At 33.8% G+C, this 64785-nt stretch overlaps 1 protein-coding gene across 1 annotated transcript; it reads left to right on the top strand.

The window, feature by feature from the left end:
• Positions 1 to 8141: 8141 nt before the first annotated feature.
• On the top strand, positions 8142 to 61157 carry LOC134680976 (uncharacterized). The gene is made up of 10 exons (XM_063540301.1): positions 8142 to 8232; positions 9064 to 9150; positions 9651 to 10199; positions 11094 to 11816; positions 12978 to 14366; positions 14939 to 15097; positions 16321 to 16673; positions 18427 to 18517; positions 19114 to 19196; positions 60774 to 61157. Exons 2-10 carry the CDS (start codon positions 9105 to 9107, stop codon positions 60837 to 60839), a joined length of 3459 nt encoding a protein of 1152 aa, XP_063396371.1. The 5' UTR covers positions 8142 to 8232; positions 9064 to 9104; the 3' UTR covers positions 60840 to 61157.
• Positions 61158 to 64785: the final 3628 nt, after the last annotated feature.

Below are 64785 nucleotides of genomic sequence, written 5' to 3'. Positions count from 1 at the left end.
ATTTTCAACTGAATTTTAATATTTTCATATCAAAACAGATCCTTATTGGTGGAAAGACCTTCAATTGTTATTTGAACAATTGGTTTTTAATTGTTTCAATAATTAGACGAGTCTTTTTGGATTTTTTTTAATGTATTTGTTTTGATACTGTAAATAGTGGTCTTATAAACAATACGTATAACTTGCCTGAATACCGGTTGAAGGAAGTTCTCTGGCGAATTTCATTACAAGCTTCCAAAATATATGCATTTTAGTCAAAACATGCATGTATGTGTTCGTGCACCTGTTTTGTGATTTATGCATCTAAAGTTATAGATGAGAAACAGGGTTTTAGCTCTTCATTTGTCATATATTATAGAAAATAGTTCACATTCAAATTATTTGACGAAATATCATTAGTATTATATACCATTTCTTTAGAAAATAGTTCGAATGAAATTAAATAAACATTATAATCAAAGCTTACTGGCAAAAAATTTGAATGATATTAAATCGATTACGCAACAGGAGTTCAAAATGATGAACACTAAAAGGCTGTTATAACCTGCAAACATTCTTATTCGTCATTTGATGAGAATAAACTTGAATTATCTTAGATGCACATGTAACCTACATTTGATATTTGAAAAGAATGCTCGATTTGTGAAATATATTGTTTTATGAAATCTGTAATCCCCAATTTTGTTTTATTCTTGTGTAAAAGCATGCATCAACACTCGCAATTGTGTATAAAAGATTTTCCTTTTTTTTTTAGAAACCTGCTTGAAATAGAAAAGTGCTTTAATTATTATTTCATAAATTTGAAGTAAGACTGATAGTATAAATGTGTATCAACTATGCTTTTTAGTAGTATCTGTCAAATTAGCAGTTTTTGCAATATGAAGCTATGTTTATTTATAATTACCAAGACAATGTTTTGCAAGACAGCATGAAAGATGGTCTCTCATGAAAGATAACTACTGCATTTATAAATCTCATCTAGCATTTTCAAACCACTAATTTCAGAAGTCTTGCGAGATGAAATCAAGGAAATGTTTTATTTGTGGCATTTGTAATAAATAAATTATGAAATGGTTTCAATATAAAAAAAAACGTCAATTCAAAATGTACTCAAATAGAAGCAAACAAATAAAAAAAAAATAGTTTGTATAATATCTTCATGACAAAAACGTTAACTTTCGTTATATTTTCCTATTGATCTTGATAATACTTACTTTATTTAATATGAGTTGCATATTGATTTAGTATTTTATTGACACTTTATATACTATTTACCTTTAAGAGATAAGATCTGTCAAGTAAAGTGTACTGAATATATTCATTCATTCATTCATTCATTCATTACTTTCTAACAATACTATACATATGTTTTATGTTTATATTATGTTAATGTTATAGTTTAATACATATTTAGTTTTTAAAAGTGTTATATATATATATTGAACATTTGTTTTCCAATTGTCATAAGGACGACACAACTAATGAAAAGAAAAATAACACAAATCTTGAACTCCGAGGAAAATTCAAAAAGGAAAGTTCCTAATAAAAATGGCATAATTAAAAGCTCAAACACATCAAACAGATGGATACCAACTGTCCTGTTCTGGACTTGGTACAGACATTTCTGACAAACAGACATGATAGGTAAAAAGGTAAAAAAAGGGGTTCAGCAGTTAAAATTTCGTTATAATATTAATCACTATATAAACAATAAAATATCAACTAAGAAAAAAAAAAACCAACAATAAAATATCAACTAAGAAAAAAAAAAAAACAATAAAATATCAACTAAGAAACAAAAAACAAAAAATTATAAAATATCAACCAAAAAAAAAACAAACCAAAAAACAACAAAAAACATAGACATAGTATATCAGCTAAAAGAAAGTCAAGAATACGAAAATGTATCATATCACAATGATGGAATATATAAGTACGGAGCCATGCAAAATGCATATTACAAAACATCGGCTAAAAAGAGTAACAGTAAAAGATACAATTTACAAGAACGAATAAATCAACATGTTAGTATGATGATGATACGATTCTATATTACAAGCTTATCGTGTATTGTAAAGTTGATACTAAATATTTACCTACAAGGGTATTTTCCAATAAACTTTGTAATAATGAGACGTAACGTTCAATGACACAACCCTAGTTTTCTTAATCAACTTTTTGCTGAGACACTGGTGTCGTTTTATAAAGTCTGAGTTGCAGCTAAAACTATGACTCATACGAAATAAGAAGAGGTCGACAAGGAGAGACACACAGTTCATTCCATAGGAATGCCTAGAATTTTGTTGCAAAGTCTGCCTTCAAATTCAACAAATATATATGTTGTGAATATGAAACTCCAGCATACCTATTACTTGTTCCCCTGTCTAGTATGTCAATGCCCTTCAATTGTGTCGCATGTCAATGTTCTTCGACGTTGTACTTATTTGGCTTTCTTACTTTTTTGATCTGCGCGTATTGCGTATTAAATTATAAGCCTGGTACCTTTGCTAACTATTAGCATGTCAAAATGTACAACTATTATTGTATTGTTTATTTGTGTATTTGGCTGTTCTGAATGTTCTTGCATTTATTTGTACTGATGTCCTGTCATATAATGTGATTTTAGTGTTATATTTAACTTTGCCATAATAGTGCGAGGTTTGGCTAGCCACACAACAAGGTTCAGGCCACCATTACGTCTTAAATGTCCTGTAGGGGTAAATTAAGTAAAAGATCTCTCATTGACTTGAATGCTAATCTATGTATGGAATTAAATTTATACCTGATTTACCTTTAGAAATTGGAAACTTTCATATTACATTCATGAAAGTACAAATGTAGCCCTATCTTTTGCACTAATACAAAAATAGGGTCATGCGGCATTTGTGGGCATTCACATGGCCTTGTTTACAAACAATGTATATTCGCACTGAATTCCTATACTGACCCCCGTTTTTCAACTCTAGTTTTGATCTTTCTGCCAAAAAAATATTTATCACAAACATTATCTCCCAATCAGAAGAGCATATGACTTCAGTGTTCTACAGAAAGCTCTCCCCTAAATGGGCTGTTCCTGATGACGTATATTTATTTACTGAATTTACCCCTGTATCAAGTCAGGAAAATGGCAGGTGTTATCTTATAGTTCGTTTCTTTGTGTGTGTTGCATTGTCTTCAGTTTTGTTGCACTTCAGTGTTTCTGTTGTTTCGTTGTTTTCCTCTTATAGATGATGTTTTTCTCCGGGTTTTAGTTTGTGACCCAGATTTGTTTTCTCTCATTCGATTTATGACTTTCAGACAGCAGTATACTACTGTTGCCTTTATTTACCATTATGCCGTATGGTATCTCAAAGTAATTAATTTATAGTGTATACTACAATTGTTATGTTGAAAAGCATTGAGGATTACGTCTTTTAGACGATTTTCCAGTTTCACATGGGGAATGGTTGTTGACAGGGTTGAAGTATTAAAGGAACTGAAATAAAAGAAAGATAGAAAATAATGCACTAGTTCTTTGGATTTTGTTTTAGAACCCTCATATGGTTAGTACCACTACGCGGGTAAACTGTTTCACAGTATTTTTGAAACCCTCCTCCACTGCGGACTGAATTGTTTTCATTCTAATAGACGACTTCTTTGTGAAACATGTCGATGATCCGGCAATGTACCGTTAGCGTTGTTTGTACGGAATTTTATAATTTACGACATTTTGCATTAGACTAGGATTCCCTCCCCTTATTATGTTTTTATAACATGAGTGAAATGGAATATTACACTTAGAAATCTTAAACAGTCATGTATTTTACGTTCCTTACGTGAAACTATATATCTGAAGTGACTGCGATGGAAAAAAAATCGGTGATGATATCAGGAACATGTTTGATTTGTTCCATTGCTAATAAATTAGGATGATGCGGGATCAATAAATAAAACCCGTTAATTCGAAAATTCATAAAAAAGATGAATAATTTGTGTAATATTAACTAACTACAAAATGAAAATTATGATCTGCATTACAAGTACATAAACTTTTATTTAGGAATTTTCGGTCCTCAATGCGCTTCAACTTCATACTTTATTTGACCTTTTTAACAATTATTGATTCGAGCGTCAGTGGTGAGTCTTTTGTTTACGAAACGCGCGTCTTGAACAAATACAAAATTTTAATTCTGGTATCTATGATGAGTTTATTTTTATTGTATTTTTCCTGTTGATCTTAATAATACTTACTTTAGTAAACGAAAGTTGAATATCAATTTAGTATTTGATTGAATCTTTATGTACTCTTTAACCCCTAATAGATAAGATCTGTCAAGTGAAATGTCTTATGACACCAAGTATACCACAATCGGCATATATTCATTCATTTATTTTCTTTTTAACAATCATGACAATGCTATACACATTTTTTATGTTTAAATTATGTTAATGTTATAGTTTAATAGATATTTTAGTTTTGATATGTGTTATTATTTTTATATTTAGAATATTTGAACTGCCACTAAAACAACAGTCTAAAGGAATGGGTAGAAATTTGGGATACGGCTAGCCATCTTAAGATTTCTCAATGCGTTATTGCATTTTGCATTTTTCTTAAACTGGCTTGGAATTTTAACACTCCTATCAACAAAACAGACGTCACACTTTGATTAGGTTTTATGTCGGTTGAAAGAAGACCAAGTGACGATATTTTTAGGCCCCGATTACCCTTTGGATAAGGGCAACTGAAAGCTCATCGTAATATACATACACTTGTCAATTGTAGTAGAGTTATGTTGCCCATCCTAGATAGCTTTTTTTTTATAATATAACGTGTTATATAACTGTCTCACTGACGTATAACAAAAATATATTTTTATCCAACTAAAGGTGTTTTATGCTATTATATTAGGCTGGTATTTTCTAATCTGTTTAATAAGATTAAAAAATTGTTTCTTTTTCATTGGTAGTGGATTCAAAATCAAAATAGACAACGTGATGTTCCTGCTCTAAAGTTATTGTTTTATAAAATAGTCAAGTAGGACTTTCTTTGATATTGTGTCTAGTATAGAAGAGACATGACTTTTAACAAATGTTTAACAACAAAATAATGTATGATATCGTTCAAGCAGTACATTGATAATGTGTGAAATTGATTTCTATCATATGTGCATCAGACAAACCCACAGGAGTGAGAGCGACCCTTAAACATTTAAAACAAAAGTTACTATAAATGATATACGAGAGACCATCACAGATCATATATTAGATGTAATTTTGATTTTTAGGAAAAAGGATGTTCAACATTTATGTACAACAGTTGTAAAGCATCAATCGTCTAAATGCAAAATTAAGACATTAATAAACTGTTAAAAAACCTGAAAATATCAGTTTTCAAGCTAGACTAGAACTGCATGACGGCCATTAAAGTTTATGGACACTTTTTTTATATAAGCACAGGCTTAATAGATACATCATTAATGAAACAAATGATATTGATAGGCAATTTGACAAATTATTGACTTGCATTTAGCTGATGCAAACTATTTAAGAAAGCACCTTTGGCGCAAACGTATTTCTCCTTTTTATTATGTGAAGTGTTTTGGTTGGATTGTTGTTGTCATTTCGTTGATTTATTTGTTCCATTTTGTTGTCTGTTTTTCTAAACTAATGGCTTTTGCTTGCATTTTGACATTGTAAAGGTAGTTTTTTTTTATATACTATATTTTATATGCATTAATGTCTTTCCCAGTAATATCAGATACAAAGATGATCATTTAGGAATGAAAAGCTCACTTCATCGGAACTGGGCAACACATTCGTCTCAGAACTTTATCTCAGAGAATTTAACAAAAATAGTACGTGTGTTAGCCTGTTATATGGAGTTTAGTTTGAAGAACAACCTTTATTGCCAAGTAAATTGAAGAAGTGCCGATTTTTTCTCGATTGTCATACGGACTTTTTTTATATAGATTAGACCGTTGGTTTTCCCGTTTGAATGGTTTTACACTAGTAATTTTGCGGCCCTTTATAGCTCATTGACCTATAATGGTTTACCTTTATTTTTAAATTGATTTTTTTGTAATTATTTTATTTTTGATGATGATGAAACCTGTTAAATTACATACTACAGTATTCGATACACATTTTAAAAATAAAGTAATACTTGATAAATCAATTAAGTCATATGGATATAATAAGATATATATATAAATATTTTAAATTGTTATTTGGATGGAGAGTTGTCTCATTGGCACGCACACCACATTTTCCTATATCTAACAATCAAAATACACTAATGTGATTGTTCCCTTTCAGGATTAAGTAACTTCTCAGTCTTTAGGGTAGATTATTAACCATAATAACAATACATTCCAAATAGTTTATTAGTAGTTTAAACATTTGTTTTGCAAAAGTAAAAAAAGAGATTCGACACATTATAAAACAAAATTAGTGACATCCTCGTAATACTAGTATACAAATATAAGCACAAAAAGTATAAGATAGTGACAATAAACATAATTATAATATACGGAATGCGTGTAATTCAAATAATAATTAAAAACAAAAACAAAAGTACACAATATTAGATAAGACTGGAATGGAGTTAACTGTGAAAACGATATAACTTATTGAAGCAATATTTGTATAGTGTGTAAGATATACGTTTTGAGAACTAAATTTCGTTTAGATGATCTGCAATATAAAGATAATGTAATACACTTCTGCTTTAATCACCATTGCACATTAAGTGGTTCTTTGAAATGACTAGCAGATAATAATTATTTTCTAAACCCCAAATGTATGTAAAACAATCCCGAAAAGATAAGTGAGCAAATCCCTGAACAAAGTGAATAATAAATGCTGAAAAAACTCTTTTAGTAACAAATGACACAACCTGGATACACAGTATAACATTCAACAAAACATTACACGGGGAACCTGGACATATCTTCAACTAGTTTTCATTAAATTTCCAAAGTCTTAATTCTGTTGAGGAAAACTGCTGGTGGTGTAGACAGGGAATATATTTTATCTGTGCACGATGGCTATATAAATTTGGAAAACCGTTGGAGTTTGTGATTTGAATGCACTGAATGAAGTAGTCATAAGACGCACTTTCGTCTCTGGCAACGTAGCTATTGACTCGACTTTGATGTGAGAATAAAGTAAAGGCCTGTCGCAAGTCAGGAGCCTGTAATTCAGTGGTTGTCGTTTGCTTATGTGTTACATATTTGTTTTTTGTTCATTATTACATAAATAAGGCCGTTAGTTTTCTCGTTTGAATTGTTTAACATTATCCTATTGGGGTCTTTTATGGCTGACTATGAGGTATGGGCTTTGCTCATTGTTGAAGGCCGTACGGTGACCTATAGTTGTTAATGTTTGTGTCATTTACGTCTTTTGTTGGTAGTTGTCTCATTGGCAATCATACCACATATTCTTTTTTATATTAAGTCGCTGATTTAGAATTAATAATCGGGTATATTACCAATATTGCCAATTTGGATATTATTCTAAATTGAAACTAGATGACATCAATTTTAGTGCACGTGATACGTGTTTATGGCTTAAATCTATTCAAATTTAAAACATACGTCATATGAAATCAGTTAAATTGTCAAAAAACAATTTAGTATTGGATCATTTATGTACTATTATATTGACTCTATCCTATTCCCAGCCAATTAAGTGCCTCGGGCACAGTTGACCTTATATTGATTTGACAGTTGTGATCATAAAGGTCTCCAACTGTTTCGGTTCTCATACATCCTAAAGGCTTTCGGATTTGAACGTTCCTGGGGCCTCTTTCACAAAAGTCAAACACATTTCAGCATAACTTTTAGATTTTCTGTTCAAAATGTCGCTGATGAAGGTAAATATAGAATAGTGCCTCGAACATATTACATTTACACCGTGTTTTTTTTTTTTTTATCTAAGTCGCTATGACATGTATGAGTTGCACTATTAATTTAGATGTTTTGCATATTCAAGATTTTAGTCAAATTGTGAATGCATGTTTTAACATACGATTTACAACTGAATGTATGTTAAATTATAACTAAATGATTAGTTACTTGACAGTTAAATATGTCCATAAGAATATTAAAAATTACATGAATTTTTTTTAATTATGCAAATTAGAACACGATCTTGTTTACTGAATATTTACACTAAAATTCTTTTGCAGGATTGTCGGATGGAAAAATCTCCAAAAAACTACAATTCAAATATATGGATTTTCTATTCGTTGTAAGTTATTCATATTTCTTAAAATTATAATCTGTTATAAATTTGGTGTATATGCTAAACTCTTTTATCTTGCTATATGCGTTTTTTTGTTGTAAAATCGTTTGCAATAAGAGTAAAAACATATAGGAAAATGTATTAAATTTTCTTGTGAGCGTAGATTATATAAAAAAATAAATGATAAAAAAAAAGAAATAGTTAATGCACCAGCACTTGTTTAAGATATATGGTATTCGAATCAGTATTTAAACCTTTGATATCCACACGTGTTTCCTGCATATTTTTGTTTTAAAACTTACAAAATATACATTTGAATATAATATAAATAACTTGAACAACAATGACCACATTGTTTATAATATATATATAAATGGATAACGCGAGCTACTGAATAATAACCAAAAAAAAAACGCGTCAAAACATAGACAGACAATTTAAAAACAACTTAGTTACACAGTGCAACTTCGTACACATACGAATTAAGCTTCAAATATAAATATATAAATGTGTTACGATTGCTAATGAGATACATATCCACTAAAGGCGAAAGGACATAAATGCAATCAAGTACATATAATTTATTAACAGAAGCCAGAAAGTAGCAAAAGCTATAAAAAGATCCACGGATAACAAAATCTAAAAATATCATAATGAATAAACTTTACCCCAATAACATCAAAATAAAATACATTTATGAACAGACGACAAACAAGGAGAGATCCTTTACTTTTAGGAACGGCACATTATGAATTACAGAATGGTTTTAACTATGCATGTTCAGTGTAATTTGTTTTTGTTATACCTTAGTTACAAAGTTTTTGCATATTTTGACAGAAATTAGATACATACTTCAGCCAGTGGTTGAACGAGGCAGGATGATTCTTTTTTGCATTTTTAATTTGTTATTCGAAATGTGCTATGGTGAGTAAATGCAAATTTTAAAGTTTGACATTCTAAACATTACTTATAAGGTATACCACCTATTGGATTTTCCATATGCTCGAAAACCTCCAATATTGAATGTAAAATGAAGTTGCTGTAATATTTCTATTATCGAGATATTGTGCATCTCTTAACTTTGCTTTTAAAAACAATTAAAACAATGCACAGAAATTTAGATTCACATTATTCCTCACACATACATTACACAGACAAAAAGTGTGTTGAATAAACTCACTATTTATTTGATTAATGAAAATTTAATGGTATCAATGAATAAGGTTTCAGAAGGGTTTATAGAATTGAAAATAATATAAGGAAAAAGTTAAAATACAATCTTTTTGTCGATAATTTTTCAGATTATAATTTCAGTATATGCAAAATGAACAAAAAAATGAGAGAGAAAAATCCTATTAATACATGCCTCCACACAATAATAAATACGTGTATTTGATCATGTTTGACTTTATTCTTTTTATAAGGCTGTGGTGAACCTTTGGACTTAGTTTTCCTTGTTGATGGATCAAGCCGTGTGTCACCATCAGACTTTATACAAGAGAAAGCATTTTTATCATCACAAACAATGGAATACTACATGTCACAAGACAGAGTACGAATAGGAGTTCTGCTTTTCTCAGATAGTGTATGGGACACAGTAGATTTCAAAGTATCTGTAAATAATGGAGACTATATTCACAAAATATCAGACATGACACAGCCATTTGGTGACCTCCTAATAAACAGTGCTTTAAAATCAGTGAAGGAACTATTCCGAAAAGAGGGCAGACCTGATGCAAAACGTGCAGTTGTACTGATTACATCAGGAAGGTCTAGAATATTGTGGCAATCTTTCCGTGAGGCTCGAGAACTTCGACAGGAACAGATATCACTGTTTGCCATCGGTGTTGGCAGTGGGGTCTCCATGAGTGAATTGATTGGCATCACTAGTGACAGTAACAACATTTTACATGTCGACACATTTAATTCTTTGTTTTCCCTATCAGCTAAATTACACGAGTTAATATGTCCAGGTAAAAGGAAATTAGGTTAATTTAAAACTACTTTTTCTGATGTATGTCATGTATGTACGTCATAATGCAATTTTTATTTAATTTTGACACAGTCACCATTATATGCTAATTATAGGAATGAAGAAGAAATGAATATGCTTATGAGTCAATTCATAGACGTTGTCTTGTCTCAAATCAACAAAAGTGTCTGTAAAATTACCATTGTATTGCATTCCATCAAGACAGAACTAAGAATAATTCAAAATCCAGAAAAATCAAACAAATTACTCATAATTCTTCTATTTTATTCATTTAGGTTCAATAGGTACAATTTGCGTACATTTTTGTAAAATGTTTTTTTTTGTACATAAGTGGCAGAAAAAAACCCGAAGCGCGATGGTTTTGTGTTCCTGCTTGAAATGAGGTATCTATGTATTATAATTCGCCAGGCACAGTGGCTCCTCAGTGGAATTACCTTTTCCCCAATTGTTCCAGTATTCCTCAATCACGGCTTTTAAATCTTTTTGTCCCATCGACACTGATGGATATAAATAAATAGAAGGCCACTTGACGCACCTTTATAAAATGTTTTAAAATATTTTTAGGGTACTTAAATTTCAGAGGTTTAGGATGCAGATCTTCCAGAAGTTTCTATTTGTAACATTATTCTCAAAGCGAAATATTGCCGGAAACGCAGTTTGTGTACATTGTTATATAAATTACATGGATATGTATGTTTACTTTCAATAAGGCAATTCATTAAAAAAAATGCAAACGACAGGAAAACAAGACATAAAAGCAGGACTACATGTATACACTTCAAAAACAACATTTAACTCATTGACATTATTTTATCACAGATTAATTTATTCTCAGTATATGGCACATTTACTAATATATTACCATTCATTTCAGGTTTTCAAGCCGGTACTATCAAACCAACATCATACGAATCCACATTTTTATTTAAACCTCACATTGAATTGTCCATTATTGGTAACAATGGCAATAGAGGGATATCTAATGTGCTACCTCAGAGGTCTGGCCTCATTGACAATCAGTTTTATAAGGAAAACAGTGGTGAACAATCCCAACGTACTTTACTTTACACGGGGAACACAAATAAATCCAAAGTAGGAAATATAAACAGTACAAATTCTAGCCAAAAGGTAAAATCGATTGCAGAGAAGAAAACTCGAATAGGAAGGATTAAATCCGGAACGAAGACAAATACAAAGAAAATTGAACATCCTGTCAAAATAAGGACACAGTCATTTATACATTTACCAGGACTAGTAAATAAGAAAGCCGAGGATGAGAACAGTATTAGAAGAGTATTCAAGAATAATTCAGTAATTAAAAGGGATATTAAAAGCAATAAATCATTTAATAGAATAGAACAGAAAGATTCTAAGCTAAAAAGTTCCAAGAAAACATACTCGAGAGCGAAGTCTGTTAATGACATATTTGCAACAACACGTGACAGTAAAGCGAATACATGGAATAATTTGTTTGATATGAATGGAATTACTCTTCCAAAATCTAAAGACAATACGGATGGACGTGAAAAGACGAAATCCTCAACTTCAGACCATTTAAAAGTTGAATACAAATATGAAACACAAGATATACCGGAAGGTAAGGTACATAAAAGTTGGAATGATTTGTATTTATCAAAGTGTTTAAACGAAAGCAGTCTTAATAAAATTTGGTAAACACAACGTTGGAATGGGATCTTTATTCTAATCAGCTGACCGAACATGATAATGTATAAATTAATCAAACAATTTTTCTCTTGGTCTATATACCACAATATGCTTAAAAATTATTTTATTTGAAAATTAACCTTCTAGATTTATTTTCCTAACATGTAGGTTTAGTTAATTATTAGGCAAATATATCGTTTTCGTAGTTTGAAAGTTGTCATGTGTGTTTTTGTGTGTTTTGTTTTGTTGTTGTACAAAAATGAAATTAAAATCATCTGATTGTTCAATGCCACACTGCAAATGATCATGTACATTAAGGTGACGGTGATCGATGTCAGAATAGAAAGTATATGAGACAAATCAAGATAAAAATTGTAGCTTTTAACACAAATATTTATTTTGTTTTATACTAAACTTTATTCCTTTGTAAATTAAAAAAAACAACCTTTGAAGCACTCCCCTGTAATATTACTCAACTGATAATTTTCCCGTAACCAGATCTTGATATGCTTTCCGAAACAAAAAAATTATGCCAAATGAGATATACAGCTCTATGAGTGAACGATGTATAAAAATATTACATACAGTTGGAATTCTCGCTAGATTGAAGACCCATTGGTTGCCTTCGGCTGTTGTCTGCTCTATGGTCGGGTGGTTGTCGCTTTGACATATTCACCATTTCCTTTCTCAATTTTAATCAACAACGGTTGTAACATTCATTTTGATTGGATAACGTCACTTATTTACTTACATGGCATCAATTTACAATTGATACAATTGGATGTATGCGCAGGCGCAGGCGCAGACGACATATGACATATTTTATAAATACATGTTTCAATGTTGTTTTCTGTCAGTTTTATTAGAATGGAGATAACTGTATTGTGTTTTAAGCTAACGCGTCGCCAGTAAATTTAATTTGCAACCATCAAATCCCCAATTGATTCCGTCCGAGCTTAAGGTGTAATACAGTTATCATCTTAATTGAGTAATACATTTATTGCAAACTGTTGATTTATATCAGATGTTTAAACCATGTGTCTGTATAAAAAAATGTTTTCTGTAATATGTACGTTTTAAAAACCAATTTCAGGCTTACCCAAAAGTTCAGTTTCACTTAACGATGAACCCTTACTTGGTATAAGGAAACAAACAATATGGGATGCTATTGTTGAAAGTGTAGAACCTTTAACAAAACGTCAACATAGTTCGATGAAACAAAACGTTACCATCAGTGAAGTTAAAACCACAAAAGTATTTGGGGATCATAAAAACAAATTTGTCGTTGACAATAAAGAGGCTTCTTCGGTAAAACATTCCAACACACTAGATTTGGACCGAGTCGTGATAGGAAGTTCAGATAATGACAAAGAAATCCAATACATCTTACATATAAGAGAAAATGGAAATATTGAAATGGTTCCGGATTTGAAGTCAAACGTTGAAGACGAAGATATATTCCAGACATTGCCGAATGTACATAATAAAATATCTACTACAGAAGAACAAGGATTTGTGGCAAAAAATAAAACGTTTTCGTCAGAAAAAAATGAAAATGTATTAAAAGTGACCGAAAAGGATACATCTAAAAGTAAAACTGAAAAAGTGATGCCCGTTAAAAGCAAAACTATTGAACAAACGGAAAGAGAAATTCAAAGAGAAGCAAAGAGAATAATGTATAAGAGTCGCACAGGTAAAGTTAATAAGAAAAAGTCAACATTTACAAGATTGAATCCAAAAATACCCAATCAGAAAACCGGAAAGTCAAATATTCCCCAAACTCCGAAATTGAAAAAGAAAATCTCCAACAAGGCACAATCGTTTCCCAAAGAGGTTGATTTCACGAAAAATGTAAAAGGTTATACAATTATTGAGTCCACAACAAAGATATCCTCAAAATTGGCACCAAATTCTAATACTTATAATCCAAGATCAATGGCAAATGCAGCTCCGATAGTAATTTCAACAACTGTCAGTCCAACAACTGTTATGCGGGATATAACAAGAGCACTAAGCCAACCGAAGAAAATGAAAAAATCTGTCATATCACCAAAAGGACGACCAATTGAGATGAACCATAATTCAAACTCACCTTTGAGTAATCCTGAATTCTTTGATTTTTCTAAGGATTTAAGGCAACAGGTTGCCTCGCTGTTAGACATAGTTATGTTAGAACATGATCGAATGGAAGAAAGAAAGAAAAAGAAGAAGAAACATAGAAAAAAGACACAGAAAAATCATGATCGCATCGTCCCAACTCCATCAGTAGAATGGCGAAATATCAAGAAACTAATGCAATCAATAAATAAGGAATCAAAGATAATTGATGAAATCAATGACCGGGAATCAATAAAAAATAATGATGCTCCTGAGAGTTGGAATTATAGGCGTCACACTAAGTTTCGCCCTGGCAATGAAGTACGACGAAAATTTCTCACAGAGCCAATCACCGTCAATAACACGGACACCACAGTGGTATCAGGTATATACTAATAACCAGTCTCTTAAAATTTGGTTTTGATGATTATGTTTATTAATGGATTATGTTGCATCATGTACACACAAAATATAATTAGTGCAAACATTTAACACTTCTGATACCGTACACCTGTCGTTCAGGTCCTATTTTTTATATATATTTTTCAAAATACATAATTATATTAAAATACATAATTATATTATAATTATAAACTATAATTTCTTTACTGACATTAACACATTTTTTGCATGCTTTCAATCATAGCCAATTTGTTTTAAATAAGATTTCTTCTAAAGCGTGTATTTATACTGTATGCATAGGTCTATTTGTGTAATCTATATGTCAAAATAGTTAAGACGAGACAATAAATTTTGTAAACAATATTGAAATCATCAATTCAGTGAAAAAAGAGGTCATTTTTGGAAGGAAAATATAGGTGTAGACATTCTGAGCATCGTTTTCTTCCATATAAGTTTACTTCATCTCTTATGTTTTTTTATTTGTATATACTGCAACACTCTATATTGTTTTATAAAAACAAAAATATTTCTGTAATACACAACCTCTAATTCTAGAAAATGAGCACTGTAAGCTGCTTCCTTATAGAAAAGACTCCAGCTTTTACATAGATACAACAGAAAATAGAACGGTAGTGAGACCTTGTCCTACAGGAACTGCTTTCGATATCCGTTCATGCGCATGTACAACAATGACAACTGTGCGAGGACATAGTGGTAAATTACATTAACATAATAATGTACTTTATTAATTAGGCTTTTCAGTCTTTACTCTGTCTGTTTCATTCTGCTCAGAACATCATCAGATCATATAAATCATGTACTGCAAAACAACAATCACCAAATTTCAGTCATAAAGAAATTACACCAACCAAAACGCAGGGAAGAAAATTGAAACAAGAACTAAATTATTTTAATTTACGGAATGCTTATTTAGAATCTGCATGGGCTGAATGATGTTGAACAAACTCGTTTTTGAAATTGTTTGAAACTAGGTGCTCTTGAAGGGTATGGTGTTATTGTTCCATTAGAGAGCCCAGTCATTTATAAAATTTTCATTTATAAATTTCAAGGGAACTGAGGTCTCAACTCATCAGGCAAAGTGAACTTGGCTATTTTTTGGTACTATTGGTCATATAGCTGTTCGTTTGTTTCAGCTCCTATACCTCCTCGTCTTTCAAATATTCGGCTTTGAATGTAACTGATGAAGGTAAATTCAGAAAAGACGCATTAAATCATAACGTGTTGTTTACATTTTTCACAGCAATGGCTCGATACTTGCTGGTGGACTATTAGTTTCCAAGGGAACTTCATCTCAGTAGTCAGTACTGTCATGATTTATAACAAACTTGTGTTTATTATTTTTCTCTAGTAACCATCATTGTGTATTGTTTCCTTCGTAATTTTATAATTTGTCGCTCATTCCCTTTGAACTGAAAGTTATATGTCATGATTATTGTAGACGTTCGGATATTCTTTAAAGCTGTCAAAATATATATATTTTCCTTACAAAACATATCTATATTCTTTTGAGTAACTATCATTGATGTCCCTTTAGATAAGGGTTTGTATTGTTTTTGTAATGTATTTTTTTTATGTATTATTCATGAAGTTTTGTAGTCAATCAAGCCTTAGCAAAGATTTGCATCATTTTTGACGAGCATCCAAAAATATCTTGACTTAATAAAACCATTATTATATTTTATATCAATATCATATCATTTGAGCTCATTTCCTTTTAGGGATACTCTTTAAATGTATGTAGTAGATTAAAAGTCAATGAAGAGTTCTATCTTTTTTTACACTTGTCTTTTGGCATTAATGTTTCTAAGATCGTGCCAACAAATTTGTTGTTGTAAAAGTGAAACAGTTCATACAACTACGCAATATAACAAATTGAATATCCAAAAACATTAATGTTATAATTTAAATTTCAACAGATTGTCAGCCAGAATTGTTGATGGATTTCAACACAGACCTAAAGGACAAATCTGGAAAAAATATACATGTTGGTTCTCATCATGTGGCCCTGAACAATGGTTCGGGGGATTTCAATGGCAACAGTGATTTAACAATATGGCGGTTTACTGGTTCCCATATCGGACAACACCTTATGATCAAAGCTCGCTTCAAGGCTAGGAAACATCCAGAAGTCAGACAGCATGTTGTTAGTAACTGTCTAGAAGGCACTGTAATTTCGTATGGTATCGAAATAGATAGATTTGAAGAGGTTGTTATATTTGTACTGGATACAGAGCCACGTGACCGAAAAGAAATCAAGATACCTTTCAAGGTAAGATGGGTAAAAAGTATCTTGTCTTTATTATATTTTCAAAGTTTTCTCGATGCTTTGTGCAGTTTCTAATAACTATCATAAAAAGATATGTCATAATCTTTCCAAAGAATACTTGCCATTTCACAGATGATGTATCAAATGTCCTAGACTTTTATTTATCAAACTTACTAGGTAATTGAAGAATTGTTTATTATATGAAAAACAAGAGAATCAAACAGACGTTTAACGCTTTTCTAGTAATATAGGAATGCATAATACATTTTGAAATAATAAAATATCAATACTCAAACATCATAATCCGATTAGGAAGATGCAATTAATCAAAAAACAAAAAGGAGCGAGACTTGGTGGGTCTACTTGACAAGCTTCTCATACTATATAGATATAGGAAGATGTGGTGTGAGTGCCAATGAGACAACTCTCCATCCAAATAACAATTTAAAAATTAAACCATTATAGGTTAAAGTACGGCCTTCAACACGGAGCCTTGGCTCACACCGAACAACAAGCTATAAAGGGCCCCAAAATTACTAGTGTAAAACCATTCAAACGGGAAAACCAACGGTCTAATCTATATAAACAAAACGAGAAACGAGAAACACGTATATATTACATAAACAAACGACAACTACTGTACATCAGATTCCTGCCTTAGGACAGGTGCAAACATTTGCAGCGGGATTAAACGTTTTAATGGGCCCAAACCTTCTCCCTTTTTCTGAAACAATAGCATAACATATGCATGCATTAATCGCCATGTAAATTCACGTTCAGTAAAAATGTCATACAAAGCAATCGGGATTATAATTAATCGGTAAAATTACAAACAGAAAAACAGACAAGAAACATTATACAAAACACAACACAACCGAAGATTGAGCAACAATGCGTAGGGATAACCGAACAACTTTTGTAGTGTTATCATTTGTTCTTCCGCATATCTTTTTTTTATCTTTTGCATAATGAGTACACCCTTGTTAAAATATTGTAAACATGCACAAACGTACCGTAGGGTTTCTTTACACATGTAGTCGTCATACAATTAGTTAGAGGGTATATTTCTGCGAAGAAAAAAAACTATCAATGATTTTGTTTGTGGAAATAGAGAAGGAAAAGATCATGCTATATCAAAACTATCAATCTAAACTGAAAAGTCTTAATAAATGCAGCACACAGTCTCCTATATAGACACGACTGTATACCATAAGTAATATTCAAATCACACCGATTCTTGCCAATTGGAAAGTGTTGAAGCAGTATACCAACTACAAGACTCATCAACATTAGCTTCTGACTTCTTGCAAATCATGCAATGTTTTTTTTGTCATACAAAATTTAAAAAAAACAAATAAAAGTATGTCTTTAGATAACCAAAAAAATTAATATATCAACATGTAGATCCAATTTCGTCTTCGTACTTTATTTGGCATTTAAAGCGTTTTGATTCTTGCTTCACAGATGAGTCTTTTGTTGAAGAAATGCTCATCTGGCTTATACAATTTTAATCCTAGTATATATGATGAGTTTAAATATTGAAAGCAAGCGAGAGCTTGTTTCAAAAACAGAATAATATAGCAATAGAAAAAAACAATAAAAAAAAATCAAAATACCACCAACCGATGTTTTGTGTGTAACACTTGTATTTAAAAATATAAGAAATAGTAAAGAAAAAAAAAATAGATTTATATGAAATTTACAGCATTTGATTGTGAATATTCATACAGTAATATATTTTTTTTTATAATGAAAGCTTGACCAATGGACAGATGCCAGTTTGATCTATGACGGACTACAATTTACTGGTGTTGTAAATAGCCGAAGAAAGTCGACACCCTCAGCAGGTAAGTCATGTTTTCTTACAAAAGAGTCTTTTAACTTCAAGGCGAACAAGCGTATAAAACTCACTTATCCAGTATAAACTGTACTATTACGAAAGGTATTACGATTTTGAATTCTTACTGTCCTCTGACAAGAACTGTCAATTTAAATTTCAATTTATGCTAAAACATGTACGTAATATTGTTTCTGATTGAATCTTTTATCGACGGTTTTCAACCAACAACTGTAGCACTCTATAATCTATATAGTCAAATGAGGAGGTTAGTGCGCATGTAAAACTGGTTCATACAATCAAATTTTGTAAAATGTTTTGGTCATGCTACTTATACCATGCGCTGTATGTTGTTGTTTTGCTTCAATTTGTATGTATGGGCGAATCATTTTAATCAGTAGATAGTCAACTGACAGCATTTTGGAAAGTTTTGCTTTAAGCGGAATGAGAAGATTTCTTTCTTTCAATGTTCATCACACGCTGTTTCCGATAAAAGAAGTAAGATTATTATCCTGTACCAACCACATAATGATATAAGAATTAAAATATCTTTGAATTATAATTTAGATTTTAAAATTGCAGAATCCATTGTTTATTACTTTTCAGGTAATGTGGAAACAAGATCGAGTCCTCTGAGAGTTGGTGGGTGCGGTGGAAAGAAACATGGATTTTCAGGTTTAATCGATGAGGTTATTTACTTATATATATATACAAACTACTAGATATAAGACAAAAAGAAAAAAAATGAGTATGACTGAGTAAATTTTCGAGGTAAAATGACAACATAGTTGAGGCAATTGTATTTGTATACAAGCCCCTAAATAAAACATAGATGTAATTGAGGCAGTTTTATTTGTATACCAGCCTCTAAATTAAACATAGATATAATTAAGGTAGTTTTATTTGTATTGAAGCCCCTAGATGATACATAGATATATGTATGGGCATCCGATACAGTTTCAAGGGAGTTAACTCTTTGCGCGACGTTAAGCGTTTGAATTCCCGAAAAACGTCACTTTTTGTGGGACGTAATGCGTGTAATGTTCCGTAATAAAGACGTAATGCGGAATTTTGATGCTCTCATTTCTGTTTCTCCCGCATGCTAACTTCTACGCCATTAATATTAGTGCATTCGATTCTAACAGGATAAAAGTCTAATACCATTATAACATGTATAAGAAATAAAACAAATTACTGTTTCTTTGAGATCTTCAACAAAATATCGTATAGTGAGCAATCTCAAGACGACTGACCCTTTTGTTGCATGTCAATTATCATTTTTATCATCCTTCATAATCCGTGATTGACATTTTATTACATCACAAGAAACCAATGATATTTTAAATCTAATACGGAAAATGTAGGTAAACGCCGCTAATATAACAATGACACAACTTTTATTAAAGATCAAAGTTCTTATTTCTTCCGCGTTGCACGTATGTCATCTAACAAAAGGCAATAGCCAACAATATGATTTTACATCCGTAAAAATGTTGACGGGACATACATTGTATTATGGTATACAAATGCCCGCATCCGTCTGTCCGTCGTAAACATGATACAGCATATTATCCAAAATCATAAGACGACGGGCGTATCATGCGCTCGTAGCGCAACTGTTTATTTTGATTTTTGTAAATATTTTTATAAATATATTAGAGAAATAACGGAATGACAGCAAGTACAATGCAATTTCCAATATAATCAATATTTTCGAATGGCATAACTCTTTTAAAGAATAATTGATATGCACTGATTTTCGAGCGTCTCCATACGATATCAGTTTTATAGAAAGGTAACAAGAATTGTACACTTGAAAAAATTAATTAACCAGAAGGACCGGAAGGACAGACAGAGAAATGTACGTGCGATATTTTATGTACGCGCTATATGGTGAAAAAGAGATATAAGAGAAGATTTTAATCGCAACTAATCCAATCGTATTTGCCAAATAAAAAAAAATCAAAGTTTTAGTTTCATTGTTTGGACAAAAGCATTCTCTAGCAAATTGAAGACTTCTCCTTTATAAGATTTTGCTTTTGTTTTCTGACCACATAAAACAGAAGATGTGGTATAATTGCCAATGAGACAACTCTCAACAAGAGACAAACATGACACAGAAATTAATAGTTATAGGTCACCGTTCGGTCTTCAACAACGAGCAAATTCCATATCGCATAGTCAGCTATAAAATATCACGAAATGACAATGTAAAACAATTCAAACGAGAAAAGTAACGGCCTAATTTATGTGCTACAATTTATGTACAAAAAAAGAAGTTCCGTTTGCAGGATAATGCTGAGTCCACACGTAATTCGAGTTCGATCGATTCGCATTAACTAATTCGAATTAGTTTAATTCGCATTCAAAATGTATGGTGTACCATTTGGTTCAAAAGGTATTTTTATCGATTAACCGCTATTTATATACCGGTTAACCGCTATTTTTATCGGTTAATCGCTATTTTTATCGATTAACCGCTATTTTATATATTGGTTAAACTGCTATTTTTATCGGTTCATCGCTATTTTTATCGATTAACCGCTACTTATATGTCGGTTAACCGCTAATTTTATCGGTTAACCGCTATTTATACCGATTAATCGCTATTAATATGTCGGTTAACCGCTATTTTTATAACATAATCAATTCTAATTTATAGTGTATACACATAATAACTTATTATTTCAAACGAGTAAGTGATTGATGGACAAATTGTGTCGCTCAACCTGTTAAAACAGTACTAAACAGTAGTGAGGATTGTTTACACCTCCCATATATCTATTTTTGACCAATCACTCCTACCCAAGTTATAGAATTGTTAATCGGCAAACGAACACACAAAATTTTAGTGTTGAACACGTGGCAATTCTATGTAGCACATTACACTTTATTGTATGCAACAATTTTTGTTTTATTTATTTTATTTTACACTTTTAATACAACTAAATGTATTGGATGTCATGGACCAGTATTGAATAATTATGTCATGACGATGTTTTAAATTTAAATAGAGGTACTTGTATATACTCCACTCCTACAATATAAAGGTACAAATCTGTATAAATGATAATTCGATTGATGATACCATGTGTAATAAAGACGAGTAACGTACGAGAAACGTAATCTTCTAACATGCACATATTAATTTTGTCTTATTTAAAAAAAAGAAAAGGAAAAAGTGTTATCTACCATATTTCGCCCACAGACATGAAACAGTATCTATCATACGTGTTCTATATTATTGAATTACGTTGTTGATGATATTCAAAAACTCTACCAATGCTTTAATTTAATAGTTTTTTTAATAAATCACTTGAAGAATGTATCTTTCTCTATAATTGTTTTATTGCAATTGTTATTGAAATCTTTTTTTTTAAAAGGTGGATATAGCATCCACGTTCCGATTTATATCCGATATATGTAACAATACGTGATGGTATAGAGCAATGGAGACTCAGAGAGTGTTTTGATGAGAAAGTTTAACTGTATTTAATAACGAGAAACAAGCGTGTTATGAATATTGTCAAAATTCCGCCTAAAATGGCAAACTGTTCATCAACTCATAGAAATGTATATACCTGTTGTTTTTTAAGCAGTTTAATCATAATCACTCAATCTAAAAAAAAAATAGCTACTTCTATTTTTTGTTTTTTGGCAGACTTTTCTAAGTTATTTGATAACGTTGGATAATAAACCATCTGTATTTGGTCATTTTCCCGCTGAAGTCCTTCAGGAATCAGTAAAAACTCAGACTTGAATATTTCATTTAAGACTATTAATTAACATGATATATTTGATTAACTCGTTGTATTAGTAGATATTTTTTTCTGATGATGTTTGGACCAGCATCTCGGTCTTAATACACTGCCAATCGAACCAGGTATTGACCACGAAATAATAAGCTGGGCGAATGGTTAAGGAAATGGCAATTTATTTTACAATTTAGATAAGACGGATAACAAAGTATAGTTACTAATTTTACTTTCGAGATCTAAACTTTATTTTATAAAGCCAGGACATTTCAATTGCTAAGTCATATAAACATTCGGTTGTAACATTTGACACTGAAATTGGACACTCGTATATATTGAATTCTTAATTGACCCAACATCTTCTTTCTCTTCCCCTCTTCACCAAACCCTCATCCGTACTATTATATATATATATTATATGTACTGCAAATATTCCTGGTTATATTTTTATTTTTTAAGGATATACTGCATTATGCTTCAAAATTTGGGAGCATCAGTACTTATAACCGGGGAAATCAGTAATGGAAATAGGATGCTCGGGGACTATTTGTTCATTAAGGATTAAGTTAAATTGCAAGATATTTTTATAATTTATAATTTTATTTTGTGCAATGTCTACATAAATTTGTCAGTTTTTATATTCGAAAAAAAATCATGAAATCTAATATACTCAGAGTTTTCTTATTGAAACCGAAAACTTTGGACTTAAATCATTTGCATTAGAATCAAAATACAGAAAGGGAAGGTCATTGTGTAACTTCAAGGCAATCCTATCTTGAAATATTACTTACTAATGACAAAATCAATTATCTTTGTCAAATTGATCATTTCCAGCTATTTAAATAAAGGTAGAGTTTATATTCCTCCAAAAAGCGCCCGCCTCGAAACGCAGAAGTTAAAACAAATACAACAGTGACCACAGACTGGATCAAATGAACTTGAATGTTATTTCACCTGGTAGACCAATCATATGACAGTGTGGTTCGGTAATTAATCGGTCATGTAATAATGTTTTATGTTATGTTATGTTAGATTCACGATTGCAGATTTATTTTTCTGTAACTCATACAAAAGCCTTTTTCTGAAACTGTGATAAGAATGTTAATTGCCAATCTCAGAAAAAATCCGTTTGGAGTAAATTTAATTGATAAATTTAAAAAACACTTACCGTTATCTTGATGATATTTTTGCTTTACTTGACTAATAAAAAAATCACATTTTCTGCGGAAATCTACGCATAGGAACTTGCTGAAAAAAAACCTTTAATATACAGAAATGATTATATTTTGCTAGATTTGAATTATTATATTTGAGTTTTACACGAGAAACTCTTACTATACAAAAAAGAGACGATTTTTTGTTCTTTGATGTTAATTGTCCTTTTTTTTTTTAAAGCAATGTTGATTTGGACCCAGATTATTGTGTGTATTTTCTCTCTATATGCCGGTGTTATATAGCCTTTCTTCACCCATGCCAGTTTTTTCCCCGGGGTCTGCAATAGGATATTCGATTTCAAGTAACGTAATTTATGCATAATTGATAAAAAAAAAAACCTGGAAAAAAAAAAATGGATTCAAATCAGTTCCATTGCAATCTAAACAAAGAAACACTAGACGTTTTCAATATTGCTCTCGAAAAATTACGTATGTAATGTTAAATGCTGAATTTGAAGTAAAATAGTACTCAAAATAAGGGTCGTCAAGTTGGTTACTATTCATTATTCCTTATTCGTAACTTATTCTTTATTCGATACCTATTCGTCACTTATTCTTTATTCCTATTTGTTACCTATTCGTTACCTATTCCTTATTCGTTACCTATTCATTATTCCTTATATTATTTGTTACTCCTTATATGTCTACAAATAAAATAACGTGCTTTACTTTCTTAATATCACTGGTAAAATTTCTTGGTTTGTATACAGTCAGGATCCTACTTCGTCAAAATTATCTCCCCATTACGCCAGTTCATTTTCACAATCGTAGAAATGGAAGCCATTGTAGCGATGACGCGCTACCAATTTTGCTCTTGGAAACCGATAAATTTATACACATTGCACCAATACGATCCTTATATGTCAGTTATATTTTAAAAGACAAATGTATCAACTACCTAATGAGCATCAGTTAATGATCTTGTCTGCATTGATTCAACTTAAAACTATTGTCTGATCGGTTGTCAGGTGGAATTTTCAAAAAAACATAAACATTAAAAAAAAAAATCTAATTAAATATTTCGTGGAAGGGCAGACTAGATTTTTTAGTGGTTGAAGACTATAAACCCTAGTTATCACACACACAAAAAATAAGATTTTTTCGAAGATATGCATTTTCATCATCCAACTTGTACGACTGTCGTCAAGTACTTTCAGTAAAAAAATAGCTATTCGAACACACCTTCCCTGTTTTTGTGACTCATTAGATAGGTATTTCACTTGACCCATAAATTTCATCTTTTAGTACTGTTATTTTTTTGTGTTATAAAGTCAATCTGTAGCTTTAATATATAAAAATGATAGAATCTGAAGCGAGACGATGTATGAAATATTCTTACTTTGAACGATATCAAGACAAAATACTCAACTCAAACACGCCCTAACATAAAAAGGTGCACTCGATTTCTCTTTTCGATACAATTGTTACCTATTTTTGGATTTTTTTCTTCAGTCACATAATGGAAGGGCAGACACGAAAATTACTGAACTAATAGATTGATATGATTTCCGTCCGTGGTAATTTTTTAAAAAAAATCGGAGGTTATGCATTTTAGTCATCCAACTTGAAAGATACCCATGTCGTCGACTTGATATCTAATTGTTCTGCTTAACTATGTACTAGATAAATTGAAAACTTATGCAAATTGTGTTTTTGAAATAAAACACCTCGTAATTGAGAAGAAAATTGCAGTTTTGTTTGTTTCTATTAACTTTTAAAAAATTTGTTACTATAGTAAACAATACAGTTAACATTTATCGCCTTCTCTAATAGAGAGCTTCGATTCTTTTGTTCTATTTCAACCTGGTTTCCGACTGTATATAATAGGTGAAATTACTTTAAGCGCGAAGGTACCCATTTCAGCGCTTGACTGATTTCCCTGTTACTTATTCGATTGTAACATGTGTTAAACGTTCCACCTTTTAAAAACGATTACTTTTTTTCTTGTCTCTTGTGTTACATGTAGAAATAGGTTCATGGAGGTGAAATAATCCTATTAGCGCATATGTATAAAAAAAATAAGATGTGGTATAATTGCCAATGAGACAACTCTCCACAGGAGCCCAAATGACACACAGAGAAATCAATAACTATAGGTCACTGTACGGTCTTGAACAATGAGCAAAGCCATACCGCATAGTCAGCTATAAAAGCCCCCGAAATGACATGTAAAAAAAATTAAACGAGAAAAACTAACTGCCTAATTTATGTACAAAAATGAAAGAAAAAGAAACAGGTTACACATCAAAAAACGGCAACTACTGAATTACAGGCTCCTGGCTTGGGACAGGCACATACATACAGAATGTGGCGGGGTTGAACATGTAAGCGGGATCCCGTAATCGTTTCAGCACTCGACTGATACCCTGTTACTTATTATTTCCTTTTTTGCTTAAAATACGTGTGTTATACGTTGCAACTTTAAAAAGAATCATTCTGATGTTCTGGTCTCTGGTGCTAGCTATATGGGTTCTTATAGGTGAAATAACCCTATAAGCGTGTATGTACCCGCTTCAGCGCTCGACTATACCCTGTTTCTTATTCATTCCTTATTCGCTTGTTATACGCTGCACCTTTTAAATAAAGTATTGGTTTGACAACTCCGTATTTTGCGCCTGTCTCAAGTCATGAGCTTGCTTTTGTCAGTCTGTGTATTTTAAGCTCACCGGGTCCCGAAGGGTCCCATCTAAGATTATGCCTTTACTTTGCGTCCGTCGTCGTCCGTCGTCTGTCGTGTTTATCTATTAAAAGAATTCTTCTCCTCTGAAACTAAAGGGCTAAATACCTTCAAACTTTAACTAAATGGTCCTTAGAGTATCTTATTTTATTTTAGTACTTGTATATGTTCACTTTTAGAGTTAAGTCTGACCCATAGCGTCCATTTTCACTGAACTAATATACAATTTTATTTAGGGGCCAGCTGATGACCACCTCCGGTTGCGGGATTTTCTCGCTGCGTTGAAAACTCATTGGTGGCCTTCGGATTTTATCTGCCCTTTGGTCGGGTTGTTATCTTTTTGCCTGACATATTCCCCGTTCCCATGCATTCTCAATTTTATCTTTTCATTTTCGTTTTCTTGTCTCTGGTGTTACATGTAGCTATGAGTTCTTAAGGGTGAAATCACCCCATTAAGTCTTATGAACCAATTTCAGCGCTCGACTGATACTCAGTTCCTTATTCGTTCCTTATTCGTTTGTAATACGTTTGTTTTACGTTCCATTTAATTCCGATTTTATTCTTGTCTCTGGTGTTAGCTATGGGTTCATTTATGTGATTAACCCTGTTAGTGTGTACACACTGGTTTCGGCGCTCGACTGATACACTGTTACCTTTCATTCCTTATTCGCTTGTAATGAGTATGTTATACTCTGTCTCTGGCCTTGAAGTCATAAAACTTTCGAATCAATTTTTTGTACTCATATTCCAAAATCAACCAATCAAAATGCTGTATTTTATGTTTCGAGCATAATGTGTGTGCTCCGAGCACTGAGCGAAGTTTTATGACTTCAACCCCAGGTGTTAGCTATGGATTCTTAGAGGTGAAGTTACTATATAAGTGCGTAATGTAACGAATAAGGAATGAGGATTACTAGTAAGTAACCAACTTGAAAATGGGTGGTGTTTTTTTTAAAAAGAAAACAAGGAATATGGGACGGAAAGGACAAGGTATGATAAGAGGCGTTTTTGGCCCCCTTCCCAAATAAGTTTATATATATATCATTGATAGTCTTAGGATAAAAACTCTTAAAAACTGTGTTTTTTTTTATGTTCCGGTGAAAGAAAGGTTGCCTAGCAACAGTTTTAATAAATAGCCAAATTATCACATATGCATTGCTTTCTTATTACAAATAAGCAAAATCAAAATAATATTGTTTGTTTAACAATAACTTGAGTTTGCAAAGGAAAAATCACTTCAATTTCAGTTTAAAAAAATGCTTAGCAACAACCTAGCAACAAAAATTTTGCCTAGCAACGGTTCAAAAATTTGTAATTTTGGCCATATGAGGTATAGATATAGCAATATTTAAAGATTTAGCTACCGTAAATGATTTTTCTTTCGTATATATGATGTCTTGGTCATCTTTTTTTTCTCAAGAAAATGAAATTGACCATAGCAACCTAAAAGTTGCTTAGTAACAGTCGAAAAAGATAGAAATCAAATTGAACTACAGAAAAACAGTTTTGATTTTTAATTGTACAAATTAGAATACAACCAGGTTTATAGAAATGTTAAACATGCAAGAATAACTAGAAGTAAGAAATGAAAGTAAGTCAATTGTATAGCATGCTGATAAAAAGATTAGCAACCAAAACAATGCTTAGCAACGATTAAATAATGGTGTAATTTTTTTTTGTATACCGAAGTAGGTTTTTTGGTATCATATTTATATCTTGATGAAGTAAATATTAAATCATATTCTGTTACAAAAAACAGGGTTGAGATCTCAAAAAATATTGTTTAATCCCGCAGCATTTAAGTCAGGAGCCTCTGACCTTTGTTAGTGTTTTACGATTTTTCATTTTAGTTTCTTGTGTATAAATCGGAGTTTAGTATGACGCCAAATATTACTGAACTAGCATACATATTTGATTAGGGACCAGCTGAAAGATGCTTCAGGGTGTTGAAGTTTCTCGCGGCATTGAAGACCCATTGGTGGCCTTCAGTTGTTGTTTGCTCTTTGGTCGGGTTGTTGTCTCTTTCCCCATTTTATTCTCAATTTTAGTATTAGATAAAAGATAGCTAACAAGGAATTGGTCTGTTTAATAAAAAAAAAAGCATAAATAGAAATTATATAAGAATGTGTCCCCAGTATAGTATACCATGAAAATGGGGCAGCATCTCTAATTTGGCATTAAAATTAGAAATATCATATCACACGGAACATGTGAAGTAAATTTCAAGTTGATTGGACTTCAACTTCATCAAAAAATTACCTCGACCAAAAACTTTAACATGAAGCGCGACAGATGGACGAACGGACGAACGAACATACGGACGCATAGACCGGAAAACATAATGTCTATAAATGGGCCATAAAAACTTCAAGTTATACAAGAAGTGACAATTATTATTCATAAATAATTGTGAAAGTTATGAATATAGCATTTCACATTTACATGATGATTACCGGTACATTGAAAAACTGGATTACTATTGAAGATTCAGTATCAGATTTATACAGTATGTAGAGCAAATATGCATAGCCTATACAATGCCATTGTTTGTCACTTCAATAATCGTACACTGTGAACTTTTTAACACTTAACACAATATTTTAAAGAAGGAAATGCTTAAAAAACAAAGTTCAAAATGTTCGATGAGGTCAGGCTTCAAGACGATAAAAACTCATGAAGATATGTAGACGAAAGAGGCATGAACATCTTCAAGCTTCTCTACAAATGTATTATTTCTACGATATATATCCTGAAATAAGCACATGGATCGCCAGTGTAAAGAATCATGTGCAATCATACCACATCTCCTTATCTTATCCAAAATGTTTTGGTTTTTTTTAATGAAACAGTTATTGGTAAGTAGTATTTTATACCTAAAAACATTTGAATTTGATAAGAAACGTAGACACACTTCATTAAAGACCATTAAAGGGTCTTGGTGGCCGAGTGGTCTAAGAAGTTACTTCTGTAATCCCTAGCTAGTCAACACTGAAGTTGTGAGCTCGACCCCCGATGGTGCGGGTGCACTCGTTTTCAACCTGAATTTATCCTTTTTAAGTTGATCTATTTATTATTTTTATTCTGAATGTCTGAATGTCTAACCAAAAGGTTTCAATTTTCAAGATTTGCAGCCGATTTCATTGAGTGTGTAGCCAAAGGTATAGTCTTTTGTAAGCTTGCTTGTTAGCTGAACCGTGAAGTCATTATTTTGTCAGGTTTACTACCCTCTTTTCGAAGTAGCATAGTCCATCAGATAGAAAGATTGGCAATCTGCTGAAGTAGTATATTCTTAAAGGAGGGTAGTTAACCTGACCTAACAATGACTTTATGGTTCATCTTACTAACAAACAAACTAAAGATATTACCTTTGACTTCACACTCAATGATGTCGGCTGTAGAAGTCACCAAGTTCAACCTTTCCGGTATTAAATAAATATTTAAAATTACTAAAAAAATCTTATTAATTGCATTAGGGACATTTAACTGTAGTACTAGTAGTGCAATTTGTGTCTTCAGTAATATATATATATATAGCATGTGAGAGGGAAAACAAGTTCAACTACCGTTTTGGTGAATATTCAACAACTACCCTAATTGGTTTTTTTAAGTACCAAGAAATATTGACTAAGTCCAAAAGCCTGCCATTTTTAGAATATTTGAAGAATAACAAAAATCCGGTGGCAATGCATGCTTCAATTAGGTGTACAATAAAGGTATTAAAGCTGTATCTCTAAAACTGTAGGATAACCAAGTGGTGGATCCAGAAATGTTCATAAGTGAATGCCCACTGGCTGCCTAAGAGAGGGCATGATTTTGTCAAGCTTCAGTGATTCCCTATATATAAGCAACCATTTTATTTCTCAAAACGGGAGCCGGTCCCCCTCCCCTCCCCCTAAATCCGTCTCTGTAACCGACTCTTCATATATATAGCTTGAACCAAAAAGTTAATGTGTCAATATACCGGACATTGAAAGAAAATTTTATAAAAAAAAATCAGAACCCTGTAGACATATACATCTCTTTTATAAATAAAAAGCTTTTTAGGTCAAAATCTTAAGGCGATAAATAGACGTATATGTCCGGACAGAAACAAACGGACGGATGGATGGATGGACGTACGGACAGATCTAAATTAACGAACGTGCTCGACATTAAAAAGTAAAATATGTTAAAAGTAATTTCGCTATAGCATGTTTTATTTGAAAATCCAAATTGGATCTGAGTCAATTGAATGCTACATGTGTACTTTTTTTTTATGGTTACAGCTTGTCAAAAGAGTGCTCTGACACATGTATAAGAAAAATCATTAGTGTACCGATATATGAAAAGGCTGGAACACATAATTTACAGTATTGTATAAGTGTAGTTAACTTATTTTCAGTATCAACTGCTCTTAAATTTACATGGAATTATGTTTATAATTACATTTCATACTTTAGATTCAGCATTAATACTGTTTGCACTGATGCTTAACGGTTTAGTTTAGTACTGTATTTAGATAATTTTTATTTTTAATTATGGACATTTAATACAACAAATGGAAGTTTTTAACGAACCTTGACTGGCTATACAGCTATACAGCCCTTGCAGACATTTAATATGTACTTAATTTAAACCAATAGATATGTAACATATTTTTCTGTAGATGGTAAAATAGAAAACTTCAAAGTGCAAAATATATAAGTTTTGATGAAATGATTTTCTTCAGAACTACAAAAAGGGTTTGAATATATTGTGAATTTATTATAAAATTCATTTGTAAGATTTCGTTGAATATTTGAAAATAATAATGAATAAAAATTAATTCACCATATTTCAAGGGACAAAACTCTGTATTTGGCTGCATAGTGTTGGACTATTTTGATTTATATGGGTCTAATTTCACGTACAATATATTTCTTTAAGAGAGTGACATGTCTTGATGACTGGATACGGCGTAATACTATCCGTACGTGATATTCTGATCGATTATGTATCCCGGAATAATTTCTTACCCGTGCCGTTCCCTATGACGTATTAAGGTGGCACGGTAGTATTTGCTTTCCAGAATTTAGGTTGCTCTTTTGTGTACCCTACTTAGGTAAATGTATCTAAACAGTGTGATTGGACAAAAAATACAGTATCAACTGAACATACTTTCCCAAACTGAGTGATGAATCAGGTGTAGAAAAATATGAAATAATTTTATATACAGATGAAAATGAATTTTTGAGAATTTTTAAAAATTTTGCATTCACTGCACCATAAAAGACCTAAAAGTACTAGTGGCCTTAGGATTTTAAAAATAGCAAAAAAAGTAAACGGTCATGGTACATATCCAAATTCATTTCTGAATGGTAAAATGAAAGTACTTCAGTTAACTGTGAATGTAGAATTTTTTGCAGTGTTAGAAAGTGGTGAAAATTCTAAAAAGGCTATCATTATCCCTTATGGCCAGGAAATACTACCGTGCCACCATTACAATAACTAGCCAAAATAATGTAAACAATCGGATTATTTTTCAAATTTTTAGACATGAGCGCCAACGTAGACCACCATGATATTTTGTTATGGAAAAGATACAGAAGAGGACCGTTGATGGTTAAAAATTTCAAGATGGTCTACGTTGGCGCTGGTGTCAAATTTCGTCTCCGAACTTGACAAAATTGTAGATTTCTTACACTTTTCGTCGGTTTAAGCCTATTCAATGTCTAAGTTTGAACATATTTGAGTACATAACACCTAAAAATAAGGTTCTACAGGGACGAACAGATATTGAAGTTCATTACACAAGCGTGATGGGATTCAACTTTAAAGTTTAAAAATTCTGGAAAAAGGGGGGCCAAAAACGGCCCTTATCATACCTTGTCCTTAGAAACAAAGGAATACATGTAAGCATGTATTCATCTCAGGTTTAGGAATTTGTGTGAACTTTTCGGACTCCTTGTGTTTTTTTTTTTTTACAATACAGGGTAACATGTTTCCCCACATACATGTATTACGTTCTTTTTATTGCATATCGGACTGCAATTTATCATATCCACAAGGGTAACTGGGGAATAGAATTATGGTCACCATTGGTCTCCCTCTGATCGGTATTCAAACCCTCGTCAAATAGGGTTATCCGTTTAGCTATACGGGATGTACAAATGTGCAGCAACATCCGGTCAGAATGGAGATATGCAATCCGATGTCTTGTGTATAGAGAGTGCCACGCTCTTTGAAAGTTAAGATTCCTTGCAACAACTCCATGCTGAGTCTGCATTGATAAATGTCTGTCCCTATCCAATATACCCTCATTTCCTTGGTTGTCTTAATTTATCTCAAACTCAGAAACAGTGGTGACATCTGGCTTCGCTTCTTTACTTGTAGAGAAAGGGAAGTATGACCCAAACGATAACGCTGTATGGAGTTTGAATTTATCTGACCTTAATCCCGGATGCCTCTATTACAGAACCCACCTATGCATTTATTGTTATTTTTTCTCGTCCTGAATATGCATGAAATATTTGCCATTGAACACTTAGCAACCAACAATCAATCAATCAATATCTCATAAAAATTCATTAACCAAATTTAAGCTGATTCTAGATTTCTTTTCTCACGATTGAGAGCAAAATATTGCCTATGCTAAATAGGTAAAAGTCCAAGTCAGCCTATTCCCGCCAAAAAATTATATCAAAAAGGAGATTCATTACCTATCAATTATTTTAGCTTATACTTAAACTAATATACGGAAGCGTGTTAGCGCCACACATTTTTTTTTAGTTTTTCTTCATTTCTTCATATCTTTGCGTGGAACGCAAACCTTTGCAAAATAACGCAAACATTTGTTTTTAAATTATCTTATTTTTTATTAAAGATTTAAAAAAAAACAACAGCAGCTATTAATGCAGGAGCCTGTTTATTAAAATTTATCACCCTAGTAGTCATTGCAAATTAAAATGCTTGAATAATAAGAACATATCATTGAATAACAATGAGCAGAAAATATAAAAAGATGTGGTATGAGTGCCAATGAGAAAACTCTCCATCTAAGTCACTATTCGTAAAAGTAAACCATCATAGGACAAAGTACGGTCTTCAACACGGAGCATTGGCTCACACCGAACAGCAAACTATATAAAGGTCCCCCAAAACGATATCCATGTTACTACTAGTATATATATTACCAAGAAAATTGAGAAAATTTAGGTTATACCGAAGAAAAAAATCACTCCTGCTATAGATAATATATAACTGAATATAAATATACTTCAAAAGTAAGTTGTCTTTAAGAACTGAGTAAAGTTGGTTACATTCAAACAAGCTACCCTTTCATAATGAATGTATAGAATAAAGATGTTTAATTAATAAAATCATGTTCTCTCCATTCACATTGCTACCCAGACATCTTAAAAATACCTAACTATATTGAAATGAAAAATCAATAACTTTCTATCAAAAAATCTTTATCAGATTCTGAGATTTTTGCTTCAAAATAAAAAAAAAGGTGTCCTTAATAATAAATCATTTTAAAGCAAAAATATCATCTTGTCTATTTGACTATGAAGTTTCACAATTGTATGACATTATTCTTGATCTTTCCTATATACGATACTATATCTATTTTCTTATTAAATTATATACTTTTCTGATTCATTAATCAGTACTTATTTATGTATAATTGTACTTCAAGTATTCCATTATTCCTATGCATATTTATTATAATGATTTGGCCTTGTATGTACATGTATGTTTCTTTATCCACTAGTAAATAACAACCGAAAAGAATGACAGACGGACATTTATACAAAACTTAATGAATGATTGCAATCAAGATATTTGCGTTATAATGTAAAGGTTAGCGTTGTATTGCAATAGTTTGCGTTATTTCGCAAAGATTTGCGTTATATCGCAAAGATCACAGTTTGTGTGAGAACGCACATATTTGTGTTATTTCGCAAAGGTTTGTGTTATAACGATAAGATAGGAAGAAAAACCAAAAGATAAAATGTGTGGCGCTAATTAATACATGTACGCTTCTGTACGAATACTCTTCGGATTTAGAGTACTATAGTAACAAATCTTAATTCCAGATATTTGTTTAATTTCACGTAACTGCATTATTCAAGATAAAAGATTTAAATGAATAATGTATATTATTACATTGGTTGCAATGAATTACTTTGATTTCCCAGTTAGATAAAAACCGATAATTTCACATGTGAAATAAACGTGGTTATTTCACTCTCTGACATCATACAACAATAGGCGTTGTCAAGACGTCGATAACGTCGAAACAAAACATGCGTAGGAAAAACATGTAGTTCCTTAAATTTTGTACATTAATTTCATAAAAAAAAGCAATTTGACAATGTAATAAAAAGTATAACTAATCGCCGTATTTGAATATCAAAAATAAGACAACTTGTGACCGAACGCCGCTATGGATTAAACTCGTGCTGCGCACTCGTTTAATCCATGCGTCGTTCGGTCACGCGTTGTATTATTTTTTGATATTCAAATACGGCGATTAGTAATACTATAAATGATATAAATGGCATAAAATGATGAGACTATCTTTTGAAATATTGATTGTATGTAATTTAATGGGGAGAGATCCGTTTGCGCCAAAAATGCGTCCTTTTGCGCCACAACTTTTTTCTCCAATGCTACGTTTGCGCCACCTGTTTTAAAATAACATGGTATCATTTGCGCCAAAAGTAAAACATACGATTGCGCCAATTAGAAGAAAAAATACTTCCCTACACCTTTATTCGGACTTGGAACTGGCAGTTTACACTGCAAATGTTTCCTTTTCTAAAACATACTTTCTTCTTACCGCTGCTGCATGAGTACTCTCCATTTTAATGTATGCAGTAGCTTGTAACTTCACCTTATTGTCCAAAAAAACAAACATTGAAGGATGAAATGCATAAAACAGTTCATAATAACTCCCCGTGGAATGCTTCTGCTCTATTACATAGTACGTCTTGCGATAGATAGACGGTTTCACTCAATGCGGAAGGTGGGAGCAAAGCATTGTGTAATCAACGTATGTGACTGAAACATAATCAGCAAAAGCTTATATTTTCTTCTCTTTTGCATATCTTGTATTAAATTGTCAGCAAAGCAATAAGTTTTTTCCTCTCTCTGTACATGGACTGCCTACTGCATTTCAAGTCATTTCGTTCAAGATGCTCATCTTCATGGTGAAATATCTCTGATCATATGATACTTTTTAAGCCAAACATGTTATAAGAATAGATACGTGTATAGGTAAATTGGCGCAAACGAGTTCCGACTATTGCTAGTATTGGCGCAAATGATACATTTGGAAAACAAAATTTGGCGCAAATGATACCTCTGAAAAACAGTAATTGGCGCAAAAGAACTGCTGCCATTTAATGCGCGATAACCACTTCATTCATTTTATACTCTACTTGTAACCATGGACATACGTTGTAACGGGAATTCATGCGATTAACTAAAGTTTTTGTACTTTTCTTATTTAAGAGGTAAATAATAATGATTTTGGATTTAAACGTCAACACGCAGTAACCAAACAACTCAAATAAGATCTACATATGGCATAAAAAGATTGATAATCGCACGACTTAACGCAAGTTTAGTCCTTCAATGTAAAAGGTCATATGGCAATACATTGATATTTTTTTTTAATAAATTTGATACCGATAGATTGGTGGCCTGTGTTCAGTAGTATCGTATTTTCTTAAAATATTTTCTCGCACAGTATCTGGACATCGGTGGACATGTAGCATTGTCAAACCACACAACGGTCCATCCGTCATCATACATGTAGCTCTAATTTCGATAATATTCTCTCTAACAATTTCATGTAGTTTATTTAATTAGACAAAAGGTCCTTCGATATAAGAAAACTCCCAAGTTAAAAAACAAATACTAGATTTGCTAAAGAAAATCAACACTTAGAATTTAGTGAAAAAGTAGGACAATATTAAAATGAACAAAAAACAAACCCGGGTACAGATAAGACACATAACTACAATAATAGACCTTTAACACTGATTATAAAGATGGATCACGAAAATTAACAGGGGCAACATAAAAAAAGTAAGAGAAATCAGCTGATTTTTGCAAGACACTCGCCGTGAAAACAATACGATCTGTTTCAACTTTTTAAAAATTATTTCCAACATTAGACCATGTAAAATTATAAAATCCAAACTGACTTATTCCAAGTCGATGTTCAATCGGCCAATGTAATAAAATACATCTGTTGACTGAAACTTATTAGAGATTACTTTTTGTTTGAATTTATTGGAAAAAATATATCGTTATAAAACAAATAAAAAACCCCACAATAAATGTACTAGGTACGATAATTGACGTCAGTCTTTTAACCTGAAATCTGTGGCAATTTTTTATATGTTTGAAATAATGAATAATATATATAGTTTCTGTTATATAGTTTCTGTTGAAAACGAAACTTCACAGAAAATACAGGGTGATGGATTTATAATATATAATGGAGCATCAGATCAGCATCGTCTGGTCAAACTATTCATAGGTGTTATTGTAACTAAAGGTTTACGATTTACAACTGGTGTGACATATGGAATTCTTAACCTTGAAATAAATTTAAAAGAAATAAATGTTATCAATCTGAATCAAAATTAATAGCTGTCCATCAAAGCATGTATTCCAAGGGTTTATTAAAGATGAATCGACTGATACAGAAACAACAGGTGACCATCCAAATTAATACAAATCTAACAAATTTTAGATTAGTATTAGTGGTTATGATAACGTCAAAAACCACGAAACTAGTATAATTACAAAACATATACGGTATATATGTAGTATTATTATTATTTATTGATTCTACTGAAATATTGCAGCACAGAAACTTAAACAAGAAAGAATATATTCATTATTTTTTAATAGCAAAACATAAAGTATCATGAAATATTCGAATAAATTCATTGCAGTCTGAAGAGGACAAGTGTTAAATGTTGAACCATTATTTATGTAGAGCAATCACAAAAGTCTAACTATAGATTTGAAAGACTTTTAAAACAGACAATTGATAGTTGTACCCTAATGATGGCATATCTGTCATGATATGTATTGATGATTCATTTATAGATTTATAACTGATTTAACATGTACTGGTAAATGAATAATTTATTTTATATTTAATTATAATCAAGTCTAAGCTAGAGGACAAACCCAAGCTTTAACTGCCGACATACTCAAACAGTGTCGGGTCCTATCAGACGACATTGGACGCAAGGTTGCACCGTTTTATGCATGATAATAAAATATGTACACGGAAATCATTTCAATCTATTAAAATACTCTCTAGACCAATTTTAACATCATCAAGCCCGACTCTCACGAACATTTATACAGCTCTTTTGATGTTGTTGCTTGGCAAAAAAATGAGGGATAAAAAGTAATGCAAAATAATTATAAGATGATATAATTTAGCCACAAATGTTTAGTCAATTAATTTGCATTAAGACTTTAGGGTAAATGTGCTAATGTGTTAAAGTTATCACACTGTCCTAAGGATTATTTTCGGTCGTTAGTGATTCACTGGTATTAAAGAGATAATCGTGATTCGACATCTGTCTCTTAAAGATTGAAACATTGGCTATGAATTGGCATAACAAATTATACACGAAAAATTCGGGATATATATATGATTTCTATAGGTTAAACTTTATACAATGCTGTTTAATTCAACAATTTAGTTGAATTTGTTTTGAAATGGTGATATATGACAGCTAAAGGTCATTTTCTTGATGAAAATTTAATAAAGTAACAAAGAAGTCTAGTATTTTTAAAGCTAAAGCTAGGTTGCCACTGCCGATCAGACCAACTATATTAATTCCGATCAAGACAGATTAAGTGATCGGGAGACTGGTCTGGCTAGTTCGACAATTATGTTCGGGTCGGTCTACCTTACTCGTCATCGATCTGACTTTCTTTCAGAGAGTTTTTGACGTGTCAAATTCTTTTGAGTAAGCATCGAGAAGCCATTCGCTCGAGAAGAGATCGGAGTTTCGCCGAGTAGCGATCGATTTGATCGAAAAAGGATCGTAAAGGGATCGAGTTTGGTCTGAATAAAGATATTTGAACAATCAGTATTCGATCATCATGACCTTTGTTCGACTAAAATGCGATCGTTTCTCAACCAACGTCAACTTATCGATCACTGCGACTACTACTTTATTATTTTTTTTTTTATCCCAGACCAACTCGACCAATACCCGATCTCTATTCGATCAAACACAACCACTTTTCGATCTCTACTCGGTTGTATACGATGCTGCTACAAGTTTCTATAAAAGGATGTGTAGATCTAATTAACTCTCATAAATTTTCCCGCAAGAATATATTGTCCTTGTCATTTTGAAATTTCACCGTGTACAGTACTTAGCTGTACTTTAACAGATGCAAACATACCAAATAAACAATCACACCCAGAGGTGAAGAACAAACCGACCCAGCCATAGAAAAAAACTAAAAACGACGACAAGACAAACAAGTCCACAACTCATTATAACTAAAATCTTAGCAACACGAAACCCACCAAATACACATTGCAACCGTCATATTGCATAAGTACCAATCCGGTGACAAGTCTCATTTAGTGGTGTCATTTTCAAGAAAAGAGCAGTAAATCTAATATATAACTAGATACAAACGTTCCGAATTTTTGAAACGTGAAAAAAGGCAAAACATCTACCAAAGTTTTAGTACAGTTTTAAACAAAACAAGGCATAAGTACCATTATTTTAATATCAATCTTGACAATTTTATAACGCATGAAAACACTATGCCATACTTTAATAACTACATCAGTGGTTTAACGATAAAACTATGTACAATAGCACTGATGAACAAAATCATACTCTCTTGTCACTCAACTGAACCTGCTGGCATTTTGAAATAGTGCATAAGATAGTCTCGGTTTTGATATCTCTGGAGTACGGCTTCATCCAGATCTCAATGGTAATGCATCATATTCAATCATGAGGTACCGGTATGAGTGTTCTCCATATCGCCGGGCAGTGGGTGTTTCTAGTTCCTCAATCAAAGTCCTCTATTCAGAATGGTTGAAGAGTCAGACGCACTTCCATATCTGTACCATATAAACTTGAAATATGCGTCAACGAGGGCTAATAGTGTGACTGAGAATAATCCTTTGTAGTTGCAGTACAGTGTACCAGAGTCCTTTGTGCACTTTATTCTGACGCTTTAGCCCCCGTTCGCATATAACGATATTTAATCTGTGATATTTGATTAGAATACTATAGTTATAAGCAGTGTGTATGAGTTTCATATCATTAGGTTAAAAGAGGCAAACCAAAGTTAATAAACGGAAACTAATAAGTGGAATGGACAAACGTACGGACGAATGGGTTGACAAGTGTAACACTAAATGTCTCATTTGTTTCAGCGGGGCATAAGACAATCCGACTTTTTTCTAATGAAATTGTACATACTCGACCAATTCCCGGATATCCCTACGACCCCTTTACGATCAAGTCTATTAATTCTGGTCGAGATCGGGCTAAGTTCGAGCTTTGTTGACTTGTTCTAGCTAGTCGATTAAAGATCTTTTAGAGATCTTGTAGAGATTGTGAATTCGCCTTATGGTCGAATGTCTATTCTAGTGGTGTTTGGGTTGGGAGTCGTGATGTTGTCATTAAGAAGTCGTGAATTGTCGAGTAAAAATCTTGTACAGTAGGATTGCGGTCGGGAAGAAGTCGTAAACAGGCCTGATCTATTCTACCCGATAATTTTTGACATGTTAAAAACATTCGAGTAAGGATCGAGAAGCCAGTCACTCATATTTAATGCTTCCTTGACAAATGTACAATGCAATTTAATGTTAATATGTTTTTCTGTATACCTTTGTTCAACTTAGGTGATACCAGAATAAAATGATATACACAAGAAGAGATCGACTATTCGTCGAGTAACGGTCGAATTGATCGGGAAATGATCGTGTAAAGATCGAGTTTGGATGGAATACAAATATTTTACCGATCATTACTCGATCATCTCGACCTTTGCTCAATTAGTATCAGATCATTTCCCGATCAACGCAAACCTGTTTGATCTGTGGTCCAGATTAACTCGACCGATGCCCGATTGCTTAGATCACTGCGACCTCTATATTATTTTGACCCCAGACCAAATCGACCAATACCCGATCTCTACGCGACCACATTCGACATCTCTTCGATCTTTACTTGGCCATATACGAGTACACATGATTGCTACACGATTCAGTAAAAATGTTTTCAGATCTAAATAACTCTCATAACATTGCTAATGCAAAAATATATTGTCACTATTTATTTTTAATTGTACCAAAAATCCTCCATGTACAGTACTGGTCTGTACATTTGCAATAAGGGGTAAAATTTTAACAGAGAGTCAAGATACCAAAGGAACAATCAAACTGAAAGGTCGAAAATACTGAAACAGCCATTGCGAAAAACGAAAAACGACGAGAAAACAAACATGCAGAAGTCCACATAACACAACATAGAAAGCTTAAAACTAATTAGCAACACGAAACCTTACAAAACCTGGGACTATCTTGTGCAGGTGTTCCGAAAGGGTAATAGATTCTGCATTTTGGTCCCTTGGTTTTTTTTCAGGTATGAATGTAATTCTGCAATAAAAAGTCATTATTAGAATGCTAATGACTAATATAGCCTCCAAAGTGGGGTTTACTTGTTTTATGAACTATTTTCTGTTTGACTGTTGTGTAGTATAACTAGAGGCTCTAAAGAGCCTGTGTCGCTCACCTTGGTCTATGTTAATATTAAATATTGTACACAGATGAATTCATGACAAAATTGTGTTTTGGTGATGGTGATGTGTTTGTAGATCTTACTTTACTAAACATTTTTGCTGCTTACAATTATCTCTTACTTTGCTGTACATTATTGCTGTTTACAGTTTATCTCTATCTATAATAATATTCAAGATAATAACAAAAAAACAGCAAAATTTCCTCAAAATTTCCAATTCAGGGGCAGCAACCTAACAACCAATGATCCAGTTCATCTTAAAATTTCAGGGCAGATAGATCTTGACCTGATCAACAATTTTACTTCCTGTCAGATTTGCTCTAAATGCTTTGGTTTTTGAGTTATAAGCCAAAAACTGCATTTTACCTCCTATGTTCTATTTTTAGCCATGGCGGCCATCTTGGTTGGTAAGCCAGGTCACCGGACACAATTTTTAAACTATATACCCCAATGATGATTGTGGCCAAGTTTGGTTAAATTTGGCCCAGTAGTTTCAGAGGAGAAGATTTTTGTAAAACCTAACGCCGGACGCAGGACGACGACGACCGACGACGGACGACGGACGCAAAGTGTTGAGAAAAGCTCACTTGGCCCTTTGGGCCAGGTGAGCTAAAAATAAGATCAGGTATGATTGCCAATGAGGTAACTCTCCACATGACACCAAATGCTACAGAAATGAAAAGCTATCTGTCACCTTGCAAACGAACTTTTTGACGCAATTTTACAGAAAATAAGACGAAAGACAACTGATTTTGATTTGATCTCTTGCTAGTTATACGTAAACAGTTTCAGATAAGATTTCACTCCAGGGGATTACAAGTTTACTTCTGGTCAATTTTTGGGAAATATATGACAGCATTATCACCTTTCTACAATAGTTTTTAGCCAATAGTTAATTGCCAAGGATACACACATACATATTTGCATATATATGACACAAACAGCAAGCTTCATATGTAAAAAGCAAGGAAAAGGGAATGGTCAAATTTATGTATATTGCTATCTAAGTACTAATCTAGTGACAAATCTCATTTTGTGGTGTCATTTTCAAGAAATTTAAAGACCAGTTAAACTCCCAAAACATATCAGCCTAGACTCTGAAGAAGTTTTCAACCGTTGGGGTCCTTTTTGTCGAACTCCTGCAAGTCTCTGGTGCTACCCACACAGTAGACGTCTCGGCATCCGTTGCTGTCTACGCCTTCTTGTTCGTCTTCTACGTACGTCCTCACAATTAGTTTCCGTTCTCTAATTTTGTTTAGCATCAATCAAATTTTATGAAACGTAAACACAACACTTATTATCATAAAACACAGATCAAGTTCGAATTTGGTAGGCGTCATTTTTGTCGTTTCTTCACTTGTAAGTGTAGCAAAGCTGAGGTATAAATTTTATAGTGTGGACCCGGTATAAGTTTTAATGACCCCTACGCTGCGGCGTCGCATACAAAAAAGATGATATTTTTATATAAAAATTGTATATACCCGACTAATTCCCGACTATCCCAACGACTATCTATACGATCCGGTTGATCTGGTTTGGAAGAGATCAGACTGTGATCGAGTATAGTTGATTTGGTCTAACTAGTCGAGTAAAGATCGTGTAGAGATCGTAAATTGTCGGAATTATCGAATATTTAATCAATTAGTGATCGGGTTTGAGTCGTGAATGGTCGAGTTAAAGTCGTGTGCAGTCGAATAACAGTTGGGTAGAAGTCGTAAACAAACCCGATCAAGATTTTGGTTTCGCTTGGTGGTGGAATTTTGGACAATAAGGATCATCGGATTGATCTGATCCGCAGTGTGAACCTACATGTAGCATAAATTTAAGTTTCCAATGAAAATTACAAGAAAAAAAAATTGTGACCTCTACTTTGTATTTCATATTCCGATTCAATTCGGATTAAAGTCAAAAAGTATGCAAAATATTTAAAAAAATCGGGAGATATGCAATTCGGTATCGTACGTGTTACTTGTGCCTTTAAATGTTTTGTAAACTCTCATGGTACATTCTACTTTAGTGTCATCCAATGTATTTTTATTTACTTTTTGTTGTTGTGTTACAGTTTTGTTTTTCGTTTATTACTTTGCACATCAATTAGATCGTTATTTTTTTCGTTTGAATTGGTTTACGTTAGTCATTTGGATGCCTTATATAACTGACTATGCAGTATGGATTTTACTCATTGTTGAAGGTGTTCTATAGCTGTTAATTTCTGCGTCTTACGTATCCTTTGGAAGCGTTAAAGATGGTTAAAAAGCCCAAAAACAACTAGCAATTAATATGTTTTCCCATTTTTTTATAAAGAGAATAAACCAACCAACAATAATGCACAAATCGATCTAGAAATTATGATATTAAGGAATGTAGAGGGGAAGTTCTATCACCAGGAAAGTGTCTACCGTGTGTTTATGTCGGCGTAAATATAACTAGAGGCTCTCAAGAGCCTGTATCGCTTACCTGATTCTACCTGGGTTTTTGAAATCATATAAAAAAAAAAGATAAAATTTTGCTACAAAGTAACAACACTTGGCGAGCACCTCATTAAGAAAGGAACATTTTGAATGATGGATCAGCTACAAAGTAACAACACTTGGTCAGCACCTCAAAGGAACACTCATGCCATGTTTGGTTTCATTCCATTCAGTGGTTTTCTAAAAGAAGTCATGTGTATGCATTTCCCATAGGGTCCTATGTTGAACTAAGTCCCCCGCTGGCGGCCATTTTGAATGATGGATCGGCTACAAAGTAACAACACTTGGTCAGCACTTCATAAGGAACATTCATGCCATGTTTGGTTTCATTCCATTCAGTGGTTCTCTAAAAGTAGTCATTTGTATCAATACCCATAGGGTCCTATGTTAAACTAAGTCCCCGCTGGCGGCCATTTTGAATGATGGATCGGCTACAAAGTAACAACACTTGGTCAGTACCTGATAAGGAACATTCATGCCAGGTTTGGTTTCATTCCATTCAGTGGTTCTCTAAAAAAAAAGTCATTTGTATCAATACCCATAAGGTCCTATGTTAAACTAGGTCCCCCGCTGGCGGCCATTTTGAATAATGGATCGGCTACAAAGTAACAAAACTTGGTCAGCACCTCATAAGGAACATTCATGCCATGTTTGGTTTCATTCCATTCAGTGGTTCTCTAAAAGAAGTCATTTGTATCAATACCCAAAAGGTCCTATGTTAAACTAAGTCCCCCGCTGGCGGCCATTTTGAATGATGGATCGGCTACAAAATAACAACACTTGGTCAGCACCTGATAAGGAACATTCATGCCATGTTTGGTTTCATTCCATTCAGTGGTTCTCTAAAAGAAGTCATTTGTATGCATTTCCCACAGGGTCCTATGTTAAACTAAGTCCCCCCGCTGGCGGCCATTTTGAATGATGGATCGGCTACAAAGTAACAACACTTGGTCAGCACCTCATAAGGAACATTCATGCCATGTTTGGTTTCATTCCATTCAGTGGTTCTCTAAAAGAAGTCATTTGTATCAATACCCATAGGGTCCTATGTTAAACTAAGTCCCCCGCTGGCGGCCATTTTGAATAATGGATTGGCTACAAAGTAACAACACTTGGTCAGCACCTGATAAGGAACATTCATGCCATGTTTGGTTTCATTCCATTCAGTGGTTTTCTAAAAGAAGTCATGTGTATGCATTTCCCATAGGGTCCTGTGTTGAACTAAGTCCCCCGCTGGCGGCCATTTTGAATAATGGATCGGCTACAAAGTAACATCACTTGGTCAGCACCTGATAAGGAACATTCATGCCATGTTTGTTTTTTTTCCATTCAGTGGTTCTCTAAAAGAAGTCATTTGTATGCATTTCCCATAGTGTCCTATGTTAAACTAAGTCCCCCGCTGGCGGCCATTTTGAATGATGGATCGGCTACAAAGTAACAACACTTGGTCAGCAACTGATAAGGAACATTCATGCCATGTTTGGTTTTTTTTCCATTCAGTGGTTCTCTAAAAGAAGTAATTTGTATGCATTTCCCATAGGGTCCTATGTTAAACTAAGTCCCCCGCTGGCGGCCATTTTGAATGATGGATCGGCTATAAAGTAACAACACTTGGTCAGCAACTGATAAGGAACATTCATGCCATGTTTGGTTTCATTCCATTCAGTGGTTCTCTAAAAGAAGTCATTTGTATGCATTTCCCACAGGGTCCTATGTTAAACTAAGTCCCCCCACTGGCGGCCATTTTGAATGATGGATCGGCTACAAAGTAACAACACTTGGTCAGCACCTCATAAGGAATATTCATGCCATGTTTGGTTTCATTCCATTCAGTGGTTCTCTAAAAGAAGTCATTTGTATCAATACCCATAGGGTCCTATGTTAAACTAAGTCCCCCGCTGGCGGCCATTTTGAATAATGGATTGGCTACAAAGTAACAACACTTGGTCAGCACCTGATAAGGAACATTCATGCCATGTTTGGTTTCATTCCATTCAGTGGTTTTCTAAAAGAAGTCATGTGTATGCATTTCCCATAGGGTCCTGTCTTGAACTAAGTCCCCCGCTGGCGGCCATTTTGAATAATGGATCGGCTACAAAGTAACATCACTTGGTCAGCACCTGATAAGGAACATTCATGCCATGTTTGTTTTTTTTCCATTCAGTGGTTCTCTAAAAGAAGTCATTTGTATGCATTTCCCATAGTGTCCTATGTTAAACTAAGTCCCCCGCTGGCGGCCATTTTGAATGATGGATCGGCTACAAAGTAACAACACTTGGTCAGCAACTGATAAGGAACATTCATGCCATGTTTGTTTTTTTTCCATTCAGTGGTTCCCTAAAAGAAGTAATTTGTATGCATTTCCCTTAGGGTCCTATGTTAAACTAAGTCCCCCGCTGGCGGCCATTTTGAATGATGGATCGGCTATAAAGTAACAACACTTGGTCAGCAACTGATAAGGAACATTCATGCCATGTTTGGTTTCATTCCATTCAGTGGTTCTCTAAAAGAAGTCATTTGTATGCATTTCCCACAGGGTCCTATGTTAAACTAAGTCCCCCCGCTGGCGGCCATTTTGAATGATGGATCGGCTACAAAGTAACAACACTTGGTCAGCACCTCATAAGGAATATTCATGCCATGTTTGGTTTCATTCCATTCAGTGGTTCTCTAAAAGAAGTCATTTGTATCAATACCCATAGGGTCCTATGTTAAACTAAGTCCCCGCTGGCGGCCATTTTGAATGATGGATCGGCTACAAAGTAACAACACTTGGTCAGTACCTGATAAGGAACATTGATGCCAGGTTTGGTTTCATTCCATTCAGTGGTTCTCTAAAAAAAAGTCATTTGTATCAATACCCATAAGGTCCTATGTTAAACTAGGTCCCCCGCTGGCGGCCATTTTGAATAATGGATCGGCTACAAAGTAACAAAACTTGGTCAGCACCTCATAAGGAACATTCATGCCATGTTTGGTTTCATTCCATTCAGTGGTTCTCTAAAAGAAGTCATTTGTATCAATACCCAAAAGGTCCTATGTTAAACTAAGTCCCCCGCTGGCGGCCATTTTGAATGATGGATCGGCTACAAAATAACAACACTTGGTCAGCACCTGATAAGGAACATTCATGCCATGTTTGGTTTCATTCCATTCAGTGGTTCTCTAAAAGAAGTCATTTGTATGCATTTCCCACAGGGTCCTATGTTAAACTAAGTCCCCCCGCTGGCGGCCATTTTGAATGATGGATCGGCTACAAAGTAACAACACTTGGTCAGCACCTCATAAGGAACATTCATGCCATGTTTGGTTTCATTCCATTCAGTGGTTCTCTAAAAGAAGTCATTTGTATCAATACCCATAGGGTCCTATGTTAAACTAAGTCCCCCGCTGGCGGCCATTTTGAATAATGGATTGGCTACAAAGTAACAACACTTGGTCAGCACCTGATAAGGAACATTCATGCCATGTTTGGTTTCATTCCATTCAGTGGTTTTCTAAAAGAAGTCATGTGTATGCATTTCCCATAGGGTCCTGTGTTGAACTAAGTCCCCCGCTGGCGGCCATTTTGAATAATGGATCGGCTACAAAGTAACATCACTTGGTCAGCACCTGATAAGGAACATTCATGCCATGTTTGTTTTTTTTCCATTCAGTGGTTCTCTAAAAGAAGTCATTTGTATGCATTTCCCATAGTGTCCTATGTTAAACTAAGTCCCCCGCTGGCGGCCATTTTGAATGATGGATCGGCTACAAAGTAACAACACTTGGTCAGCAACTGATAAGGAACATTCATGCCATGTTTGTTTTTTTCCATTCAGTGGTTCTCTAAAAGAAGTAATTTGTATGCATTTCCCATAGGGTCCTATGTTAAACTAAGTCCCCCGCTGGCGGCCATTTTGAATGATGGATCGGCTATAAAGTAACAACACTTGGTCAGCAACTGATAAGGAACATTCATGCCATGTTTGGTTTCATTCCATTCAGTGGTTCTCTAAAAGAAGTCATTTGTATGCATTTCCCACAGGGTCCTATGTTAAACTAAGTCCCCCCACTGGCGGCCATTTTGAATGATGGATCGGCTACAAAGTAACAACACTTGGTCAGCACCTCATAAGGAATATTCATGCCATGTTTGGTTTCATTCCATTCAGTGGTTCTCTAAAAGAAGTCATTTGTATGCATTTCCCACAGGGTCCTATGTTAAACTAAGTCCCCCCACTGGCGGCCATTTTGAATGATGGATCGGCTACAAAGTAACAACACTTGGTCAGCACCTCATAAGGAATATTCATGCCATGTTTGGTTTCATTCCATTCAGTGGTTCTCTAAAAGAAGTCATTTGTATCAATACCCATAGGGTCCTATGTTAAACTAAGTCCCCCGCTGGCGGCCATTTTGAATAATGGATTGGCTACAAAGTAACAACACTTGGTCAGCACCTGATAAGGAACATTCATGCCATGTTTGGTTTCATTCCATTCAGTGGTTTTCTAAAAGAAGTCATGTGTATGCATTTCCCATAGGGTCCTGTCTTGAACTAAGTCCCCCGCTGGCGGCCATTTTGAATAATGGATCGGCTACAAAGTAACATCACTTGGTCAGCACCTGATAAGGAACATTCATGCCATGTTTGTTTTTTTTCCATTCAGTGGTTCTCTAAAAGAAGTCATTTGTATGCATTTCCCATAGTGTCCTATGTTAAACTAAGTCCCCCGCTGGCGGCCATTTTGAATGATGGATCGGCTACAAAGTAACAACACTTGGTCAGCAACTGATAAGGAACATTCATGCCATGTTTGTTTTTTTTCCATTCAGTGGTTCCCTAAAAGAAGTAATTTGTATGCATTTCCCTTAGGGTCCTATGTTAAACTAAGTCCCCCGCTGGCGGCCATTTTGAATGATGGATCGGCTATAAAGTAACAACACTTGGTCAGCAACTGATAAGGAACATTCATGCCATGTTTGGTTTCATTCCATTCAGTGGTTCTCTAAAAGAAGTCATTTGTATGCATTTCCCACAGGGTCCTATGTTAAACTAAGTCCCCCCGCTGGCGGCCATTTTGAATGATGGATCGGCTACAAAGTAACAACACTTGGTCAGCACCTCATAAGGAATATTCATGCCATGTTTGGTTTCATTCCATTCAGTGGTTCTCTAAAAGAAGTCATTTGTATCAATACCCATAGGGTCCTATGTTAAACTAAGTCCCCGCTGGCGGCCATTTTGAATGATGGATCGGCTACAAAGTAACAACACTTGGTCAGTACCTGATAAGGAACATTGATGCCAGGTTTGGTTTCATTCCATTCAGTGGTTCTCTAAAAAAAAGTCATTTGTATCAATACCCATAAGGTCCTATGTTAAACTAGGTCCCCCGCTGGCGGCCATTTTGAATAATGGATCGGCTACAAAGTAACAAAACTTGGTCAGCACCTCATAAGGAACATTCATGCCATGTTTGGTTTCATTCCATTCAGTGGTTCTCTAAAAGAAGTCATTTGTATCAATACCCAAAAGGTCCTATGTTAAACTAAGTCCCCCGCTGGCGGCCATTTTGAATGATGGATCGGCTACAAAATAACAACACTTGGTCAGCACCTGATAAGGAACATTCATGCCATGTTTGGTTTCATTCCATTCAGTGGTTCTCTAAAAGAAGTCATTTGTATGCATTTCCCACAGGGTCCTATGTTAAACTAAGTCCCCCCGCTGGCGGCCATTTTGAATGATGGATCGGCTACAAAGTAACAACACTTGGTCAGCACCTCATAAGGAACATTCATGCCATGTTTGGTTTCATTCCATTCAGTGGTTCTCTAAAAGAAGTCATTTGTATCAATACCCATAGGGTCCTATGTTAAACTAAGTCCCCCGCTGGCGGCCATTTTGAATAATGGATTGGCTACAAAGTAACAACACTTGGTCAGCACCTGATAAGGAACATTCATGCCATGTTTGGTTTCATTCCATTCAGTGGTTTTCTAAAAGAAGTCATGTGTATGCATTTCCCATAGGGTCCTGTGTTGAACTAAGTCCCCCGCTGGCGGCCATTTTGAATAATGGATCGGCTACAAAGTAACATCACTTGGTCAGCACCTGATAAGGAACATTCATGCCATGTTTGTTTTTTTTCCATTCAGTGGTTCTCTAAAAGAAGTCATTTGTATGCATTTCCCATAGTGTCCTATGTTAAACTAAGTCCCCCGCTGGCGGCCATTTTGAATGATGGATCGGCTACAAAGTAACAACACTTGGTCAGCAACTGATAAGGAACATTCATGCCATGTTTGTTTTTTTCCATTCAGTGGTTCTCTAAAAGAAGTAATTTGTATGCATTTCCCATAGGGTCCTATGTTAAACTAAGTCCCCCGCTGGCGGCCATTTTGAATGATGGATCGGCTATAAAGTAACAACACTTGGTCAGCAACTGATAAGGAACATTCATGCCATGTTTGGTTTCATTCCATTCAGTGGTTCTCTAAAAGAAGTCATTTGTATGCATTTCCCACAGGGTCCTATGTTAAACTAAGTCCCCCCACTGGCGGCCATTTTGAATGATGGATCGGCTACAAAGTAACAACACTTGGTCAGCACCTCATAAGGAATATTCATGCCATGTTTGGTTTCATTCCATTCAGTGGTTCTCTAAAAGAAGTCATTTGTATCAATACCCATAGGGTCCTATGTTAAACTAAGTCCCCCGCTGGCGGCCATTTTGAATAATGGATTGGCTACAAAGTAACAACACTTGGTCAGCACCTGATAAGGAACATTCATGCCATGTTTGGTTTCATTCCATTCAGTGGTTTTCTAAAAGAAGTCATGTGTATGCATTTCCCATAGGGTCCTGTCTTGAACTAAGTCCCCCGCTGGCGGCCATTTTGAATAATGGATCGGCTACAAAGTAACATCACTTGGTCAGCACCTGATAAGGAACATTCATGCCATGTTTGTTTTTTTTCCATTCAGTGGTTCTCTAAAAGAAGTCATTTGTATGCATTTCCCATAGTGTCCTATGTTAAACTAAGTCCCCCGCTGGCGGCCATTTTGAATGATGGATCGGCTACAAAGTAACAACACTTGGTCAGCAACTGATAAGGAACATTCATGCCATGTTTGGTTTTTTTCCATTCAGTGGTTCTCTAAAAGAAGTCATTTGTATGCATTTCCCATAGGGTCCTATGTTAAACTAAGTCCCCCGCTGGCGGCCATTTTGAATGATGGATCGGCTATAAAGTAACAACACTTGGTCAGCAACTGATAAGGAACATTCATGCCATGTTTGGTTTCATTCCATTCAGTGGTTCTCTAAAAGAAGTCATTTATATCAATACCCATAGGGTCCTATGTTAAACTAAGTCCCCCGCTGGCGGCCATTTTGAATGATGGACCAGCTACAAAGTAACAACACTTGGTCAGTACCTGATAAGGAACATTCATGCCATGTTTGTTTTTTTCCATTCAGTGGTTCTCTAAAAGAAGTCATTTGTATGCATTATCCTTAGTGTCCTATGTTAAACTAAGTCCCCCGCTGGCGGCCATTTTGAATGATGGATCGGCTACAAAGTAACAACACTTGGTCAGCAACTGATAAGGAACATTCATGCCATGTTTGTTTTTTTTCCATTCAGTGGTTCTCTAAAAGAAGTAATTTGTATGCATTTCCCATAGGGTCCTATGTTAAACTAAGTCCCCCGCTGGCGGCCATTTTGAATGATGGATCGGCTATAAAGTAACAACACTTGGTCAGCAACTGATAAGGAACATTCATGCCATGTTTGGTTTCATTCCATTCAGTGGTTCTCTAAAAGAAGTCATTTGTATGCATTTCCCACAGGGTCCTATGTTAAACTAAGTCCCCCCACTGGCGGCCATTTTGAATGATGGATCGGCTACAAAGTAACAACACTTGGTCAGCACCTCATAAGGAATATTCATGCCATGTTTGGTTTCATTCCATTCAGTGGTTCTCTAAAAGAAGTCATTTGTATCAATACCCATAGGGTCCTATGTTAAACTAAGTCCCCCGCTGGCGGCCATTTTGAATAATGGATTGGCTACAAAGTAACAACACTTGGTCAGCACCTGATAAGGAACATTCATGCCATGTTTGGTTTCATTCCATTCAGTGGTTTTCTAAAAGAAGTCATGTGTATGCATTTCCCATAGGGTCCTGTCTTGAACTAAGTCCCCCGCTGGCGGCCATTTTGAATAATGGATCGGCTACAAAGTAACATCACTTGGTCAGCACCTGATAAGGAACATTCATGCCATGTTTGTTTTTTTTCCATTCAGTGGTTCTCTAAAAGAAGTCATTTGTATGCATTTCCCATAGTGTCCTATGTTAAACTAAGTCCCCCGCTGGCGGCCATTTTGAATGATGGATCGGCTACAAAGTAACAACACTTGGTCAGCAACTGATAAGGAACATTCATGCCATGTTTGTTTTTTTTCCATTCACAGTGGGAAAGCCAGTGACATTGAAGAGCTACTTCCGGTAGTCCCGCGGGAAAGGGGACATAATCTAAAAATTTTGAGGTGGCGCTGTAACCAGCGTGTAAACAAAAACGTAGCCTGTGCTTCAGACAATAAATCTATTAAAACAACTTATCATCCATCAGTATTTGAGTTTAATTTTTCATAAGAATAGATTTTGTCAGACGACTGCCAAATTCGGTATTCAAATAAGTGCTCCGTTACTGAAATATGATAAATCATAAGACTACCTCCGTTGATTTCCAAAAAACCGCGGGTAATCCCCACGACTACAAACAACTGACACAAATGCATCCTAAAGCTTTTCATTGGTCGAGATATAAATAAATGTGACCTAGAAACATATGGGCACATGACTATGTACAGGATTCCCCGTCACTCTGAGTCTTGTTTACATAATAAATACTTCAACCGGAGGTCAAAATTCAACATTTTTCAGACGTTTTGGGAGTTATTTCGGTGCAAAATCAAGCAAATTATGTCAAATTTTACAGATTTTAAGCACAAAATTGATTGAGACAACGAAGGGTGATGATGTTTTCAGGATTTTAAATATATTTTACTTAAAATGTTGAGTGGTTGAAGGCTTTACAACGTCATTTGTTGATGTTTACAAGTTGCTCAAACTCCTCGTATCACATTTTCTGTAGTTATTTAATTATGCTGCTGATGTATAACAGAATTATGGGCGAGATTTATGTAGTACATTGAAACTGGTTCAATCTATGAACGAATTTGTCCATATAAATAACTTCCACTGTCTGGAAGAAGACCTACCCCCCTTTTTTCAACAAAAAAAAATTCAGTTAGTCAAAAGTTGTTGTCTGAATAAGCATGCAAAAATGCAAAGTGTAAGCACTCAGCTAGTCTTTGTTTTAAGCTAATTTTTAGGGTAATGGTTACAGTCATTCTTTGATTCTGTAAATTATTATAAATCTGAAATGTTTCAACTTGTCAATTTTAAAAAGTACATGTACCAATCAACAAATATTGCCTGCCTAAACACTCACACATGTTAATAAATGTCTGTCCTTATCATGCTTATCAAGCAACCTGATGTACACTGTGACCAACTATTCATGTTTGAGTGTTTCTGGGCCCTGGGGCATATTTAACTCTTGAGAACTTGGTGATTAAAATTCAATATGAATGCCCAATGCCTAGTACATCAAATTATTAATACATGTTAGAGCTATATGACCATTTAAAGCATTAACAAAATGCTATGTCACTTCCAAGGTCTACTTTAAAAATGGTCTATGAATGTCTCACTCTGATTTTGGTGATCCTGTTTTGTTGCATTGATATAACTGCTTGACCCACATTTTTATTTTACACCAGTTTACAAGAAAACAAATCTTGGACACAGGATCTATAGTTTATTAAGAATCATACTATTCCTATATCTGTGTGCTGATTTTTCTGCAATAGAATACCTTTTCACACATTTTACTCCATTCTAAAAGCACACAATTGCAATTATTTGCAAAATCATGTGTTAACATATCCAGGAAAAAGGTACATAGACATCTCATTCATAATACTACACAAGGAGCAGGATCTGCTTACTCTTCCAGAGCACCTGAGCTCAATTATATGTTGTGGGTTCAAGTTGATCAGTTTTCTTTTTTCTAATTTGTATATTAGTTTAAACTTTTCATCAAAAAGTCTGAAAAAAAAATATGTATCTACTGAAAATGATTTATTTAGGTGCAGGGGTTACCACACTTTGAAATCTACATGCCATTGGAAGCAAAACAGTGAAAAGTCATGTCATGATAGGCTACTTGAGAGACCTCACTATGTCTAGGAGAAGTGAACAATTCTAGAAACTTTCCATTTAAGTCATTCAAACCTTATAAAGAATAAAAAAAGACCATCATTTTGACTTTTATATCTTTTATTTTTCTTATGTCTCAAATACTACAGTACATACATGTATATGTCTGACACCAGTGACCGATCAAGAACTTTTCTATTTGGGGGGGGGGGGGGGGGGGGGGGGTTGCTGCTGCTGACTAACTTGGGAGGGGCCCGCTCCAGTGATTCCCTATTTAATCAACCAATTTTTTTCCTATGAAAGGGGGCCCTATGAATATGCTATAGCTTTGCATCAATGAATCTCAGGTTTTTCAATGACATTAAGTAATATTGTATTGCAACAGTTTAGTGTCTCATGTACATTTACCCCACGTTATCAATATAAAATGGTGGAGTGTTTCACATTGTATGTATATTTGAAAATATAAAAATGTTTAGAAATAAAAGTTTATTAAGTGATGAATAAATACAAAGTCATAAAAATAATGTTAAAATGAAAAATATGTAAAAAGTATTTTAAACAATTAAGGAGAACTAAAAAGTTTTTTAAAGTAAAATCAAGCCAAATAGTCCTCTGTCCCATACATGTAAATCCTCAATATAGAAATCCTGCTCTTCTTATTCCTATTGTTATCTGAAAATATATAATTTACGCAGATGATATTATCAAATAAATATAATTTCAAACTTCTCTAGAGTTGCAATATGATCGGTAAATTATAATATATTTGAATTGTCTACTGACAGAAACATGCTCTTCTGAGGTCCCAATTTAAAAAAAAATGTTGAAAGGAAATACTGGAATCCGAAGGATCAATTCCGAAATCCTCAGCTAAAAATACCCAATCCAGGCGTCCCGAAAAAGGTCCTCTAGAAAAGGTAATACTTATACACACCAACAGATGTTTGGAAAAATTTTCTACTTATAAATTCATTTACTTTAGTATTTAAAATTCATCACCATAATAACATATCAACCTCTTTAATAGATATAAATAATGTTTAAATAAAGTATAACATAATATGCAACATTAAATTATCTTACAGGTATCTGTTATTTAAAAGATAACTTTTCATTCAATCATTCATATCTTTAATTCTTTATACCAGTAATTGATAATAAATGTATCCAATGCCAATAAAACCTGGCCACAACACCTAGCCAATACTGAAGGTGGCAATAAAATTCAACAATAAATCACATATTTTTTTTTAGCATGGAAGGAGGGACAGAATTTATACTTTCCTACTGGTGAATATTTCATATACCTGAAATCTTTAAAAGATACTAGAAAACACCCGTGATATCGCGGGTCTGTGAATGAATTAAAGTATATAACTATGTGCAAGCCTTATTTTAGTATTAGTATTCAAGTTGTCATCTGAATGAAGTTGAATTCTTTGATTCGCTGTTTTATGTCATGCATGCCCACAAATTGAAAACTGCACCTATACGCCTTATTTTTAGTCCAGATTTGTTATCTTTGAAAGTCTTACTGATTAAAATACTACAATACTAGGTAACAATTTGACAATTTAGTAGTGTCAACCTTGTGATTATGACCGTGTATATAGCATATTAATCCTGAATACACCGTTTGGTGGAGCCTGTCACATGCGGAACATACAGATAAGGTAATAGGTAACAGGTGAATATACTATTGGTATCTGTATCGGACTCGAACCGGAACTTCTTAATTATTGGCAATATTAATTACGTCAAAAACAAAAGGGCCTGGAGTGGTGTAATTTTTAATCTACACTTTTGTACTACATGTATATTAGTTAAATATAAAGTTGAATTATTTGATTCGTCGTTTTTACGTGATGACGGCTGACAAATTGGACCTCGTAATTTTAGTATTATAGATTTTACATGCCCATATGCAATTTTGAGCAAAAATAATAGTACTGTTGTTCACATAGACAAGGGTCTGGATGGGGTCTTCTGCATTTCTTTATCATTTAATCTTTTAGTTCATTGGTCTCTATTATTTTTATACTTTTTGTCCATAATTTTTCTTTCCTCAATATATAAATTAGCACATCAAAAGTTCAAAATGATTATGACCAGACCTCTGGCTTGCTGCTAGGAATATTTTGAATTTTTTCTTGGATGCATAGGAAGGTGTCCCAGAAAAAAAGTAGTCTATGGTCCGCAAATAGTCAAAAAATAACATAAGGACCTAAGAGCTACGGTTCCGCAGCTAGCATGTCATTTGCTCTTTTTTTTTACTTATTTTATGGTAAATTTTCTCTATTCTTGTTCCTTTAGTAACAATTCTCTAATTCTTTATACGTTTTAATGGTCATAGTTCCCAGTGGCAGATCCAGGGATAGGGTTCCAGGGATTGGAATCTCCATTTTTTTTGGGGACGATCAATGCATTTGAATGGGGACATATAGTTGGAAACCCCCTTTAGTTATTTTTTTCCTATATTTTTATTTTGTTTGTTTTTTGTGTTTTTTGTCACACTTTTTGGGTTCAAAAATAAAAATATTAACCTTTTTACTATTCGAGACAACCAAACAAATCAGCACATATGCATTACACAACTGTAAAACTTTAATTAAAATTTAAATGCTAACATTGACCTGCCAAAATTGAAGTTTTATTCAAATTGAAGTCTCACGCTGGAAAAGGGGCGTTTATTTAAATGTGATCTACGGAAATTTACTGGTTTTAAGAATCGAAAAGAGGCAAACATGTAGCCATAACCCGATCAGATCTATAAATCATGTTATGGATAGTATTAATATCTTTCTACTAACCATTAAAAGTTATAATACTAGGATTTCGTGAGCTCAGAAACCTTAATCTGTTGAAAAATGGCGTCGATTTGTGTGCTTCCTTTTCGCAGCCTCAGTTACAATTTGACACGGAGTGATGGGTATTTATGCAAATATTTAGGGACTCCTATCATCATAGATACTATTTTTGGTCATTTTATATTTAAATAGCCAATAGGATGCAAATGTGTCAGTTATTTTCAGAAGGGGAAAACACCCGCCATATTTTTATCCCCAAATTAACAACGTAACTTGCCATTTTCAGATGTTCGTTTCTTGTAAAATAAAATCTTCTAAGAAGAAAATATAGCATGGTCACCTGTAAAACTTACCTATATAACTAATTGATGATGAAATGACACAAGTTTAATTGTCTTTAATGATAAATTTCTCGAAAAATCACACGTACACGATGTAAACAAATTGCCGCGATGGCGCGATAGTGTCGCCCTCTATGAAAAATCGCGATTGTCGCCCTCTATGAAAAATCGCGATTGTCGCCCTTGATTTTCTGGCCGTTACGTCATATGGAAGGAGGCGCAGAATCGATCCGTGGCTTTCCCACTGTCAGTGGTTCTCTAAAAGAAGTAATTTGTATGCATTTCCCATAGGGTCCTATGTTAAACTAAGTCCCCCGCTGGCGGCCATTTTGAATGATGGATCGGCTATAAAGTAACAACACTTGGTCAGCAACTGATAAGGAACATTCATGCCATGTTTGGTTTCATTCCATTCAGTGGTTCTCTAAAAGAAGTCATTTGTATGCATTTCCCACAGGGTCCTATGTTAAACTAAGTCCCCCCGCTGGCGGCCATTTTGAATGATGGATCGGCTACAAAGTAACAACACTTGGTCAGCACCTCATAAGGAATATTCATGCCATGTTTGGTTTCATTCCATTCAGTGGTTCTCTAAAAGAAGTCATTTGTATCAATACCCATAGGGTCCTATGTTAAACTAAGTCCCCCGCTGGCGGCCATTTTGAATAATGGATTGGCTACAAAGTAACAACACTTGGTCAGCACCTGATAAGGAACATTCATGCCATGTTTGGTTTCATTCCATTCAGTGGTTTTCTAAAAGAAGTCATGTGTATGCATTTCCCATAGGGTCCTGTCTTGAACTAAGTCCCCCGCTGGCGGCCATTTTGAATAATGGATCGGCTACAAAGTAACATCACTTGGTAAGCACCTGATAAGGAACATTCATGCCATGTTTGTTTTTTTCCATTCAGTGGTTCTCTAAAAGAAGTCATTTGTATGCATTATCCTTAGTGTCCTATGTTAAACTAAGTCCCCCGCTGGCGGCCATTTTGAATGATGGATCGGCTACAAAGTAACAACACTTGGTCAGCAACTGATAAGGAACATTCATGCCATGTTTGGTTTTTTTCCATTCAGTGGTTCTCTAAAAGAAGTCATTTGTATGCATTTCCCATAGGGTCCTATGTTAAACTAAGTCCCCCGCTGGCGGCCATTTTGAATGATGGATCGGCTATAAAGTAACAACACTTGGTCAGCAACTGATAAGGAACATTCATGCCATGTTTGGTTTCATTCCATTCAGTGGTTCTCTAAAAGAAGTCATTTGTATCAATACCCATAGGGTCCTATGTTAAACTAAGTCCCCCGCTGGCGGCCATTTTGAATGATGGACCAGCTACAAAGTAACAACACTTGGTCAGTACCTGATAAGGAACATTCATGCCATGTTTGGTTTTATTCCATTCAGTGGTTCTCTTAAAGAAGTCATTTGTATGCATTTCCCATAGGGTCCTATGTTAAACTAAGTCCCCGCTGGCGGCCATTTTGAATGATGGATCGGCTACAAAGTAACAACACTTGGTCAGCACCTGATAAGGAACATTCATGCCATGTTTGGTTTCATTCCATTCAGCGGTTCTCTAGAAGAAGTCATTTGTATGCATTTCCCATAGGGTCCTATGATAAACTAAGTTCCCGCTGGCGGCCATTTTGAATAATGGATCGGCTACAAAGTAACAACACTTGGTCAGCACCTGATAAGGAACATTCATGCCATGTTTGGTTTCATTCCATTCAGCGGTTCTCAGACTCTAGAAGAAGTTCAAAATGTAAATGTTAACGACGACAACGACGACGGACAACGACGGACAACGGACGCCAAGTGATGAGAAAAGCTCACTTGGCCCTTCGGACCAGGTGAGCTAAAAAGGAGGTAGGGTGGGAGAAGAGGGGAAGCTTGTAGGTAAATTAATAATTTTTTGGTGATTAATTGATGCAAAACAATCCGTTTTGTCATAAATAAAATAAAGATTACTGGCGTGTGATATTGTGTTATGTGCTATAATATTGTCACGTGCTCAACGCTCGGAACTTGTGGGCGTTCTTCAAATAATTTTAATTAATGAAAATGGGAGGAGTAAGCAATTAAAATTACTGTGTTAACAGGTTAAGCGATAAACCTCCTCCATCAATCACTTACTTATTTTTAATAATTATTTGTTTTGAGCATAGACGATAAATTAGAAGTTATTAACACTAAAAAATAGCGGTTAACCGATAAAAATAGCGGTTAACCGATATATTAATAGCGATTAATCGGTATAAATAGCGGTTAACCGATAAAATTAGCGGTTAACCGACATATAAGTAGCGGTTAATCGATAAAATTATCGATTAACCGATAATAATAGCGGTTAACCGGTATATAAATAGCGGTTAACCGATATATTAATAGCGATTAATCGGTATAAATAGCGGTTAACCGATAAAATTAGCGGTTAACCGACATATAAGTAGCGGTTAATCGATAAAATTATCGATTAACCGATAATAATAGCGGTTAACCGGTATATAAATAGCGGTTAACCGGTATATAAATAGCGGTTAACCGATGAAAATACCTTTTGAACCAAATGGTACACCATAAAAATGTTTTACGTACTAACGTAAATTCTAATTCGAATTGCAATGCGTGTTAAATTTGATTCACTGTCCAAACGACGTTGATTCGTATAAAAAAAACCCGGATTTTTCAGTGATTAAAACGTGAATAAAAGGATTTTAAGGAATATTTGTAATGAAACAGCAGCCCACCAAACAAACATACGGTATGAAATATTATACGAGTGTGTACAGTAAATGTACCTGTATGTCAAGTTCTAAATTGCCGAGTCCTTAATTTTAATAGCCGTAAAAATTATCAACAGTCCGATATAACACTTCTTGAGATGGTTCTCACTTAGACCGCAATCAGAGAGAGGGATTTGTTATTCACATAATTATATTTCCGGAAACAATATTACCAGTTTATATATAGTAATTTACACATTTTACAAGCAATATTTATACATCTGAAAAATGTCTCCAGTCATTTGCAGAGAAAAATTTGAAATTGTCTGCCAGCGACGTCGTGCACTTTAGCGCTAACGTTGAGATTACAAAAGGGGAAGCAATTTTTAGGACAAATCGCGTTTAACATGAAATCAAGCACGGTAACCTATATTTATTACTTGGGATTTAGAGAAAGCATGACAAAATGCAATTTTATGCAGAAAAATTATAAAAATGACTTTTCAGAAACAGTTTATTTTTTATTTTTTTAGGTTTAAAAAAATACCACTTTGAGCATCTGGTCCGCAATGACAGGCTAGGCTTGAATAATAGTATAGTTATTCATGTAGTGTTTTATTTTTTACTTGTTTTTCACTTATCACAGCTTCAGATTGAACCCGATCTTAATAATTTATAACGAAAAATATCTGCTCCGAATTTTTTTCACATTGCCTAATTTTTTTACAAAATTGCACAAATCCCCATTTTTCAGCCTCAATTTTCTCGAAACAAGCACGGTGATCTATGTTTTATTTTGTGTTTTATTTTATAACTCGCCAAGGCGTACAAAATGTATCAAAATTATAAAAATGACATTTAATTGAGAAACTGTATCGAATATCCTTAAGGCAGTTTTATTTGTACACCAGCCCCTAATAAAAGATATATATATAATTGTGGCAGTTTTGTTTGTATACCAGTCCCTTAATTTAGCTATGAATCATAACAGATATATGTGACATCTTGAACATAGGTTGAAGTTGAAGAGTTTTCCTGCAAAATCTATTTATTAAGAATTAGTAATGCTTGAAAACGTAAGAAATAACGTTCATCATCGATGTTACATTAGAATGTTTTACACAGTAGTTTCACATTATATCTTTCCATGGAATCCTTCCTACTTACTTGTATTTCAATCCATTGAATCTTTTGTATTTCAGGTTTCATTGTCATTCTGTATCCCTAGACGACAGAATAACCGGCGCGTATTTCGCCGTATGAGTTGATGAGGTGACAGGATACCAATATTTCCCATGGTCTAAATATCAGCAATATAATCAATGAAACTCGGACATAACTGTCATTGTTGAGTATTGTAAATAGATTGACTACTGCTACGACAACAACAACATTTGAAAAAGTTATGCATTGACTGAGATTTGACGCATGTCGGAATACATCATAGATTTGGGACATTGTGATACAAATCTTCAGAGTCTTAGAATATTTCATTAATTATCAATTTCTATGCATATGGATGGACAGTATCATAAGTGTCGTACAAAATAAACAATTTAAGTGTTTATGAGTGGAAGTCGTGTGTACATTCATGGTCCATGATTAAAGTTGTTTTCTCACGGCATTTAAAGATCATTTGTTATTATTATAGAGTATTAAAATGATTTTAATGATTTTGTCAGGTACACCGTTAACTTTGTTTATATAACGTCCTACTCGCTGTCCTTGTAAACACTATCGGTAGCCTGTTTAAAGTAAACAAATAGTTACCTAAGTTACAAGGATTATGATTTAATACGTCAGACGCGCGTTTCGTCTACAATAGGACTCATCAGTGACGCACGGGTCTAAATAATATTAAAAAAAACCGATTCCATTCAATGTTCAATGATGTTTCTGAGTGTAGGCATGTAGTCAGTAAGTTCTTGATTACATGGCCCTAAATCATGCTTGTTCTTTACAAAATCTTTATTGAAAGAATCCATTATTCATTTTGCATTAATACAGTGGAGATCAGTTCTAACCTCTCATTAGAACTGTCAGAATAATCTGTCATAGAACTGTTCTAACCTGTCCTAGAACAGTTCTAGCTAGAACAGTTCTACCCTAGAACTGTTCTAGGTAGAACTGTCAGGATCAGTTCTAGGTAGAACTGACTAAATCAGTTCTAGGTAGAACTGTCAGGATCAGTTCTAGGGTAGAACTGTCTAAAACTGTTCTAGGTAGAACTGACCAAATCAGTTCTAACTGTAGAACTGTCAGCAGAACTGACCAAATCAGTCAGGACTGAAGAACAGTTCTAAATGACGTCACTGCAGAAAGGGCACTTTAGAATTTAGAAGAAAAAATCAGTTCCAATTACTTTACTATATATAATAGCGGATTTTTCTATATTTTTACTGATCAAAATTTACATGAACAAATATCGAAGTGGATAGGAGGTTATCCAACTCATCGGAGAAATATTTTTATAAGATTGCAAATGAAACATCATTGTTTACGTTTCTTCGTTCCCCGTGTTTAACAGTCTCTTCATAAATATAACTCTGCATTTATTTCATGGAAATTTAATCTTAATTTACCTTGTTTGCCTTGGATTTACATTCATGACTTAGGATTCTGTTTTGACAAATGTTCAAACGAAAATTGTACAGTGGATGGATTATGGGATTAATGAAATCAGTGTTGTTAAACGTAAAAAAAACTATGTACATTTGCATTAGCTCGTTGCCAAACTTATCCATAACGATTATGAATAATATCTGGGAGTCCTGAAAGTCTGAAAAATATACTCGATCTGAACATAAATGAAATATTTGCCACTGGACGTTAGGCTACAAACAAAACCAATCATTGTCCTTCTTCAAATTATATATTAACAGTATAGTCAGTATACTATTCCAAGTCCAAGAAGAGAACTTCTCATACATGTACTTTTCATTTTAAAATAAAGTATATGAATCAGTCATGTAAGTGTTGGATTATGCCGTTAAATAGTTTTGTTTAAAAAAACCATCATGAACTACTGACTTAAAAGTCACTTTTGTGATGGTTCAATATTTAATAATTTAAGTTTGAATGTAACGGGTCTTCTGACGTCATTTTGTTATCAACACCCATAGACATAAGTTAGTCATGTGAACGTAACATCATCAACGTTTTTTTATGTTTTGCCAAGGTTTAAACATTTTGTTAAAATGAAATTTAGAATTAAATTATAAGAAATGACTGTAATATTTTTTCTGTCTATTATATTATACATGTATATATATAACGTAAAAAATGTGGTGCACACTGTTAAAAAACCCTCTACGCGCATTTATCAGTGTGCACCAAATTTTTTATGTTTTTTCTTCATAGACAGAAAAAATATTACAGTCATTCCTTAAATAGTAATATTATCGATACAGAGAGGAAATAATGGCGCTCTGATGTGGATAAAATTTGGTGTCCTCTTTATCATACAATATCTGTCCTGACTTAGAAATATTATTGGTTTACAATGAAGCCATATATTTACATGATAAAGAATATATAGATATAGGAAGATCATGAAGATGTGGTGTTAGTGCCAATGAGACAACTCTCCATCCAAATAACAATTTAAAAATAGGTAAACCATTATAGGTCAATGTACGCCCTTCAACACTGAGCCTTGCATTGACTCACACCGAACAACAAGCTATAAAAGGTCCCATATGTTCAGTTTTGGTTGATGCGGTTAAATAATTTTGTTATTAAAACGACTCAGTCTGATATATCGAAACTTCTGAAATTTGTTAACAATTCAATATTTTGAAATAAAAGAGGACACGCTGTCATTTGAATTATACAATCCATCGTGATCGGTTGTTGTCTGCTCTATGGTTGGGTTGTTGTTGCCCAGACACATATTTTTGTTCCATGGGTCAGTCTGAGGTATGAAAACTAGCTGATGTTTGTTTCTGATGGGATATTTTGAATAAAAGTAGGAAATGATGGCACTCTCAATCAATGCGAATTTTTTTTTGTGGCTGTTGATTTCCAATATTGCAGTTATTTATAAACTACAGTCCCTCTTGACCAAAAATTATAACTGATGTACTGTCCAACTATATAGACTTGCATAAACAAAAAGAAAATATGGTCATTTTTGGTTGATGCGGTCAAACGAATTTATTACACAACTCAGTCTGAAGTATGAAAACTACTGATATTTGTTTACGATTCAATACTTTGAATAAAAAGAGGATATGCTGGCACTATAAATTCATGCAAACAAAATTTTGAAGTCATTGTTTTCCAATATTGCTGTAACTTGTATACTATAGTCCCTCTTGACCTAAAATTATAACTGAATTACTGTGCACCTATATACTAAGCAGATTTGTAGAAAGAAAGAGCAAATAAGGTCAGTTTAGATTGGTGCGGTCAAAATATTTTATTACACGACTCAGTCTGAAGTATGAAAACTACTGATATTTGTTTACGATTCAATACTTTGAATAAAAAGAGGTCATGCTAGCACTTTAAATTCATGTGAACAAAATTTTGAGGTCATTGTTTTCCAATATTGCTGTAACTTGTATATTACAGTCCCTCTTGACCTAAATTTATAACTGAATTACTGTACAGCTATATAGATTTGCAGGAAGAAAGAGCAAATAAGGTCAGTTTAGATTGATGCGGTCAAAAGATTTTTGTATAACAGGTCCGTCCGAGGTATGAAAACTACTTGTAAAAAGATATCACATTTGTTTACAATTCAATATTTTAAATAAAAAGAGGACATGCTTAGGTACTATAAATTGAGTGCAAATAAAATTTTGAAATCATTAATGTTTTCCAATATAATTGGTATCCTTGCCTAAAGATAAACTGGATTCCTGCAGTTTGCAGCTAAATGTATTTAGATTTATATGATGAAATCAAATATGATCAGTTTAAGTTAATAGTGGCTCAATGGCAGATCCAGAGCGGTGGGGGGACCCCCTTTTTTTACGATCAATGCATTTGAATGAGGCCATTTAGTTGGACCCCCCCCCCCCCTTTTTGAAACTGCAGGATCCGTCCCTGGTGGTTTGGGCCAGAATAACATATTACACAAAGATTAAGGTCAGATAATTCTTTTATGTAAAATGAGCTATCCTGACTCCCCAAATGACAAATGTAAAACAATTGAAATAAAAATCCCCCCCCCCCTTTTTCCCAATATTAACGGCTTAATCTATGTTC

The sequence above is a fragment of the Mytilus trossulus genome, chromosome 8, assembly GCF_036588685.1.
Source record: "Mytilus trossulus isolate FHL-02 chromosome 8, PNRI_Mtr1.1.1.hap1, whole genome shotgun sequence".
In the NCBI taxonomy this organism is placed as follows: Eukaryota; Metazoa; Mollusca; class Bivalvia; order Mytilida; family Mytilidae; genus Mytilus; species Mytilus trossulus.
This window is presented reverse-complemented; position numbering and strand designations above follow the sequence as displayed.

What these genes read in the sequence shown, in the direction of transcription:
- LOC134680976 (XM_063540301.1), top strand. Translation starts at nt 9,105, where the DNA reads ATGATTCTTTTTTGCATTTTTAATTTGTTATTCGAAATGTGCTATG. An exon ending in AACTGTGCGAGGACATAGTG is followed by an intron (nt 15,098 to 16,320) that starts GTAAATTACATT and finishes AAATTTCAACAG; the next exon opens with ATTGTCAGCCAGAATTGTTG. An exon ending in AAATCAAGATACCTTTCAAG is followed by an intron (nt 16,674 to 18,426) that starts GTAAGATGGGTA and finishes TTATAATGAAAG; the next exon opens with CTTGACCAATGGACAGATGC.